Genomic DNA, 72,089 nt, shown 5'->3' on the forward strand with positions numbered 1-72,089 from the left:
TGCCCGATTACACCTATTTGACCTACAACCCCCGATATATTTGAAATGGTGGAAAGAAACTGGAGCCCCCAGGGAAAGCCCAGACAGACACAGGAAGAACATATAAACTCCTTACAGACAGAACAGGATTGGAACTTTATCGCTGGAGCTTTAACAGCATGGTACTTAACCAACCGTGCCATCCATCTCAATTCTTACTATAGAACCATAGAACATCACAGCACAGAAACAGGCCCCTTCAGCCCTTCTTGTCTGTGATGAGCCATTTTTCTGCCCAGTCCCATTGACCTGCACCCAGTCCGTTGCCCTCCATACTTCTCCCATCCATGTATAACTATATAACAATTTCAGTATAGAAACAGGCCAGTTTGGCCTTTCTAGTCCATGTTGAACACCCTCTCCCACCTAGTCCCATTGACTTGCACCCAGCCCATAACCTTGCATACCTTTCTCGTCCATTCACCTATCCAACTTTTCCTTAAATATTAAAATCGAGCCCGTATCTACCACTTGGCCGGAAGCTCATTCCACACTCTCACCACTCTCTGAGTGAAGAAATTCCCCCTCATGTTTCCCCTATACTTTTCCCCTTCAATTTCAATCCATGTCCTCTTATTTGAATCTCCCCCACTCTCAATGGAAAAAGCCTGTCTGAATTTATTCTATCTGTCCCCCTCATAATTTTAAAGAACTCTATCAAATCACCCCTCAATCTTCTACGTTCCAGGGAATAAAGTCCAAGCCTATTTAACCTTTCCCTGTAACTCAAACCCTGAAACCCAGCCAACATTCTTGTAAATCTCCTCTGCATTCTTTCTATTTTGTTAATATTCCTCCTATAATTCGGCGACCAAAACTGCAGACAATATTCCACATTTGGCCTTATCAATGCCTTATACAACTTCAATGTGACATCCAAACTCCTGTAATCAATACCCATTATGTTCCCCCTAAACTTTTCCCTTTCAACTTTAACCCATGTCCTCTGGTTTGTATCTCACCTACCCTCAGTGGAAAAAGCCTACTTACATTTACTCTGTCTACACCCCTCATAATTTTAAATACCTCTATCAAATCTCCTACACTCCAGGAAATAAATCTATTTAACCTTTCCCTGTAACTCAGTTCCTGAAGTCTGGGCAACATCCTAGTAAATTTTCTCTGCACTTTTTCTATCTTATTGATCTCTTTCCTCTAGTCAGGTAACCAAAATCTCTTCACCAATGTCTTTTACAACTTTACCATAACATCCCAACTCCTATATTCAGTACTTTGATTTATGAAGGCCAATATGCCAAAAGCTCTCTTTACAACCTTATCCACCTGTGACGCCACCTTCAGGGAATTATGTATTCTCAGATCCCTATTTTCTACTGCACTTCTCAGTGCCCTGTCGTGTTTGTCCTTTCTTAGCTTGTCCTTCCAAAATGCAACACCTCACACTTGTCTGCATTAAATTCCATCTGCTGTTTTGCAGCCCATTTTTCCAGCTGGTCCAGATACCTCTGCAAACTTTGAAAACCTTCTTCGCTGTCCACAACGCCTCCCATCTTAGTTTCATCTGCAAACTTGCTGATCCAATTTTACACATTATCATCTGAATCATTGTTATAGATGACAAACAACAATGGTCCCAGCCCTGATTCCTGGGGCATACAGGCCTCCAGTCTGAAAAGCAATCATGACTCCATCTGCCAGCCATGGTCGAATCAAGTTCACTACCGAGCATCTGAATCCAAACGGGATATAAGAAACTATGATAGAAAACTTACTTGAATTTTTTAAAAAACAATAAATACCAAAGTTAGAGGGATAATAGGGCAGCCCAGTTGGCATAACAGTTAGCGCAATGCTGTTACAGCACCAGTGATTGGGACAGGGGTTCAAATCCCATGCTGTCTATAAGGGGTTTGAATGTTCTTCCCGTGTCTGTGTGGGTTCCCTCTGGGTGCTCAGGTTTCCTCCTACCATTCAAAATGACCTGTGGTTGTAGGTCAATTGGGTGTCATTGGGTGGCACAGACTATTGGACCAAAATAGCTTGTTACCTTGCTATATGTCTTAAAAAAAAGTACTCCTAGTGCAAAAAAAAAGTTATTTGCAATATTGTAATGAGCTATTTGATTGTGTTGGAACATTCCATGATTAATGTGATTAGGTTCAATAGCTTTTGGAAGGAACCAAGACGTGTAGTTTTTAAACTACTATACCTTCTACCCAAAGGTAACAGTGAGAAGAGGTTGTAACAAAGGTGATGGGGATCTTTTATCATGTTGGTGTCTTCTTGAGACAGCACCTCATATAGACATCTGCAATGGATGGGAGATGGTGGATCTAGCTATGCTTGCTACCTGCTGCCTTCCCGGGCACATGAATTTCCAAACTAGGCTGCCGTGCAACCAGCCAGCACGTTCATTTTAGTGAACCTGAGAAGGACTGGGCCAATTTGGCATGCCAAATCTCCTCAGGCTCCTTAAAACATAGAGACCTTCTTCACAGTGGCCTGGATGTGCTGTCTTCTGAAATATGGGCTTCCAGGAGCTTGAAGGTTCTGAATCTTTCCACCTCTGCCCCATCAATGCTGTCAGGTGCATGACTTCTCGGTCTCTCCTTCCTGAGGCATTCCAAAACCTTGAGAAGGGTTCAGGCCCAAAATGTTGACCCTTCTTTGTCTCCTGCTGATGCTGCTTAGCCTTCTCAATTCCTCCAGCAGAGATGGTTTGTGGCTGCAGATTCCACCATCTGCTGGAGTATGAGACATAACAGAAAAGAGAAAATGTTGTAACTTTGTAACATATACCCCAAAGCTGTTGAAAATAAGACAGCCATCATCTTTTCTTTAACTAAGGGTGAATTAACTAAAGCAGGGCCCGAGTTCTCATTTTCCTTGGCATACATGGATACCATGTATGGCAGGCTGCACCAAAGGAAAACACAGGCACAATGCTGTTTGGAGCAACACAGATTTATTCCACTCACATAAAGATCTAATTGGCTGCTGGCGCAGTGATCCCGGGGAGAGAGAAAGAAAGCACACAGACCGGGCCTCGGCTTTATACCATGAGCCCTCTAGGCCCACCTGATGGTCAGATGTCATTAGGCCAGGTGCCATGTCTCCAGGCCACCTGTTGGCCGAGTGATGGACCGCAGTGTATATTCACAGCATTATCCCAATAATTAAGTGAGCAATGCCATGCTTTGCTGAAGAGACCATTCAATAAGTAACATATTCATTGTTGTTTAAGTGGGCTCGCGGTTAAGCTACGCATGTTCCAAGCAGACCTCAATGTTTCTGTGCTATCTCTGTTGCATCAGTACAAAAAGAAAATGTCGGAGTTGCTGTAATGGCAAAGCTGCTCTGGTGGGAGCCGGGGAGAGTGGAGAGCAAAGACACAGTGCTGCTCTGAAGGTCTCATCCGCTCATTCCTAATGCCAGTGGCTCTGTAGAGAGTTTAAATGGCCTGCTAAACGAGCCGATGGTGTTTGTAAGTGAAATCCTGCAACCAAGAGGTCTGTGCCCAAAATGGCGGCGTCTGTGCTTTGCAACGGCCACGAGGGGTTGCAGACTCCGGTGGGAGCAGCAGACCGGCGCCGGGTGCCAGAAAAGGGAGAACATCCCTGTTGAGAAGAAGCATGGGAGACAACAACCCTACAGGTCGGTGACTGCTGAGGGACACCAGTCGACAGTGCGCGACTGACGGTCGACCCACGGGCTGCTGGACACTGCCTCACGGGAACCAAGTATTGGAGCTGGGATTTGAGACAGTGCTTAAGGGCAAGAAGGGCCACGGGTACTGAAGGCTTCCCGAATTGGTCGGAAGTTTAGATCTGTAGCTCGGGTTGCCAATCAATCGAAGAGTAGCCTAGGCGGCTGCAGAGGCTACAGGAGCGCAGGGGGAGAATCCACTGAAACTCAGTGACTCTGATGGGACTCTCTTTTGCTTCTCTTTCTCCTATTGTTAGGGGTGCTGGGCAATGCTCACGGTGACTCTGGATGTTACATATTTAATGTATTATTACGTGTCAATAATAATCTTTGGCAAGGGTGGCATGCAGTTTGACTAGTAGATGCTGCTTAAGATGCCACCCTTTGCTTGCAGGTAGCACCCACTTGTTATTGCGATCTGTAAATTGCCACAACCCCACATTTAATGCCGACACATCATGGCTGCAAATTGTTCTGAGATACCCCAAAGATGCTACTTGATTTCTTTTCTTGTGAATATTACCGTGGGCAGCCAGCTACTTCACGTTATATAGAGGTTATATTTCTTAATAAATTAGCCAGGTCTCAGAATTAGGAAAGCTGTGATCTAAAAGTTGGTGACTTACACCTCACTGCCATTGGTCATTTTCAGGAAATCAAACACCTTCTTGGCTTGATCAGCTGCAGCTGCTTTGCCCTGTGATTCTGATGGCATATGTTGAAAAAAATAGTTAAATGTTAATGGAAGCAGTGCATTCAAATTCATGCCCAAATTCCATAAGAATTAAACGTCTTCCAAAATCAGTAATGCAGATTGTAGAGCGCATCGAAAGAACCAAAGACTTGTTGATCCAAACCAAGGCTTTTATTAACTAGAAGACTAGAGCGTATTGCAAGTAGGTCGACCAGTCCAGAATAACCTGGTCTGGCTAGGAGCATCCCTTTAAGACCTGCCAGTAGGTTTGGCTAGGCTCTCAGCCAATCACAGTCATCCTACACTACAATCTTTACATATACACATTTGGTGATAGAATCTGTACTATCACACAGGAACAGAGAAATGAAGAAATATTTAAGAAGAATGAATTGGGTAAAGTTTGAAAGTGGTGTCCAGGCATAAGTCGTTGGTGATTAGCACTTTCAACAACCCAGTGATGTGGCTTGCCTTGATTTCACAGCTGTCATGACAAGTTTATGATTTTCAACCAGTCTACCCTATCACAAAGCTCCTGGCCTTTAATCCATGAATAGCCTTAAAATAGTAGATCTATTTGTAGGTCTTTTCACAGACTGTAAGTTCATTTCAAAGTTGCACATCAATGTTTCTGCTTCCTCGGGAGTTTGCGGAGGTTTGGAACCACACCAAAAGCCCTGGTAAATTTCTACAGCTGTGTGGTGGATAGACTGGCTATATCCTGGTCTGGTATGGGGGGGACACCAATACCCCTGAGCATAAAGCCCTCCAAAAGGTAGTGGGCACAGTCCAGGACATCATAGGCAAAACCCTCCCCATTGTCAAGAGTATCAACAGGGAACGCTGCCACTAGAGGACAGCTGCGAACATCAACGACCCACACAACCCAACACACACTCTGTTTTCGCTGCTGCCATCAGGAAAGAGATATAGGGGGCCACAAGACTCGCACAACCAGGTTCAGGACCAGCTGTTCCCCCTCCAACATCAGACTCCTCGACAACAAACTCCATCAGGGACTCGTTGAAGGATTCTAACTTGTGCACTATTAATTTTTAATTCTCTCTGCATCGGTTACATTGATTATCTGTTTACAGTTCTTTAATTGTTTACATGTATGCGCTGTGTACAGTTTCTTTTTGCTCTCCCAAGAAGTGATCATTCTGCCTCACCTGCAGAAAGACGAATCTCAGGGTTGTATGTGATGTCATGAATATACTCTGACAATAAATCTGACATCTGAAAGTTCTAATGCTGAAATATTATTCAGGAAGATTAAAGCATGATTAATTATCAGGTGAATAAGTCTCAGAAAGAAATTAAGACAATATTCAGCAAATGATTATTTATTAAGTTTGATTAAAAAGGCAAATGGCTTTGGAATTGCTAAGAAACTTAATACTCTTAAGATTTCTGTGACCATTTTGACATCAGTTTTTATTTAACACAGTTTTATTTCATTTCCCCAGATAATATCAAAATGCATTGGTAAAGCTAGTGCAGGAATGCTGTGGTGTTATGAACAACTGAAGTCTGAATGACTTGAGGCAATGTTCTCCAGTCAGTGAGATCAATTGAGACTGCTGGTCATTTTCAATAGATAAGTTAATGCTACAATCTGAGAATTTAATTGAATTTTGAATTGAATATTTTATTTATATAACACATTTTAAACACGGTGGAATGCTGTTCCAAAGTACTGGACACCAATTCATAAAAGCATACACAAAATCAACAAACACAAAAAGACGAGACACTGGACAAGAGAGTCATCCCGCAGAATAGTAATGGGTTGGAGAGACACGTGGGCGGCGACAGGCTGCCTGAACACACTGGCGCAACCCACCCAGCCCCATGCCCTACAAGCCCAAACTACCTGGGCAGGCGTTTCAGCTCCCTAGACAACCGTGACAAAAGCAAGGCCAAGACTTTCATCTGAGGTCAGGGGAATCGAGACAAATTTGAAGCTTATCATCATTTCTTAAAGCTGCGACCATTACAACAAGCAACAGTAAAACAAAATGAGATAAGACTCTCAGAGACTGGTGCATCATTTGGGTAAAACACAAGACACATTAGACTAAACACAATTTAGACTTCAGACTCAAAACATTACGTAAATTATCTAAATCACAAGCTAAACTAAATTTCTTCTACATAAAACATTCAGTTACAATTATATAAAAAAAGGAAAAATCTGTGCCACCAATACTTCGACTAGAAGCCAACACCAGCACCATAAGGATTGAAAGCTGCAGCAGCCATTGCAGTAACTTGAGTAAGGAGTTTCTCCGTTCATCTTCTCTGGTGCCTGGGTTATAGTATAGGCACCTCCGTTCCCCAAAGGCACCCATGTTACCAACAGCCCCCACATTGCGGACCCTCAGGAGCACCCCACCAGCTTGGAGAATTTCCGGCCCCCTCAAACAGTCCACAGTTCAACTCCATAATATCGGTGAGGCATCCCCTTGAGCACGTCTGCTAACTTCACCCAGAGACAAACCCTGGGCTCCAACATGGTCACTGCAGCTCCCCATCGGGCGACCCAACCCCAGGCTGGGTCACCCTGGCCTCCACACCAGTCGTTTAGGCTGCCCCACTGTCCTCTAAGTCTCCACATCAATGTTCCGGGTGCCCAGTTCAGCCGTTAGGACCTCCACAATGGACGCTCCTCTGATGGAGCCAGAGTCACCATCAGCAAATTTTTCAGGCCGCAGTAGATCCCTCAAACACTCCCTGGTGCTCGTCCACTGGTTCCAGTGCCTCAGACATTGTGCGCGGTGACATACTTAAGGTAATGTGCACCGGAGTCCAAAGAGCTGCAGTCACGTCACCACCATCTTGCCTAGAGTTCTGAGGAATAGAAACATAGAAGATAGGAGCAGGAGTAGGTCATTCAGCCCTTCGAACCTTCTCCGCCATTCAATGAGATCATGGCTGATCTTAAAGTTAAATGAGAGAGAACCTGAGAGTATAAGACTTTGTGACATAGCAGCCCATTTTATACTGAAGTAGGTGAAAGCAAACAGTAGGAGAGATTTACAATGGATTATGGAATGTCTATCTCTTGTATGCCAAGACCTACTCTAGTAAATGTATCTCTACTATTGTGCTTTTCTCACCTTATAAGTTTGTAATTAAAGTGCACATCAATATTTTTGTAAATCTCCATGATTATAAAAGTATAGGGAAAATGTGACAACACTGAACAATTTAAGCAGCTAAATTTCTTTTACAGCTTTGCAATGCTTTCATTGTAAAAATTTTGACTAACTCTTATCTCACATCAGGACTTTTCCCAATATCATTCATTTTTTTCCTCTCCTTAATACCTTCCCACCACTGGAAATAAATTTCACCTTATTTACCTTGTCAAAGCTCTTCATGATTTAAGGCACATTGATTAAATCTTCCCGTGATTTTTTTTTACTCCAAGGAGAATAACTCAAGGTTCTTCAGTTTGATATCCCTTGTCTCGAGAAATACTTTTGGTGATCACAAGTCCTGTGCCTCAATGTTCTTCTTCAAAGGTGAATCCATGTGAAGAATTAATCCAGATTTTCAGATTTCAGATTTATTGTCAGAGGACATTCATGACATCACGTACAACCCTGAGATTCTTTTTCCTGCAGGCGAAGCAGAATTACAACTAACTGAGTGTGCAAAAAATAAACTGTACACAGGGTATCGATGTAAACAAATAACAAATGTAAACAAACTGACTGCGCAATACAGAGAGAATTTAAAAAATCAATAAAGTGCCAAAGTAAGAGTCCTTAAATGAATCTCAGATTGAGTTTGCCGTTGAGGAGTCTGATGGTGGAGGGGGAGCAGCTGTTCCTGAACCTGGTGGTGCAAGTCTTGTGGCACCTAAACCTCTTTCCTGATGGCAGCAGTGAGACAGAGTGTGTGCTGGGTGATGAGGGTCTTCGATGATTGCTGCTACCCTCCGATGGCAGCGATCCCTTTAGACATACTCAATAGTGGGAAGGGTTTTGCCTGTGATGCCCTGGGCTATTTCCACTACCTTTTGGAGGGCTTCAAGCTCAGGGTATTGGTGACCCCATAGAAGACAGTGATGCAGCCAATCGGCACACTTTCCACCAGACCTCTGTAGAAATGTGCCAGGGTTTCTGGTGCCAAACCAAACCTCCACAAACTCCTGAGTAAGTAGAGGCTTTCTTCATGATGTCATTGGGGTGTTGGGTCCAGGAAAGATCCTCTGAGATAGTGACTCCTAAGAATTTAAATTTGCTCACCCTCTCCACATCTAATCCCCCAATGATCACTGGATTGTACACCTCTGGCTTTCATTTCCTGAAGTCAACAATCAGCTCCTGATTTTTGGTGACATTGAGAGCAAGGTTGGTGCTGGTTCATTTACTTCAGAAAACTCTGACCAGTGACTTATAAAATTAGCATAAAGTCCTTATTTTTGTACTTTTGAATGTTTTGTACGTACTTATCTGACAAAAATAATTGGGTGTAATTGGGCGGTATGGACTCTATTACCGTGCAGTATGTCATTTTTTTTTTAATTAAAAAGGCCCAGGCTCAAAACATTGCTTATCCTTTACTTCCTTTGGAGGCTGTGTGACCTGCCGAGTTTCTCCAGCACGTTTGTGTATTTTGTATTATGTCTCCTCCTTCTTACACCAAAATCTATAACATGACACTCTTCCTCATAGTAGCCACATCTCCCGATCACAGCACCACATTGATGAGCTCTTGAAGTCTTATATTATTTATTTTTGTTCACTTCATTGCTATGTGATCCCAGATCAAGGTCATTAATAGGAATTAAAACTAACAACAGCCCCAAAACTGACCATTGTCTTTTATAATTTTTACCTCTGATTTTCTCTTTCCAATGGTGCTGGGCATATCCCAAAACAATGAGGTCAGTAGCGAACCTCCCTCACCTCCCCATTAACTTATATCACTCGCCCAATCAGAGGTATTCCCCTGTTTTACCACCTCCTCCCTTGGACCTCATCTCTGCAGCTGAAAATTAACTTTTCTCTCTTTCCCAGTTCTAGCGATGGGCTGCAGACCTCTGAAACATTCTCTGCTTCTCTTTTCACTGATCTTGCAGGCCTTGCAATGTTTTGGGTTTTGATTTCAAGTTTCCTGATCTGCAAGGTTATTTTTTTCATTTTCATCTCATATGGATCTTGTGTGTTTCCCTCCATTGCGAAAAGCAGCAACCACTGTGTCTGCTCACAACTTCTTTCCCACCCTTTCACTGACCCTGTAATCCCTTGGACTTCAAATTTACCAACTATATCACGTGCGGATTGTTTTTATGTGACTGTGGTGCAATTTGTTGCAATCTGTTTTCAATAAATACAAGTACTTAATGAATGTTTACTGACAGAAGCAAATGAACCGAATGTAATTAAATTAAAACTCTCAGAGGGCCTATTGTTCATTAACAAAAAGAATCAAATAGACAGTAACACAGGAAGAACCACAGGGATGTTTGTGTCCTTTAAACTATTGCTATGAAACTTGCAAACATTGAAAATCTCTGTTCCTTTAAATACATAAAGCACAACGAACTGATGTGGTGTATTCCCCGTGGCATGTGACCAGCATTGATGGTCATCGCTTGCAACCAAAACCATTAGTCCATGCTGGTTAGAGAAAGAGGAAACAGGAAAGTCTACAGATTGTAGGGCAATGCACAGAAGTTCTGGAGAAACTCAGCAGGTCATGCAGGATCCATAGGGATATAAACCAATGGCAATGCTCCAGCTCAAAACGTTGGATACCCTTTGCTTTCTATAAACGCTGCATGACCTGCAGAGTTTTTCAAGCACTGAATCATAATGGCATGAGTATAAAATATGCCAAGGGTTGAATGCACTAGCATGAACCATGATCACAAATATCCACTCCAATTCACTCACTAATGAATTAAATTGAATTGTAATATGTTCTGAGATACAACGAAAAGCTTCATTTTGGTGTGCTATCCAGGCATTCGCCTCATACAGCAAGTAGTGCAGGGTGATTCCACTCCAAGTTAACCCAAGGAAGGATCCAAAATTCCTTGGATTCTGGGCAGGTCCTGGCAGACTGGAAGACAGCAAATGTCACGCCACTTTTTAAGAAGGGATGTAGGCAGAAGACTGGAAATTATCGGCCAATTAGCTTGACGTCTGTAGTTGGAAAAATGCTTGAAGCCGTCATTAAAGATGAAATAGTGAAACTTTGGGAACATAAGGGTTCAATCAGGCAGACGCAGCATGGTTTTAAAAAGGGAAGATCTTGTTTGACAAACTTGTTAGGATTCTTTGAGGATATAATGGGTGCTGTGGATAGAGGGGAACAGGTTGATGTTGTATATTTGGATTTCCAGAAAGCGTTTGATAAGGTGCCGCACAAGAGACTTATCAGTAAGTTACAGGAAAGTGGAGTCCGGAGAAGTATATTGGCATGGATCGAAAATTGGTTGTCTGACAGGAGGCAGAGAGTCAGGATAAGTGGGTGTTTTTCAGGTTGTCAGAGAGTGGTAAGTGGGGTGCCGCAGGGGTCGGTGTTAGGCCCAAAACTGTTCATCATTTACATTGATGACTTGGAGGAGGGGACAAAATGTGGTGTAGTCAAGTTTGCGGATGACACCAAATTGAGTGGAAGATCAAATTGTAATGAGGATGTGGAGAGTCTGCAGAGGGATATAGTTAAGCTGGATGAGTGGGCAAAGGTCTGGCAGATGGAGTACAATGTTAGTAAGTGTGAGGTTATCCACTTTGGCAAGAAAAATAAAAGAGCTGAATATTATTTAAAGGGTGAAAAACTACAGCATGCTGTTGTGCAGAGGGACTTGGGAGTGCTTGTGCATGAATCACAAAAAGTTAGGTTGCAGGTGCAGCAGGTTATTAAGAAGGCAAATGGAATGTTGGCCTTCATCGCTAGAGGAATTGAATTCAGAAGTAGGGAGGTAATGTTGCAACTGTATGAGGTACTGGTGAGACCGCACCTGGAGTACTGTGTCCAGTTCTGGTCTCCATATTTGAAGAAGGATATACTGGCTTTGGAGACGGTCCAGAGGAGGTTTACTAGGTTGATCCCTGGGATGAAAGGGTTGACTTATGATGAAAGATTAAATCTTCTAGGATTGTATTCACTCAAGTTCAGAAGAATGAGAGGAGATCTTATAGAAACATATAGGATTATGAAGAGTATGGATAGGATAGATCTAGGAAGGTTTTTTGAGCTGGCTGGGGAAACTAAAATGAGAGGACACAGTCTCAAGATTTGGGGGAGTAGATTTAGGACAGAGATGAGGAAAAATAGTTTTTCCCAGAGAGTAGTGAATGTTTGGATTTCTCTATCCAGGGAAGTGGTTGAGACTGCTTCATTAGACATATTTAAAATTTGGTTAGATAAATTTTTACGATAGAGGAATTAGGGGATATGGGGAGAAGGCAGGTCGGTGGAGTTAGGTCATAAATTAGATCAGCCATGATCTTATTGAATGGTGAAGCAGGCTTGATGGATTATTTTTGACCTACTCCTGTTCCTACTAGCGTGCAGGGTGAAGCTATTACAGCACTGGGTTTGAATCAACTTCTGCCTGTGGTGGGGGGGGGGTGGGGTGGTAGTTCCTCTCACGCTCCAGAAGATGTGTAGGGTTGGTAAGTTAATTACTCACATGGGTTTAATTAGGTGATGTAGGGTCATGGTCCAGAAGGGGCTTTTACTGTGTTGCATCTCGAAATTAAGAATTAAAATTAAATTAAGATTTGGAATCATGTCGGTGGATATTAATGGAGCTAATCAAATGTCAACAGCACCAAAGATCTCCACGACAAGCATTTCATTTCAGGCCTTTGCATCATAACCAATGTATTTGGATGATTCAACCTGTATCCATTGGAGTTTCAAAGAATGTGAGGGAATTTCATAAAACCCATAAGATTCTAATAGGACCAGTCAGACTGGATGGAAGGAGAATGGTCCCAACGGCTGGGAAGTCCAGAACCAGAGGTTTGAACCTCAGTCTATGGGATAACCCCTTTACAACTGAGAACAGAAGAAATTCTTCTCCTGGAGAATAATGAACCTGTGGAATTTTCTACCACAGAAGACAGAATACTAAATGTATTCCAGGAAGAAATAGATATATTTATCATATATTTAAGGGATTGTAGTAGCAGCTACTATATAAGAGACTCACAGCCACCACATTGGGGGTTCTCAACAACTGTTTATTTCAAATCCCGCACGCGCCCCTTTAAGGGCAGCGTGAGCTCTGCCCCCGCGTGGGTGGTGACATCATTACATCTGCCCGAAGTGCATGCTGGGTTAAAGCACGAGGCAAGGAGGTCCCACGACAGTGCCATCTTCTCGTGGCTGCCCTGCCATGCGGCAGTACAAGCGGGGCCGGTTTACCATGTGTATGTGCGCCGCCACAGGATCAAAAATAGGGGAGAAGGAAAGGACAAGGTACTGAAGAGGGCAACATCACAGCTGAGCAGGTCTAAAGCACCAGCCGTGCTTCCATTTTAAATGTTTCTGTGCTTCTAAGCCCTTTCAACAATGTAATGAGATCATGACCAGTACATAGAATGTAAAGCAGAGAACTCTAGTAGGGTACAGGCCCTTCAGCAATTAACAATTGCTAAGAATTCCCCTATTGACCAACCCTCCATTTCTCTCTGTTCCATGTATCCATTTAATAGACTCTTAAAATATCCTATTGTATCTGCCTCCACCTCCATTGCTGGCTGTGCATTCCATGCACCGACCACTTTCTTACCTCCCTCCTTGTACTTACTTCCAAATACCTTAAAACTATGCCCCCTTGTATTAGCCATTTCAGCCTGGGGGGAAAGTCACATGATCAAATCATATTGTATACCTCTATCAGATCACCCTCGTCCTCCATCATCCAAAGAGGGAAAGTCCAAGTTCACTCTGCCTATCCTCACCAAGCATTCTCTCTAATCCTGGCAGCGTAAATGTCCTCTAAAACCTCTCTATACCATCGACATCTTTCCTGAAATGAGGTGACAAGAATTAAACACAATATTTAAAGTGGCGTCTAACCACGATCTTATAGAGCTTTGAATCCTCTTTGGCTGCAGGCGAGCTGCAGGAGTATTGGAGAAGGGCAAATGTGGTCTCCTTGTTTAAAATAGGGAGAACCCTGGAAATTATAGACTAGTGAGTCAGCGGTGTGCAAACTAAAGGAGCGGATTCTTAAGGATAGGATCCATGAGCATTTGGAGAAGTCCAGTCTACTCGAGGATAATCAGTATGGCTTTGTTAAGGGAAGGTCATGCCCAAGAGGCCTAATTGAGTTTTGTGAGGAGGTAACAAAAGAAATTGATGAGGATAGGGCAGTAGATGGATTTTAGCAAGGCATTTGACAAGGTCGCCCATGAGAGATTCATCAAGAAAGTCATGAGGCTTAGGATCAGTGGAAACTTAGCTGTGTGGATAAAACATTGGCTTACAGGTAGAAAGCAGAGAGTAGTAGTGGAAGGAAAGTATTCTGCTTGGAGGTCGGTGACTAGTGGAGTGCTGCAAGGATCTGTTCTGGGACCCCTGCTCTTTATGATTTTTACAAATGACCTAGATTTTGAGGCGGAAATATGGGTGAGTGAATTTGTGGATAACATGAACGTTGGAGGAGTTGTAGACAGAGATAAAGGTTTTCGAAGGTTACAAGAGGATATAGACAGAATACAGAGTTGGGCAGAAAATTGGCAGATCTGGATAAGTGTGAGGTGATGCATTTTGGAAGAACTAACCAGGAGACTGAGTACAGGGTTAATGGTCACTTCAGAGTGTGGATGAACAGAGGGACCTTGGGATTCAAAACCATACATTCCTTATGGTCATTGCATAGTTTGATAGAATAGTTAAGAAGGCCTTAGGGATGCTGGGCTTCATTAATAGGAGGACGTATTTCAGGAGTAGAGAGGTCATGTTGCAACTCTATAAATCTCAAGTAAGACCTCAATTAGAGAATTGTAGTCAATTCTGGTCACCTCATTATAGGAAGGATGTGGAAGCTATGGAGAGGGTGCAGAGGAGATTTACCAGGATGTTGCCTGGATTGGAAAATATCTCTTATGAGGCAAGGTTAGCAGAGCTGGGACTTTTCTCTTTGGAGAGCAAAAAGATGAGAAGAGACTTGATAGAGGTCTACAAGATTATGAGAGGCATAGATAGGGTGATGGCCAGCACCTGATACCCAGGGCAGAAATAGCAAACACCAAAGGACATATATACAAAGTGAAGGAAGGGAAGTTTAGGGGAGATATCAGGGGTGAGTTGTCTTTTTTTACACAGAGAGTTGTAGGTGCCTGGAATGCCTTGCCAGGATTGGTGGTGGAGGTTGGAACATTGGGGACATTTAAGAGACTTTCAGACAGGCACATGGATAAAAGAAAAATAGAGGGATACGGGGAAAGGTGAGTTTAGTACTTTTTTTAGAAAGTAATATATGGGTCAGCAAAGAATCAAAGGCTGAAGGGCCTGTACTGTGCTGTTGTGTCCTCTGTTCTATTGCTGTCACATTACCTTCTGGCTCTTGAACTCAATCCCATGATTAATGAAGGCCAACACACCTTATACCTTCTTAACAACTCTATCAATCTGTGCAGCAGATTTGAGTTCCCTATGGACACGAACCCCAAGATATCTCAATTTGTTCACACTGTTCAGAGGGCTCCCATTCTGCCTTCAAATCTAGCCTACTAAAATGAACCACCTCACACATTTCTGGGTTAAACTCCATCGGCCACTTTTCAGCCCATCTCTGCATCTTATCAATGTCCTTTCATAACCTCTAGCAACCAGCCAGATTATTGGCAACACTACTAACTTTCATGCCACTTATTAAAAAATCACAAGGAGGAGGGGTCCAAGAGCAGAGCACCACTGTTTACTGACCATCTACAACCTCTGCCTTCTCAACCAAATCTAAGATTGGAGGTGTTGTGGATGGCGAAGAAGGTTTTCAAAGCTTACAGAGGGATCTGGACCAGCAGGAAAAATGGAATGAAAAATGGCAGAAGAAATTTAATGCAGGCAAGTGTGAGGTGTTGCATTTTGGAAGGACAAACCAAGAAAGAACATGCATGGTGAAAGGTAGGGCACTGAGGAGTGCGGTAAAACAGAGGGATCTGGGAATGCAGATACATAATTCCCTGAAAGTGGCGTCACAATTGGATAGGGTTGTAAAGAGAGCTTTTAGCATATTGACCATCACATATCATTGAGTACAGGAGTTGGGATATTATGATAAAGTTGTATAAGACATTGGTGAGGCAAGATTTGGAGTATTGTGAGCAGTTTTGGTAACGTAACTATAGGAAAGATATCAATAAGATAGAAAGAGTGCAGAGATTTACTAGTATGTTTCCCAGACTTCAGGAACTGAGCTACAGTGAAAGGTTAAGCAGGTCAGGGCTTTACTCCTTGCACCATAGAAAAATGAGGGGAGGTATTTAAAATTATGAGGGAAAAGACAGAATAAATGTCGGTAGACTTTTTCCTCTGAGAGTAGATGAGATACAAAGCAGGGGACATTGATTAAGGGTGAAAGGGGGAACATGAGGGAGAAATATGTGGAGCGAGCTGAAGTAGTTAATGCAGTCTCAATTTTAATATTTAAGAAGAAATTGGACCAGTACATGGATGGGAGAGATATGAAAGGCTGTGGACTGTGTGTAGGTCAGTGGGTCTAGGCCAGGGGTGTCAAACTCAAATTCATAGAGGGCCAAAATTAAAAACTTGGACTAAGTCGTGGGCCAAACTAAATATTTATTGAAAATTTTCAACAACATTTGCATGTTTTCTCTTCTTTCAACATATGTAATGTTAAACTTTTTCTTATTAAAATAAATGTTTAATAATAGTTTTGGTTAAACTCTTTCCAGAAGAAGCATTAACAAATGAGAAATAAAATATTCAATAAATAATATTTCTCTATAGCCTTTAAGCTCCTTTTAAATGTATTTTTTTTCACAAGCCAACAAGTCAAAAAAATAACAACTTGCTTCAATGAAAATCCAATCTTTCAACTATGAACAGTCCAAAGTTAACCAAAGAAAATACTGTGATTTACTCTGATGTACCTGGGTTTAAACCAGATACTTGGCATCTCTTCTTAGATGCAAGTTCATCAAACTCTGGGGTCAGAGTCTGCCTCCCACCTGTCTTGAAAGGTCCTGTTTTCTGTCTTTCGTTTGGCCATTTTTCGTAAGGGGTTTATTACATGTGAGTTGGCGACAGGTCGCAGATGCTAATGAAAGTAAAGAGAGGAGGTGGGGGCGATTAGCGGGCTGACGGGCCGGCGCCAACGCATTTGCAAAGCATTCTGGGATTTGTAGTATTAGCTGTGCATGCGCTATACTCGTGCGGCGGCCAGCAGGCCAGCTCTAATCCATATTTGATATGATCTTATGGGCCAAATATAATTATATCACGGGCCAAATTTGGCCCGCGGGCCTGAGTTTGACATGTGTGGCCTAAGCAAAAATGGTTCTGCATAGTCTAGATGGATTGAATGGGTCTGTTTCTGTGCTGTAGTGTTCTATAGTTCTATGGTAGTGAAAAAAAGCTGCACAACAAACAAATAAGTGAACAAACTGACAGCAAAACAGATAGGAATAAAAAAAACTATGAAGTACAATAATAAGAGCTTATTATTGAGGAGTCTGATGGTGGAAGCGTAGCAGCTTTTCCTGAACCTGGTGGTGCGAATCTCGTGGCATCGATACCTCTTTCCTGATGGCAGCAGTGAGAACAGAACTTGAGCTGGATTGGTGTGCATCCTTGATGATTGCTGCTGCTCTCCGAGGGCAGCGTTCCCTGTAGATGTTCTCAATGGTGGGGAAGGTTTTGCCTATGATTTGCCCTGGTCTATTATTTTTTTGCTGGGCTTTATTCTCAGGAGTATTGGTGTCCCCATATCAGATTTTAATGCAAGCTGCTCAGCACACTTTCCACCACACATCTGTAGATATTTGCCAAATTTTCCAAAGTCATGCGAAATCTCCATAATCTCCACAGAAAGTAAAGACACTGACATGCTTTCTTCATGATGCCATTAGTGTGCTTAGTCCAGGAAAGATCTTCTGAGATAGTGCTTTCAGAACTTTAATGTGCTCACCCTCTCCACCTCTGGTCCCCCAATGATCACTGGATCGTCCACCTCTGGTTTTCCCTTCCTGAAGTCAACAATTAGATCCTTGATTTTTGGTGACATTGACTGGGAAGTTGTTGTCCTATGAAAAATAGTTGGACCGTTCGATACGTATCCAAGAGACATGTTTAACATTCAGCCAAGTTTTCATTCTCCCACTTTGATAATTAATTACATGATTAATTACTTTGATAAACAAAATTTGTAGAGCTATTATGAAGAATTAGCGTGGAAGCAGCTGTCATTATAGAAGTGAGTGCCATCAGCTTCCTTTGCATGTATGACTGTTTTCATCCTTTGCCTCCTGAAAACCATGTGACTATGGTTTAGTTCCTCCACAAACAAAATTAATACTTGGATGCATGCAAATTAGGAGCAGGAATGTGCAACACGGCTCTATAAACCTACTCTATGATTTTATAAGTCAAATCAAGTCAAGTCAGGTTTATTGTCATCTGATTGTATTAGTACAAACCTACAAAACAGCATTGTCCAGTCCTCGGGGCAGACAAAACAACCAGATATAACGTACATACAGACAAGCAATTCATATGCAGGACAAGTATTTCATCTATACCAACAAATAAATAGATATTGTTTCATGAATATGAGTGTCTCGGATGGTTAATATGAGCTGATCCTTTGTTTGTAGAGCATTCTCACTGCCTGTGGGAAGAACTTTATTGTCATAAGAGCATGGTTAATCTGATGTCTGATTACCTGTTGTAACATTTCACCCCCTTGCTTATCAAGAAGCAATCTACATCAAAGTATTGAAAGGCTCTGATAAGACTCTCGCCATCCCTTGAGGAAGATTTAAAAAGACTCAGAGCCCTTTGAAAGAAAAAGATTCACCTCATCTCTGTCTTGAGTGAAGCACCCCTCAATTTTAAAATCTAGACTCTTGCACGGGAGGAAAAGACAGTTCCACGTTCAAGATCAGGTTCCTTAATATAATTGACTGGTAATTATTCTCCTTTCTTGGGAAACGTGTCTAACTGTCTAACTATTTCTGAGTATAACCCACTCATTCCAAGAATTAGACTAGCAAAATCTTACTGAACTACTTCCAATCTTATTAACATCCTTTTTTTTTACTTAAGAGACCAATCACAAGAGACCTGTTTAAATGAAACAAAACCTCAGTACATTTGTTATATTCCCTTAGTTCCCTGTTCTATTCCCTCTGTACTCATGATTGTGCCACTAAATTCTGTTCCCATGCATTTGACGAATAATGGGAAATAACAAGGCAGAATATTGGATGGACATTGAGAATCTGGTTGGGTGGTGCCAAAACAATAATCTTGCTCTCAATATCAGCAAGACCAAGGCCTAGAGTAGACTTTCAAAATGGGAGACTGTAGGAGCACACACCTGTCTTCAATAACAGGACAGCGGAGGAGAGGGTTATTTCCTTCAAGTTTCTGATAGTCCAGGTATTGGAAGACATCTCTATAGACAGCACACTAGGGCAACCATGAAAAAGTCACACCATTGCTTTACTTCCTCGAAAGCCTGAGAAGATTGGGCATATGATAACATATTCTATCAAACTTCAATCTACACTGACTGGCTCCTTGTGTGTCTGGTAAAGCTGAATTTCTGAACAGTGATCCCACCTGAATGTGGAGAGGGATGGATTTGGCAATGGTAGGATCACTGAACACCTAGGACAAGTTATTGAACTCTCTTTTGCTGAAGATGGTCTATTGTCTATGTTACACGCCACTTAATCAGCTCATGCCTGGATATTGTCACGGTCTTGTTGCATGCAGGCAGAGACAACGTCACTTGCAGACTAGTAAGTGGCAATTAGTGAGTGTCACTGTGTGTGAGGTGGCATTCCAGCCATTGGAATGTTTTCCACTTGATGTTCATTGATTTCAATTTTATGAGTTCCACATGAAGTTAGATTCTGCCTTGACATCAAGGGAAGACACAATTTCCCTAACCCAGTTTATGATGATCTTTCTGATTCTCAGCACTCCCCATCCTACTGTTTATTGCAACTCACAATGTTGCAAAAGCACACAATCTTCAAGATGAAATTCCATCTACCTTTGTTCTACCCAACTTACTAATCAAACCGTGTCATCCTGTGTCCTCCTCACAATCAACACCATTTCAGAACAAACTTATATCTCCTACAGTTAATGTATACAGATACTCCTCAACTTACGTCCGAGTTCTGTTCTGGCCGATCTGTTGTATCTCGAAATGGACGTCTGTCGGAATTGCACTGTATCCGTGTTATCGTTCATTAAACACAGCATGGCAGCCACCAAGGCCAGCTCTTGTGAGAGGCATTATTTTCCATAGATTGGTCTGACTTTCACCCATAAACATCTAATTTTTATAATTTCTCTTTATAAAAAATTTGGGTGCTGTAAGTTGCATGGTAAGTTGAGGAATACCTGTACAGGTACACGATCCTTTAGCCGGACATCTAAAATCCGGAAAGCTCCAAAATCCGGCAAGTGGGGAGAGAGGCAGCAGTGCGAGTCGGGTGGGCGAGGGGTAAAGATCAGCAGTGCGAGTTGGGCGGCCGGGAGACCGGCAGCGCAAGTCAGGCAAGCAAGGGGGGGTGGGGTGAGATGGCAAGGCGACTGGAAGGGGATGGGGGTCGATACAGCATCACAATTTGGGGGGGCTTAAATCTGGCTTTCTGAAATCCAAAATTTGGAACAAACTGTTCCCTAAGGGTCCCAGATAAAGGATCATGTACCTGTATAACGAACAAGATTGTCCCAACTCCAAACCTCTGATACACCTTTAGGAACATACTTCCAATCACAAGGACAGCTCTGCACCATCACTTCGGCCTCCTATCATTGTCAATTTCAAATTCAAATGTATCCCAAGGTGGAACTTTGTCAATGGTCTTATTGAAGTCCATATGAAACTACAACATCACAGCCCTCATCAATGCACTTTGTAACCTATTCAAAAAATAACTGCACAAGTTACCCTCCTCACAAAACTATTCCTGTCTTTCCATCGGTAGATTATTCCAATACTCTACAGCTTATTTCCAAAATCTTTCTTACTTTGACTCAGAGGTTTTTCATGAACTGGCTTATCCCTGGGGCGCTTCTTGAATGCGGTACATACAGAAATGGTGAATAATTGCAATGCACCAACCAATTCTGTAGTTTTTTTTGTCTGAACATTCTACCAATCTGTGTGTTTGCCCATTTCTCCAGGTCTCAGATCTCTGCCATTCAGCCAGTTTTCCAAATACTCCAATAATATCTTAAATATGCCTTCAACTCCATAAGTTGTAGCTTTCCTGAAAAAATTATAGCAAGGAATAAATGGCTTTCAGAAGTTTATAAATCCATGATACTTTCCCTTATCTGCCATTTAAAATCAACCTCTTCAAAAATCCAGACATAATTATTCAGTATGACATAAACTTTATAAATTTTACCTGGATCACTCTGTCTCTCTCTGATCATGCAAACAATTTCAAAGTGTTTAACATTTCCTTCTTAATGAAAGACCCTAGAGATTTCCAGGACGCAGCTGTTACGCTAACTGGTCTGTAATTATCCTTCCGTCCGCTCTGACCTGTCGGCTGCAATGAGTAAAGTGTGCAGTTTTACAAAGCTTAGAAAATCTTCTTAACTTCTTCCTTTAAACTGATTACAGTCTAGTCCCAGGGATTTGTAAGATTTAACAAGAATGCTATTCGCTGAATCAAAATTAATATCCTCAGAATGTTGGGCATGTTCCAAATTCCACCAAAAATAGTGATAGACAGGTAATAATTTAAAATAATTTCTTTCGTTTCATTTCCCATCTATTTTAAGGAGCATTCTTCATTCTTCATTCTTCATTCTTCATTCTTCATTCTTCATTCTTCATTCTTCATTCTTCATTCTTCATTCTTCATTCAGGGCCTCCTCTTTTTGCAAGTACAATAGGAAAAGGTTTTTCTGTTTGTTATTATTTCTGTGACCAGTGTATTTTCAAACACTGTGTAGTTCTTAGTTCAGGCGCATTGACTTAAGGTTGGGAACTTGTGCCGTGGAGCTTCTGTAGGGTAGCAGTGCTGACTCACAATTCCATGGACCAGGTTTGATTCCAACCTCTGCTTCTGTCTGCCTGACGTTTGCTCCTTTTCTTTGTGACCGTGCGATTCTCCTCAACTTTCCGGTGGGGAGGGGGGGTGCAGTGTGCTCGATTAATTGGTCACGGCAAGTTATCTCTACGTAAGTGAAAGGTAGCCGAATCAGGAAGGTGCTGAGCATGCGAGGGAACATAGCAGGGGAATGGGATTTATGTCATTATTCTGAAAACAATGATCATATCCATGAGCTAAATGAATTTGTCCATTTATATCACAAGAAAACATGAGATATGGATTTATCCAGTTTATTATGGATAGTCTCAATGTTGTTAAGTTTTGCTTTATCTTACTTAACTTACGAGCTGTTTCTAAGTTCTTCTATTCAAATGCCATGTGAAATCAATTATAAATGTTTCCATTGCCTGAAACTGTCAACCAATTTTCTTTCAATCCCATGCTCTTGTAGGCTCCAGGACACACTGGAACATATCATGCCTCATCAGTAATTCCTTTCATAATAGCTGACACTTCTATGCCTTTCACTCTGGAAGGTTAGTACATTGTCGAGACATTGGCTCTTCCAGGCTACACTGCTGTTGAATCAGTTTTACGGTTGCTAGAATTTTCAGCTTTTTATAAATTCTTTAATTTTCATCCTGCGCATTTTATGGCTTTAGACAACTTTCATAGGATCACAGACTTTCAGAAATCTTTTTCTTGAATTTCTAATCATAATTTTTATTGCTGTTGGCTGATGTTGCATTATCAATTCAGTCACAGGCTGACAAAGAAAGCTGGAACTGTGGTACACTGAGGAGGCAGCAAGCCGTGGCCCAGCTGGCCCAAGATGGCAATGCCCGGTGGACGTACGTGGCGTCAGTGCGGTTGGGTGGATTGACCGGCTGTGAAGCTACGTGCGTCCACCAGGATTCACCATCTTGGGCCAGCCAGGCCCACGGCTTGCTGCTATCTCAATGCACCACAATTTATTCCAGTAAAAGTCTGAACACCAGTTCATGCCTTGGTGGCTCCCTGTGTGACTGGCTCAGGAGAGGTCGGCTCAGGTTTATAGTCAAGTCGGCTGATTGACAGTGGCCAGGTGGAGTCAGCCCCTTAGGTGGTCTTCCTGCAGGTACAGAGATGTCCCCCTGCAATAGGCTGGTGGTCGTATCACCACAGGAACAGCATTGCTTTAATGTTTAGAGGTTTACATAATTTTGAGAGGTATAGACAGAGTGGATGCTAGTAGGCTTTTTTCACTTAGATTGAGGGAGATAAATGCAAGAGGTCAAAGTTTTAAGCTGAAAGGTTTAGGGGGAACATTATGGGAAATTTCTTTACTCAGAGAGGGGTGGGAGTGTGGAATGAGATGCATATCTGTTGTGGTGAATGCAGGCTCGATCATGCATTTTAAGAATAAATTGGATAGGTACATGGATGGGAGAGGCTTGGAGGATCACGGAATGGGAGCAGGTCAGAGGGACTAGGGAGATGATGGTTGGCACAGACTAGAGGGGCTGAATGGTCTTGTAGCATTCTATGGTTTTATGGTTGAGGAAGGGAGGAGGGGGGAGTATGTTGTATACCACATGCATAATTTTTGAAAATTTTTATTGAAAGAAATGTATTTATTGTTGTGGTTTAAAAAATTTGCTAAATAAAATATTCAAAACAAAAATACTCGCCTTCCTGGTTCTTATAGGCAACTGGAAGGTTGATGTTTATTTAACAAGTTTATTGAACCTTCAATGGTCTGAGAATAGAGAACTAATTAAGAACCATCCAGTCTTCTTTTAAGAAATTTGCTGGACTTCCAACATGTTCATCTACTTACCTCAATCTAAGGGCAAGTTAAAATCCCCCATGAGAAACAGTCTGCTTTTGCCACAACTTCTTAATTTTTACCTATAAATTCTTCTGATTCATCCTATTGTTTTTTTCAAATTATGTTCTTCCTTGAGGTGCCCACTGTCAGATTGCTCTTGTTATATCACGACTTCAAAATAAAATAATTTTTCTTTTACGTTAATAATGTTTCACCTTCCTTACCTTTGCTGCAGATCATATAACCTACTGTAATTACTCTCCCGTGTGGTGCCACACCTCAATTAACCTATCAAAGCATCCAGTCAAATTGAAACTTGTACAGCCAATTCGTTCAATTTACCTTTAATATTCTATGTTTTTCTACAAGGGTCGTTTAATCAGGCCTCATGCCATAATCTATCCTTCAGTGTTTATGTTTGACTTGCTTGATTCTTATTAAAGTTTCCTGATTTAAATCCTTCATCTTTTTTTTTAACCTTTCCCTTTAGCTGAAGTAGCTGATGCAAGTTTACTTGCTACCTGCTCCTTTTCAATTGTTTTCAATGTATTATTTGTGTTACTTTTTGCAATTCAGTCCTCCTCCCTGATCCTCGTGACAACTCTATTTCTCTCTCGAGAGGCTGGCCATCTGACTTTAGGTAGAGTCTGTTGAAATGACACAGCTTCCTCTACCCCAGTCACTCACTGTGCATGCTGTCTGTCTCTTTTTCCCTCAGCACATCTTGAGTTACATGTTCATTTTAAGGTCATTTTGCGGGCTGCTTGGAGTTGTGACCTGCAGCGACCTGTTTATTCAGCTCCAAACTGCTCCCTAACACTGCCTGGAAGTGACCTCTTGCACACTACTCCCTAAAGTTTTTGTCCCAATATGGATCACAAAAAATAAATCCCCATCTCTGATATCCCCTCATGCCAGTTCACGTTGCCCCTGTCTCAGCAGGGAGACAATCTCAACACTACATACAGTGGATGAGCCCATCTGCTGGGACCACTCTCACTATGACTCCCTCATCTTCCTACTAATCACGCGCCCCCCCCCCCCCATTGGTACTTACCCCTGTGATCACTAGAAATGCTCCACTTGCACCCACCCGCACCACTATACAGGGCCCCAAACAGCACTTCACTTGCAGATTTGAGGGGGTTATCTACTGCATCAGGTGCCTCCATTTTGGTCTTCTCTATATCGAATGGACTGGACACAGATTGGGAGATCGCTTAATTGAGAACTTTCACTCTGTCCGCTGCAATAACGGGGATATCGCAGTAGCAACCCTTTTCAATTCCTCCCCGCACCCCCATTCTCCTGCTGACGTGTCTGCCCATGGTCTTACTGCTGGACTGAGACAACTCGAAAATTTGAGGAACAACACCTCAGATTATGTCTGGACACCCTCCAACCAGACGGCATTAACATCAACTTTTCTGGTTTCTGTCAGCTGCCACCCCCACCCTCCGTCCAGCACGTTCTCGCTCTCTTACTCTCTCTCTCTCTCTCTCTCTCTCTCTCACTCTCTCTCTCTCTCTCTCTCTCTCTCTCTCTCTCTCTCTCCCTTTCTCAATCCCTCTCCTCTGAATAATTCTCACCTTTTTGCTCCTGTCCTCCTATTCATTTACAACTTTGGCCTTTTTCCCATAAGCCTGTGCTCCTCCCCCTGCCTTTCTTCCCTCCTCCCTCAGTCCTCTTATGTAGGCACCTGCCTGCTTTTTCCCATACCTTGAAGAAGGCTTTAGGCCTGAAGCATTAGTTGGCATACTGGTTAGCGGGACGCATTTACACTGCCAGCAATCAGGACCAGGGTTTGGATCCTGCGCTGTCTGTAAGGAGTTTGTACGTTCTCCCTGTATCTGCCTGGGTTTTTCCCAGAGACTCCAGTTTCCTCCCACCCTTCAAAAAATGTACAATGGGGAGGGGGAGGGGGTGGTAGGTTAATTGGGTGTAAATTGGGCAGCACGGATGTGTGTTGAAATGGCCTGTTACCGAGCTGTATGTCTAAAAACACACATTGGTGATATATCTTTACCTCCTCCAGACACTGTGCGTCCTGCTGAGTTCCTCCAGCATTTTTGTGTTTTTCTTACAATACTCTAGCTAACCGGGATGTGACCCGGTACACAAGATGGCCGACGAACGCGGCAACCGCGCAGACCCTGTGGGGGCCAATGACCTTCATCCCAGGTGACGACCCATATGGCAGAAAACAATGGGCAATGGTGGGAACGCTGACCAATCTGAGGCCGGCGCTGCTATTACATCACTCCTGAAATCAGCAGAGGGGAGAGAATATAAGCAGAGCTGCCAGTGAAATAAACCAATCTTCACCTTGGACTCCTTATGTGTGTGTGTGTGTGTGTGTGTGTGTGTGTGTGTGTGTGTGTGTGTGTGTGTGTGTGTGTGTGTGTGTGTGTGTGTGTGTGTGTGTGTGTGCATGTGTGTGTGCGTGTGTGCGTGCGTGCGTGCGTGCGTGCGTGTGTGTGTGTGTGCGTGTGTGTGCGTGTGTGTGCGTGTGTGTGTCCTTCTTTCCACACTTCACATTAGTACACACGCTACAATAGATGATCATTGACCCACCTACACCTGTCACTTTACACCTACTGTACTTCCTCCTCAACATATCTTCCAGCTCTGAGAGTTAATGTCAGCATTCTGTCTGTCATTCAGACATTGGGTCATACAGCAGGGCAATAGGCCCTGCGGCCCAACTCATTCATACCGACCAAGTTGCCTACCTGAGCAAGAGGAGGCTCCCAGATGGTGAAGCAGTCCACACCAAATGCAGCAAGACCTGGACCATGTTGAAGCCTGGGCTGATAGGTGGCAAGGAAAATTCATGCCAGGGATGATGGTCCACCAAGAGGAAAGCCTGCTGACACTCATTAGCATTTTACTATCGCCTGAATCCCTCCCCATCAATATCAATGCCATTGATCAAAAACTGAACTGGTGCAGCCACATCCTGGATGTGGCTACTAGAACATGTCCAAGGCTAGGAGTCCTGCAGCAAATAACCCACCTCCTAACTCCTCAAAGGCTCGTCAGGAGTGTGATGGAACACCTGCATGAGGACAGCGTCCACAACACTCAGAAGCTCCACACCATGCAGGGCACAGCAGGCCACTTGATAGGCACTCGATCAATAGCCACTCAGCACACCATCCCGACACATCACTGCAGCATTTTGCACCATCTTCAGGGTTCACTACTTAGACAGCACCTTTCAAATCTCTCTCAGCTAAATGGACATGGGCAGCAAAAGCAGGTGAAAACCACCATGTGGAAATTGCCCTCCAAGCCATACGCCACCCTGACCACAAGGACTCCAGCGGTTCAAACCCACGTACTGTGAAGGAATAAAATAATTTGCATTTGGCCCTATCTTTCTAAACCAGTGATTTTCAAACTTCCCCCTAAACTTACATTCCACCTTAAGTATTCCATATGCCATCGTGCTCTGTGATTAGTAAGGGATTACTTAAAGTGGTATGTGAGTGGAAAGAAAAAGTTTGAAACCCACTGTTTTAATCGTCCCTCATTATGCGCACAATTTCATAGCTCCAAAGGAAATCGGCCAATGACAATTTTTCTCAAGCAAAATACTTCAGTAACAATTGGGTCTAGAGCAGTGATTCACAACCATATTCCCCCATTCTCATCCCACCTTAAGCAATTCCTTTCTAATCACAGAGCACCGATGGCTTACTTAAAGTGGAAAGTGAGTTTAGGGGGCAGTTTGAAAACTACTGTTCTAAACAATTCCTATCCAATTATCTGTCTGAATGTCTTTTAAACTTTACTAGTAGATCCTACAGATTAGTCAAGTTTCTGTGGATCCTTGTTCTTTATCTCACCGAATTGCTTTTGGTTTTGTTTTAACTCACCAGGTTTTTAAACTGCACTTCTTTCAAGGTTGTAGTTGATATCTAACACTATCCTTTATGTTTCAGTGCCCCTCCTACTCTCACTCCATGACTAAGCAGGAGAAATTTAGGCTCGATGCATCTGCGCACAGATCTGTAGGAGTGGACCATGCACCCCTTCAGTCCTCTGACATAATTCAAGATAATCACGTTGATCTTGGCCCTGCAAATTCCCATCTTGTTCAATAGAGGGCTACACCTTCTCCCTCTTTTGAATTTATATTCACAGGTAAGCTATCAATACCGTCATATTAATATCTTGAAGCAATTTTCAATTTCAGATAGCTAAGGGATGAAGAATCCTGTTGATGATTGTCATCCATCTTGTCTGAGTCTCAATTAGTAATAGAGAATTGCTAAAAATAAAGAATGCACCATAAGCTTTCTACCTAATTAAAGCACATTACGTTGAGTAATTTGGAACATACCGAGTTAATGCTCCCTGTTATGCGAGGGGTAGTGATGGATGTAGCAGCAGTTAATGAACTAAAAGAAAAGATAATTGCAAGGATAATAGCGGTGGAAAATAACTCCGAATTGAAGCTTTAATAAATTGTTTTCCTATCTGTGATAATAGTTTGGGGAGAAATTGCAATAAATCAATGAGCTGTTCTGCAGTTTGCTGAAACTAGGACTTCAAAAGCAACTAAAATAAATGAGTGTGTTTGTATGGGTGGACTTACGTAGGGAGTAAATATATTTCTTTCATGTTCCCAGGAAATGAACCAAGATTCATTGAACATTGAAACCAGGTAGGAATACTAAGACTTTTTGAAATCATACAAATTTTATGCACGCGTGCGTGTGTGTGTGTGTGTGTGTGTGTGTGTGTGTGTGTGTGTGTGTGTGTGTGTGTGTGTGTGTGTGTGTGTGTGGTGTGTGCGCGTGCATGCGCGTGTGTGTCTCTGTGTGTGCGCACGCATGCATGTCTGTGTGTGTGTCTATCTGTGTCTGTGTGCGCGCTTCTGTGTGCATGTGTGTGTGCATTTGTGGGGATGTGTGTACATGCATGCACATTTCTCTGTGTGGGCACGCATGTGTGTGTGTGCTCACATGTGTGCGCGTGCATACATGTGTGTCTGTGTGTGTGTGCATGTCTGTTTGTGTGTGTGTGTGTGTGTATGTGTGCATGAGTCTCGGTGTGTGCACCAGTGTGTGCATGTGTGTATGTGTATGTGCATGTGTTTGTGTGTGCACACATGCATGTGTATGCATGTTTGTGGATCTGTGTGTATGTGCATGTGTGTGTGTGTGCCTGTGTGTGCATGTGTGCATGTATGTGTGTGCATGTATGTGCGTGTATGTGCGTGTATGTGTGTTTGTCTGTGTGCGTGCGTGAGTGTGTGTGAATGTGTGTGTGTGCGCGCGTGTGTGTGAGTGTGTGTGCACGCGCGTGTGTATGTGCATGCATGTGTGTGTGTGTGTGTGTGTGTGTGTGTGTGTGTGTGTGTGTGTGTGTGTGTGTGTATCTGCATGCATCGAGACTAAAATTGTAATATCCTTCTCAATGTAATTTCAGAAATGGAACCAGTCAACTCCAAGAAGAGCACATCTTGATCAGAGAATAAAAATCCTGCAGAAACCCAAAGGAAACCTCAGCCCCTGGGGGGTGGGGGAGGGGGGTGGAGAGAAAGCAGCAAAGAAACTGAAAAGGATGGAAGAAAAGATGAGACCAAGAAACCATCTCATGAACTGTGAGGAGTTTGCAAACATTTGTGTTGATGTTCTGGCTGCTACTACAAGGCATATGAAGCAGGATGAACAAACGTTTTAATCAGGTAGCCAAATTGTGAACTTTGAGAACCCCAATTGCTCATTCTGCTAGTGTGAGAAAAACATTGGATGACTTAAAGCATTAGATTTTTCAACTAAATGCTTACAAGGTAGCAGATGGATAACTCCTGTGTTCCTGGACTAATTGAAGCTCTCTTCCCTTTAATAGAGGCATTGCATAATAGTAAAGAACAATGCACTTTCAATATTGTTTAAGATAAGTTCTTAAAAATTGACTGTCTCTGCTATAGTTCTGTGTCTTTAGATCTTACTCTTCACAGTGTTCTGATGGCCAGGAACATCAATAGTTCTTATGTCCTGAACCAGAGCTTGGTCACAGGGGAAGTACTTAATGTCTCAGATCTGGAGGACATCTTGCACACAACCATCTCGAGAAAGAACTGGCCAGCTTTGCTAATTCTGGTGATCATTGTGCTGACTGTGGGAGGCAACATATTAGTGATCCTGGCAGTCTCCCTGGAGAAGAAGCTGCAGAACGCCACAAACTACTTCTTAATGTCACTGGCCGTTGCTGACATGCTGGTCGGGATTTTAGTCATGCCAGTTTCTCTCATTACTATTCTCTACGGTAAGTTGTATATAAATTTCATAAACCAGTGACAATGTGGATGAATTTGAATTTGAACTTTGTGTTGTCTCGTGTGCCAAGATGCAGTCAAAAGCTTTATTTTGCACGCCATTTAGGCAATTTGACCTATTCATAGATCAGCAGGTTGTGGAAGAATAGAGCAATTGTGCCGATGACAGGGTTACAATAAAACAAAGGTATTAAAAAGTCAAAGAACAATCAAACAGTGCAAGGCTTCATCTTTTCCAAGAGGGAAATCCTTTCAAGAGCCTGATAACAGCAGGAAAGAAACTATCCTTGAATCTGGTGGCACGACATGACAGGAAGGAGGTCCAGAGCAGGTGACCAAGGTTGGAGGGGTCCTTTAAGGCTCCGAAAGCTCAGTGGGTTAGAGCACTGCTTCTGTCAACCAAGGGTCGCAAGTTTGTTCCTCGCTGGGGCCTCATTTCTGTGAGGAGTGCTGTACAAAGTGGCGACTCTCTGTCTCCCTTATGGTAGGCAAAGTTAAATAATTTTACAATTGGCCGGTTTCCCAAGATGATGGGAGGTGTAGACAGAATTGATAAAGGGAAGGTTGGTTTGTGTGATGGTGTTCACAATTCTCTGCAGGTCTTGGGCAGAGCAGTTCTGATACCAAGATGGTACGGGACTGTAAATTTGCTTGCAAAATTCATGGCAGATGTGTCAAAGGATAAAAAATCAGCAAACCAACCAATTTTTACTAAATGCACTGACATCTATGAGATAATAAAAATTCTCCTTGAAAGATTCTGACTGAAGGAATAAAACTGAATTTAACCAGAAAAGAGAAAAATGTGCAGAGAATATTTACAAGGATGTTGCCAGGTCTTACAGGGAAAGATTAAACAGGTTGGGACTTAATCCTTAAAGTGTAGAAGAATGAGGGGAGGTTTGATAGAGGTTTACAAAATCATGAGAGGTATAGACAGAGTAAATGCAAGTAGGCTCTTTCAACTTAGATTAGGAGAGTTAAATACAAGAGGTCATGGCTTTAGGGTGAAAGGTGGAAGGTTTAGAGGGAACATTAAGGGGAAACTTCTTCATTCTGTGGGTGGTGGGAGTTTGGAACAAGCTGCCATATGATGTGGTAAATGTGGGCTCACTCTTAATTTTAAGAATAAATTGGACAGATACATGGAAGGGAGAGGACTGGAGGTTTATGGAATGGAAGCAGGTTGGTGGGACTAGCAGAATGATGTACTGGCACAGATGAGAACGGCCGAATGGCCTGTTTTCTGTGTTGTAGTTTTCTATGGTTCTAACAGAAATTGTACTTTATGAACAGTAATACAGTATCTTGTAGACTGCGAGAGAAATTTATGTAATATTTATATCCTAATTATAAAATTGAAAGCATCTGTTTGAGATAAATTTATTAACAAGCACTTGCAAATTTGATTATGTAATTAGATTTTTAATGTTTAATGTACTGAGAAAGAGAATTCAGCTGGTAGCAAAGATACAGGCTGAAGGACAGCGAATGAGATGCAAATAAGAACAGGTGGAAATGTCCGATTGCTCTCCCTTTAAATTTGGAAAATAGCGTAAAAGTCACCCACTTAATCCCGAACTGAAGTACATAGCTAGTACTCAGGTCTGGGCAAAGCAGATTGGACCGTGATTCAGTCCAGTTTTACAAAGTTTCTATGGTTTGGTAAGCAGTCACCTCCACAGAGTCACACAGAAATGTGCCGGAGAAATTCAACAAGTCATGTTGCATCCGAGGAAGTTAAAGGTAACTAACGTTTTGGGCCTTTTAATCACCACAGTGTCATTATTCGTGGCCAGGAACAGCAGCGATGCTTCCCCCATACCGATAACATTCCTGAGGATCATCTTGGGATCTTTCTCATTTGTTCATTTATCTCCTTCCACAACCTGGTGGCAAAGTGGATGGCAAGGGCACCTCCCAATGCATGTCTTGCACCATGTGGGAGCTCCTGTGTCTTTGACAGCCCCAGGTGCAGTAAAATGTCATCAGCCGGAGGAGCTCAAGCTCCCTCCTGCACCATGACTAACGATTGACATCACTGTCCTCTAGCTCTGAGGCTGAGTGTTTAATGGACAGCAGATTTCAAAGGGTGGTCATGGCGCAGATTGCAAAACACAGACAGGTAGGGATTCTGTGCAATTCTCGAGGGTACTAGAGAAATTCAGCTGGTTGCACAGCATCTCTGGGAAGTAAAAGACAGTTGACAATTTGGGCCTGAACAGAAATTAAAATCTCCCCCAAACAGCGTATTTTATCTTCCCTTTCCTGTTTTTAAAAAAAGATAAAAGGCTTCATCGTCATAATTTGGCACATAAATATTCATAAATGACCAAGATTTATTAATTAAAACCACTACTCCTCTTGCTTTTGAGCAATATTACTTGCCCCACCCATCCTCTTTCTAATTTAGCTTGTTCCAATTTGGTAAGATGCATTTCTTGTAGAAAGACCACGTCTGCCTTTAATTTTTTTTTGGTGTGCCAAGAGCCACTTCCTTTTCAACAGCCTGTTCATCCCATTAATGTTAAAACTAATACATTTTAATGTTCTATCCATGCCAATTTTTAAACGTATTGTTTAACTATAAAACTTCTTCGATTGTTTAAATAATAGTGATCTCTTCCCTTTAAAAAACACATACAACCACCCTGTCCTGACGGTGACATAAACAGGAAACTCCCAAATCCTGTAAAAAAAAAGCCCATGGAATCTTTTGAGGAAGAAGAACCCCTCCTGTTAGTGCCATCTTTTATAGATACTCCTCTCCTGGCACCATTCTCCTCCTTTGCATTAAATTCTCAATGATTTCTTTAATTTCAGTCATCCGCTCAGACATGTTTCTCATTACAGTTTCGATGCCTGCAAATCAATTACTCAGATTTTACATTTTCTCAAGGATAATATTTAGTTTTTGTTCTGACGCCCCAGCTCTGATGGGATCCGCCAGTCCCGAGGCCACTCCCTTTTGGACCTTCACTCTATGTTCCCGGCTGAGTAGAAACTTCTTCGGCTTTGTTTTTTTTTGCTGCCTTGCTCTCTTGGCACTTGCTTTTTTAAAAATTTCATTTATTCAGATTTTTTTAAATTTACAAATGTTAAAGTATACAATACAGAAATCTTCCCCCCATACACTTCCCTCCCTCCCAACCTCCCCCCACTAGCCTCTACTTCCCCCCCCCCCCCCCCCACTATCATTGGTTGGTTGGTTAAAGAAGCTTTATTGGCTATGCCAGGAGGGAAATCACCAAGCAAAGATGGATTTACTTTGGAGTTTTATAAAGAATGTTAGGATCTATTGCTTCCTGTATTTATGGATGTGTTGGGTTGTTTTCTGGAATCTTTTTCTTAAGCATTAATTACTGTTTTTCCAAAAAATGATAGAAACCCACTTAAAGTTGGTTCCTATAGGCCGATTTCATTATTGAATGTTGATTATAAAATAGTAGCTAAGGTTTTAGCCAATAGATTGGTTACATTTTTGCTACAATTGGATTCATGCAAATCAAGCTGGTTTTATTAAGAATAGATACTCTGGTGATAATATTTGTTAAGTTAATTTCTTTTAATTAATGCATCTAGAAAGCAACTCTTGGCACTTGCTTTATCCATTTTTGGTGAAAAATTCTTGATTTTGAGATTTTAACTGCCTTTTACATCATCTTCACAGCGAGCTCAACCAAAGCATGTCCAAGTCCTTCGCATGGCCACACCTCTGCTTTGGGGAAGTTTGAACTAATTTGGCACAAGATTTAGGAAGTATTTAAGTGGGACCAGACTAAGTTCAAGAAGGTCTGAGGAATGTTTATACTGCATGCAGGTCAATGCTTTAAAAAGAGTTAATAAGATGAAGCCAGAATTGGCCATGTGGCATTATGATTCCCTGGCAATGACAGATTTAGTTATAGATTGATAGGAATAAGTTTTAATTATTTCTGGATCCAAGGTGTTCAGCAAAGATAGGGAAAGGTGAAGAAAGGATGGAATGAAAAGGGGTTGCACTTTTAATTAAAAGAATAGTGCAGCATTTGAGAGAGAATATCCGAGCAGAAAGCATGTTTTGGTTTAAAAAGTAACAGAAATATGATTACACATCCGGGATTATAAGTAAATTATAAGTAAATTTCAGAGAATTTCATAGAAATTGCAAAAAGATATGCCAAAGCAGGCGAATGATAATATGAGTGAAACACGAAAGTCTGCAGGTGCCATGATTGAAATAAAAACACTGAAATGCCAAAGGAACTCAGGTGGTCTTTTCAGTGTCCATAGGAGACAAAGGTATATTACCAACATTTCGGGCCTGAGTCCTTCTTCAAGAAATAAGCAGAATAAGCAAGAAGCAGGAAATCTGAGAGAGTCTCAGAATTCAGACAGTGCCGGCTGGGGAAGGAGTCCAGCCCAACAAAAGGATATGACGAGCGATGAGGTAAGAATTTATCATGTTTGTGCAAAGGAAGACAGGAAAGGGAGAGACAGAGCTGGGGGAAGGCGACGGGGGGAGGTGAATGGGGGATGTTTTAATGAAAGCCAGGAAAGTCGATATTAATGCCATCCAGTTGGAAGATAAGGTGCTGTTTCTCCAATTTGCGGGTGGACTCAGTTTGGCAGTGCATGAGACCGTGGACAGACATGTCAACAAGGGAACGGGATGGGGAATTGAAATGGGCGACCACTGGGAGATCTACGCTATTAACACAGACAAAGCTGAGATGCCCAACAAAATTATCTCCCAGTCTCCCAGTCCAGTCTCTCCGATGTAGAGAGGACCACAATGGGAGGACCGGATGCAGTCGATGACCACTGCAGATTCACAAGTGAAATATTGCTTCACATATGTTGCCACCCATTTCAATTCACCATTCCATTCCCTTGCTGACGTGTCCGTTGGTGGTCCTAGACTGAGCTCACCTACAAATTGGAGGAGCAACACTCATCATCCAACTGGGCCCCCTCCAACTAGATGGCATTAATATCAACTTCTCTGGCTTTCATTAAAACATCCCATCACCCTCCCACTTCTTCCCCATCACTTTCCCTCAGCTCTGACTTTCCTTTCCCCATCTACTTTTGCACAAACATGATAAATTCTTACCTCGTCCTTTATCGTCTCCAATGATCACCTTTTGTTGGTCAGGATTCCTCCCCGGGCTGGCACTGTCTAAATTCTGAGATTTCCTGCTTCTGGTTCACTCTGCTTATTCCTTGAAGAAGGGCTCAGGCCCAAAATGTCAGTAATATATCTCTGCTTTTTATGGATGTTGAAATGACCGGCTGAGTCACTCCAGCATTTCGGAACATTGATGTAAGTGGATTGCAACTAAAGGACCAAAGGTCCGTTGGTGGGATGAAATAATTGCACCATCTTACTGAATGATGAGAACTTATGAATCTGATTGCTTTTATTCAAAGATGTGCATTGGCAGCAAGACTGCATTCAATGCCATTCATGGTTCTCCATCCACATAAATATAAATCTGTTGGTGGAACAGATTGGAAAATGACAGATGGAACTTATCTTGATTAATGTGAGATGATACGTTTTGAGAGTATAAATCTTCTTTCTTTTTTTCTTCTTCTTCTTTGGCTTGGCTTCGCGGACGAAGATTTATGGAGGGGGTAAAAAGTCCACGTCAGCTGCAGGCTCGTTTGTGGCTGACAAGTCCGATGCGGGACAGGCAGACACGATTGCAGCGGTTGCAAGGGAAAATTGGTTGGTTGGGGTTGGGTGTTGGGTTTTTCCTCCTTTGCCTTTTGTCAGTGAGGTGGGCTCTGCGGTCTTCTTCAAAGGAGGTTGCTGCCCGCCAAACTGTGAGGCGCCAAGATGCACGGTTTGAGGCGTTATCAGCCCACTGGCGGTGGTCAATGTGGCAGGCACCAAGAGATTTCTTTAGGCAGTCCTTGTACCTTTTCTTTGGTGCATCTCTGTCACGGTGGCCAGTGGAGAGCTCGCCATATAACACGATCTTGGGAAGGCGATGGTCCTCCATTCTGGAGACGTGACCCACCCAGCGCAGCTGGATCTTCAGCAGCGTGGACTCGATGCTGTCGACCTCTGCCATCTTGAGTACTTCGACGTTAGGGATGAAAGCGCTCCAATGGATGTTGAGGATGGAGCGGAGACAACGCTGGTGGAAGCGTTCTAGGAGCCGTAGGTGGTGCCGGTAGAGGACCCATGATTCGGAGCCGAACAGGAGTGTGGGTATGACAACGGCTCTGTATACGCTTATCTTTGTGAAGTTTTTCAGTTGGTTGTTTTTCCAGACTCTTTTGTGTAGTCTTCCAAAGGCGCTATTTGCCTTGGCGAGTCTGTTGTCTATCTCATTGTCGATCCTTGCATCTGATGAAATGGTGCAGCCGAGATAGGTAAACTGGTTGACCGTTTTGAGTTTTGTGTGCCCGTGAACTACTCTTTGCAGATGATGCCGCTTTAGTTGCCCATTCAGAGCCAGCTCTTCAGCGCTTGACGTCCTGCTTTGCGGAAACTGCCAAAATGTTTGGCCTGGAAGTCAGCCTGAAGAAAACTGAGGTCCTCCATCAGCCAGCTCCCCACCATGACTACCAGCCCCCCCACATCTCCATCGAGAGTATAAATAAGACCAGGGCATCCACCATGAAAGGCAAGGACCTTGGGAGTACTGAGGACCAGAGGGATTTGTGTGCAAGCACACTCATACTTAAAGATGGCATTGGTAGATAACATGGTTAAAAAGGCGTATGGGATGATGGCCTTCATTAATTTTGAGCAATTAATACAAGAGGAGGGAGTTTATGCAGTCAGACCTCTGCTGGAGTTAAGTGTGTAGATGTCACCACATAAAAGGAAAGACTTGATAGTGCCACAGAGAGGATTATGATGGATATAGGAAAGCTAGACAGCAGAAAACAGAGGCAAATAAAACTGGAGGATGAAGATTTGGGATAAGGAGTATGGGATTTAGAATTGTACTCCCAGAGTGTAGTGAGTTCCTGGAACATACCGCCAGTATTTGTCTGGACAAGCACTTAAATCACCGGGTTAAGAAAGATAATGGCCCAAGTGTGAGGAGATGTGACTGATATGGATGCCCGAGAGTCACTGTGAATAGGATCTGTTTCCATGCTATGTGACTCAACTGGGAATTTCTCATTCAAAGCACAATTCAACAGAAGAAGAGGTCAGTTGTCTAATTAAAACCTCATTTCAAATTTTCTTCAATTTCATACCACCTTCAAGCCATGAGTCATTCCTGATTTCTAAAAACAATCCTGTTTAGTTTGCTTCATTTTTGATGACTCATAACATCCTGGTTTTATCATGGAATAGAGTTGTAGAACAGCGCAGCACAAAACAAGTCCATCAGCCTAACTCATCCATGCAGACTAAGGTGCCTTCCTGAGCAAATTCCAATTGCCTGCATTTGACTCGTATCCCTCAAACCCTTTACTACTCTTTTAAACATTGAAAGTGTTTTCTCTTCTGCCACAGGTACAGATAAATAATTCCCTGAAAGTGGCATCACAGGTAGGTAGGGTTATAAAGAAAGCTTTTGGCATATTTACCTTCATAAATCAAAGTATTTAATATATGAGTTGGGATGTTATGGTAAAGTTGCATAAAACATTTGAGGCCAAAACTGCAGGAAAGATATCAATAAGCTAGGAAGAGTGCAGAGAAGATTTACTAGGATGTTGCCTGGACATCAGGAACTGAGTTACCAGGAAAGATTAAACAGGTTAGGACTTTATTGCCTGGAGTGTAGAAGAATGAAGGGAGATTTGATTGAGATCTTTAACATTATGAGGGAGATAGACAGTGTAAATGTAGATAGGCTTTTTCCACTGAGGATAGGAGAGATGCAAAGCAGAGGACATGGGTTAAGAGTGAAAGGGAAGAAGTTTAGGGGGAATATTAGTGGAAACTATTTCATACAGAGAGTGGTGAGAGTGTGGATGAGCTGTCAGCTGAAGTTGTGAATGCGGGCTCAGTTTTAGCATTTAAGAATGGTACATGGATGGGAGGGGTATGGAGGGCTATGTTAGTGGGACCAAGTGAAAAAAAAATAGTTTTGCACAGACTAGAAGGGCTGAAGGGCCTGTTTCTGTGCTGCAATGTTCTATGGTCCTACATCCTATACCAGTTTGTTTCATATATCTACTACCGTGTGGAAAAATTTACAACTCAGATCCCTTTAATATTTCCCTCTCTTATCTTAAATCTATTCACTCGAGATTTCCTTTATCCAGGGGGAAAAATAACAATATCCACCTGCTTAATCAATGTTCTCATGATATTATAAAGCTCTATCAGGTCACCCCTCAACCTCCTTCGCTCCAGGGAAAATAGTCCCACTCTATTCATGTTCTCATTTTAACTTAAGCCCCCCAAACCCAGCATCATCCTTGAGAGTCAATACTGCATCCTCTCTAGATTAATCACATCCATACTGTGACATGGCAATCAGAATTGTGCACATTATTCCAGGTGTGGTTTTATCAATGTCTTGTTCAGCTGAAATGTGATGCCCCAACTTTCATATTCTCTAACCCCATTTGTTGAAGGCAAGCATGCCATGCTCCCTCTTCACCACCTTGTGTCACCATTTTTAGCGAACTAGTTCAACAACAATCTTCAGGGACTTACTATTCCCTGTGTTGGTTCTGTCCTGATTTTGCTTCTCAAAATGCAACACTTTGCACCAGTCTAAGTTAAATTTTGACTGTCGTTCCTTTGCCCACTTTGACCGTTGTAAACTTGGACAATCTTCTTTACTGTGCACCACATCACCAATGTCGGTGTTACCTGCAACATCTAATCTGCTCAGCAAATCATTAATATGCATAACAAACAACGATGGACATAACACCAATCCGTGCAGCACATCCCAGGATTCAGGCTTCAAACTGAGACCCTCTTCCTCCCCTCACCAAGTTGATTTTATATCCAATGGGGTAGTTCACCCTGCACCAAGTTCATGTGGCACAATTGCCCACACATAAACCATGTTAACTAGCCCTAGTTAGTCCTTGCCTTTCCAAACGCAAGTTGATCCTGTATCTAAGTCCTTTCAATAACTTTCCCATGTGAGGCTCACCCTATTGTTCACTGGCTGTCCTAATAGTCCTTCTGGTACCTCACATGTGCCTAAGGAAGACCGAAAAAATCTTTGCCAGGGCCCTACCAATTTCTTCTCTTGCTTCCCACAATTTCCTTGGATACATTTGCTCAGAATGAGAAAAGAAGCTATTAGAAAGCATGGGGAAAGATAGGTGCTTGTTTAATTTTTTTTTCCTTTGGATTAATTAGCTTTGGCCAATGAAAGGGAAGGGGAGCTCAACCTGTTGTGTGAGTGGCCCAGTTTTAGAGTGGGTTGAGGCATTGGCTCAAGAGGGCTGAGGCCAAAGAACCAAGTGAGGTTAAGTTTTTCCTTTCATGAATGCTGATTTAGTCTATGCAGGAGAGATGGCAGTTGAATGCTCCTCCTGGAGGATGTGGGAATTCATGGAATATTATGGTTTCCCTGATGACTTCACCTGTGGCCATGTCCAGCTCCTAAAAGGCTATATTAAGGAACTGGAGCTGGAGTTGGATGAACTGAGCATGACCCAGGAGGCTGAGCAAGTCATCGATAAGACATTCGAGCAGGTGATTACAACCAGAGGACGCAGGATTCAGCTAGTAGATGGGTGAAGACCAAGAGATGCCATTACCCTCAGCAACAAGTATAGTGATATAGGAAAGTCCTATATGGGCAAGGCAGCATGCAGACCAATAGAACTGTGGTTGACTCTGACCTTCAAAGGTAAGGGCAAAGTCAGGCAGAGTGATAGTCATCGGGACTTGACAGTTAGGGGAATAGATAGGAGATACTGTGACGACAAAAGAGGCTCCAGGATAGTGCGCTGCCTCACATGTGCTTGGGTCCAGGATGTCTCTGAGTGTTTGCAGAATATTCTTATAGGGGAGGGTGAGCAGCCAGAAGTCATGGTACATATTGGTACCATGAACATATGCAAGAGTGGGGTAGAGGTTGTGTAAAGTGAGTTTACAAAGTTAGGAAAGACACGACAAGCAGGCTAGATAAAGGAGATGAACTGGATGTTGTGTATTTGGATTTTCAAAAGGCCTTTGACATGAAGTTACTTAATGAGATAAGACCCCATAGTGTAACAGGAAACATACTAGTGTGGGTACAGCATTGGCTGATTGGGAGGAAGCAGGGAATCGGAATACAGGGATCATATTCTGGTTGGCTGCCAGTTGCTAGGGTGTCGGTGTTGGGACTGCTACTTTATATGTTGTACGTTAAAGACTTGGATGATGGAATGAATGGGTTTGTGGCCAAGTTTGCAGATAATACGAATCTAAGTGGAAAAGCAAGTAGTGTTGAGGAAACAGGGAGGTTGCAGAAGGACTTAGAGAAATTAGGAGAATGGGGAGGGAAGTGGCAAATGAAATAAGATGTTGGAAAGTGTATGGTCATGCATTTGGGTAGAAGAAATAAATAGGCAGACTATTTTGTAAATGGGAAGAATATTTAAAAAATCCCAGATGCAAAGGGATACCCTGAAGCTAAACTTGCAGGCTTAGATGGTGGTAAAGAAGGCAAATGTAATTCTGGCATTCATTTCAGCAGGGGTGCAGTGCCACTGGAGCTCACCAGAGCGCCGTTCCAGCACCTCAGAAGGGTGGCTCCGGCAACTCCTTGTCGCCGTTTTAGGTGAACTTCAGCACCTAAAAAATTAGCCCTGCACCCCTGCATTTCAAGAAGAATAGACTATAAGAGCATGGATGTGATGTTGAGGCTTTCTAAAGCACCAGTGACACCTCATGTGGAGGACTGTGACCAGTTTTGGGCTCCTCATTTAAGAAAGGATGTGCAGATGTTAAATAGGATTGAGAGGAGATTCACAGGGATGATTCCCGGAATGAAAGGGTTATCATATGTGGAATGTTTGACAGTTCTGGACCTGGGCTCGATGGAATTTAGCGGGATCTTACTGAAGCATTTTGAATGTTGAAAGCCATAGTCTGAGTTGCTTCCTGTGGTGGGAGAGTCTAGGACAAGAGAGCACAACTTCAGGATTGAAGGGCATCCACTTAAAACAGAGATGCTAGGAATTTCCTTCGCCAGAGGATGGAGAATCTAGAGAATTTGTTGCCATAGGCGGTTGTGAAGGCGTATTTGTTGAGTGTATTTAAGGCAGGTTCTTGATTATCCAGGTTATGGGGAAAGGCCAGGGAGTGGGGCTGAGTTGGAAAATGGATCAGTCCATGATTGAGTGGCAGGTAGATTTAATGGGCTGAATGGCCTATTTTCCTCCTATATCTTATCATCTTAGGCACCTGGAAATTATCCAACTTTATATGCATCAAGGATCCCAACATGTCCTCTATATACATATTAGTATGTTTCAGAACATCACCATTTTTCCCTGAATTCCTTTGTTTCAATTATCTTTTTACAGTGAATACAGATAAGAAATAAATTGATTAAGTTTTTGCCCATCTTTTGTGGCTCCACACATTGAAAACTACCTTGATCCTTTTGGAACCTATTCTCTCTCCAGTTACTCTTTTGCTCTTAATATATTTACAGAATCTCAAAGGATTTTCCTTTACCTTTATCTGCCTATGATATGACATAGCCCCTTTTTCTCTTCCTTTTACGTCCCTTTCTCAATCAACCTCTGCGAGTTCATTTCAAGTGCCATGAAAATGAATCTTTCCCCCAATTTTGGACTCAAATTTGCAGCCCAATCCTGTAGAATTATGGTATCTGATCACAGTGATCTGTGACATTTCAGCCACTTGCAAAAAAACTGTGCAAAGGGCACCCCTCCCCCCCCCACCTCCTTCTGCAATCATTTAATAAAATCTGCCTTTCCAAATACTTACACCCACTACCATGCCCAACTACCATGCCTGACTACCATGCCCCACTACCATGCCCGACTACCATGCCTGACTACCATGCCCCACTACCATACCCCACAACCATGCCCCACTACCATGCTGACAATGCTCATGCATTGCCAAACTAAGGCCACTCATAAATTGGGTAATATTCAGTCTAGACACTCTCCAACAGGGTGGCATTAACATAAATTTCTCCGGCTTCCATTAGAGCACTCCCTGTTTCCCTCCCTTCCCCTTCCCTCTGTCTCCTTTCCTCCAGCTCTCCATTCAGAGAGCTATCCCTTTCTCCCATCACTTTCCAGCTTTTTTTCTCTTGTGCCTTCCCACCCATGTCCATCTATGACCTCTTGCTTATGGGTCTCGGCCCCTCCCTTCCCCCCCACCATTTTATTCAGGAACCTGCCTACTCTTTGCTCATTCTTTAATGGCGGGGTCAGCCCCAAATCTTTGTTTATGCATCTTTATCTTTGCTTATCGATCGCTGCATGACTTGCTGAGTTTTTCCAGCAATATTGGGTTAACTACATGCTCTGAATTCATTTACTTCCCTTGCCAGGCTTCTTGCATTAAAATATTGCAGTTTAGTCTATCTATCCTTCCTTGGTCCTTGTCCTGCCCTTGCCTCTCCTGTCAACTGGACTTTGTTACTTTAATCTTTTTTTACATCAACTTTCTCAGCTGCCACTTTTGGGCCTGTCCTGTCCAGACTAGGTTAAATCCTTCTGAATAGCTTTAGCAAATTCCCCATCAGAATATTGGTCAAATTCCAGTGCAACTCATCCCACGTACTGGTTTTCTCTGACAAAAAGACCTCAATGGACCATAAATCTGAATCCCTTCCTCCTGCAGTAGCACCTCAATCACACATTCATCTACCTTTCTACCCCTACTCACTATCATAAGGGAGTATAACCCACGATTTCATGCCTTTTAACCTTTTGCTTAATTTCATATATTCACACTGCAGGACCTCATCCCATTTCTACCTATATCAGTGGTACCAATGCGTACAACACCTTTTTGAGAAAGTTCTACAACCGGTCGGAGATTTCCTTGAGCTGGATGCGCCTACCTCGAGTCTCATTCCCAGCCATAACACATTTGTGTTAAATGCATTTTTGTTGCAAATCACTTGACAAAGAGTCCTTCTGCATTACAACTATTGCAGAAAGTGAATGTATTTTAATAAAAACATTGTTCACGTTGAATATTTCCCAGAAAATTTGGCAATCCCAATTTGTACCACTGAGATGGCTTGTGCAATACACGACCAACTGCGTAGTAAAAAAATTACATTTTAGAATCCTTTCATCTCAACAGTGAATTGTCACACAAGATTCTTATCATTGAACATTCAAACATTTTATTTTCATGCCTAAATTTTCTTTCTAAATCTTATCTTCCAATAGTTCTGGCTGAAATTACTTCATCTTGTTTTCACTGAATAAGGTCAGATGTCTCTTCATATTTCAACTCCAATTAACTTAAAATGATATTGTAAATGAAAATAATGTAGGTCACAATGATCGGGCAATAAACCTTTCTTAACCTCCCCGATACTGTAACAGGCTGCTGAATGGGCTATAAACAATGCACTCTGGTTATGAACAACATACTGTCTTCAGGACCTGATAAAATATGTACCCAAGAGGTAACAGACAAAGCTTTCAATTAATAAGTTTGTTGACTAATATGATTTTAAATGCTTTATGTAGATTTTTTTAAAAAAAGACTAGGAAATTTAACCACTGTTTAACTCATTGTTTTCTATAGCTCTACGCTTAAATGAAGTGCATGACAAAGTGTTCAGTTTATCAAACTCAAAGCAGTGATTAGAAGTATATCCAGATCAGTTCCTGATACTTAACGGTACCTAGCTTTGTTGCTGTGTTTGGGGCTTTGTTCCAGTGATGGCCACTGATTGAAATTTATCAACGTCTTCAGTTTATTTGAATATGCTATTGGTACAATGTCATTGCGTTTCACTTGCACTGTGGTCTCAGCACTTCAGAAAATGAACATACATACAAGGGCTGTGTTCCAGAGAAAGCCAGTGAACATTGGATAGGGCAGGACTCGTTCTACAACAATTAAAAAGAATGCTAACATAATTCGGGTGAAGATGTCTGCTAACAATATAATCTCTTGTACAATCTTTAATATAAATCTTTTTTGCTGTTCTTTCATTTGAATGTTCTGTGTACTTTCTACATTAAATTCAATGAACGAAAGCTTATATTTCAGTGAAAAATTTCAACAAGAAATTTGTTCATATATAGAAATTCTGATAAACAAAGCAATATCAACACGTGTGGCAAACTGCTGTACACTCATTTTCTGGATCCACCCCATACTATGGCTGGACCTGTGGCTCTTCCCTCTCGACCCTGTATAAAGGCTCCAACACCATAACCCCTCCCCAGAAGGCCTGGGTCACAGCACAGGATAACCTTCGCTTATTGTAAATAAAAGCCTATTGTTCCGTAACTCTAGTCTTTGATTTATTAATAGCGCATCAGTTTTATTTACAATAATTTTTTTTCCAATGATGGAACAACTCTGATAAGCTGGAGATCGACCCACAATGTCCAGAAGCCTCAGAGTGCTTTGAACTCTGGCTACACTGCTTTGAGGTCTTTTGACAGAACTCAACCTGAGTCATGGCCACAGAGGCAAACAATGTTTATTGCCTTTTGCCTGCATTGAGTGTTGTAGACGTCCATCATGGTAGGAAGGGAGCCCTCCAATGATCTTTTCCGCTGACTTCACTATCCTCTGCAAGGTCTTGTGGACTGAGGTGGTACAGCTTCCAAACCAGGCTGTGATGCAGGTGCATCCTGAATAGAATTTAGTGAGGATGGGGGGTGGGAAATGGACTTTCTTCAGCCTTCGCAGGAAGTAGAGGTGCTGCTGGGCTTTCTTGGCTATGGAGCTGGTGCTAAAGGATCAGGTGAGATTCTCTGCCAAGAGCACTCCAAGGAACTTGATACTCATGACTACTTCAAGGTGGAGCCGTCAATGGTCAGCAGTCCATGGCCCCCCCCAGATCCTCCTGAAGTTGACCGCCATCTCTTTTGTTTTATTAATGGTCAGATGCAGGTTGTTAGTTCTGCATTAGTCCGTTAGCAACTGACTGCACACCTCATCTCTGTACGCTGACATCATTCTTGCTGATTAGGTCCACCACGGTGTCATCAGCAAACTTGATGATGTGGTTCAAGCTGTGTTGAGCTGCACAGTCATGGGTCAGCAGTGTGTTAACAGCAGTGGACTAAGCACGCAGCGCTGGGGGTCCCCCATGCTCAGTGGGATGGTCGTACAAGTGCTGTTACCGATCCAGACTGCCTAAGGTCTCCCCAACAAGAAGTCAAAAATCCAATTGCAGAGGGAGGTGTTTGGACTCATCAGGTTCAACTTCCTTATCTGGTACTGTGGTATGAATGTGTTGAATACTGAACTAAAGAAAATAAACAGCATTTGATCATTCGAGTCCTTGTTTTCCAGGTGGGTGAGGGCTAGATGGAGGTGATGGCTAGGTGATGGCATCATCCATAGAGCAGTTGGGTCTACATGCGAACTGCAGAGGGTCCAGTGACAGGGGCAACAGGAGCTCAATGTGCCCCATGATGAGGCTCTCGAAGGACTTCTTGATGATGGATGTGAGTGCGATGGGGCACTAGTCAATGAGGCAGGACACAGGTGACTTCTTCGGCATGGGGACAATGGTGGTGGCTTTGAAGCATGTTGGAACCATGGAGCTTCTCAGGGAAATGTTAAGGATGTCGGTGAAAACATCCCTGGTTGAAATCTGATAATGTTCTCTCTTTATATTGGCATTCAAGACTTCTGGGTCCATGCACACACTTCTTCTATTTGACACACCCATTCTCTAGGCTCCTCCACTTTCTTTATACCCCTAGTGATGTCATTCGGTCAAGGTCCTGCTTGAGCTTTTCTTTTAGTGGGGCTGCACCCCACCTTGGGGAATGTACTACTGCCTGTGCGTCCTCTAACTGCACCTTGTAGGTAAATGGAAGAACTCCAAACCCTTGAAGATGATGAAAATTGATCCAGTATTTCCTCTATGCTGTTCCACACATTTTCACTGCTAATGTGCTACATCCTATTGATGGCCAAGCAGTAATTCATGTCCATCTGTGACTACTGCAAACCTGAGGTGGCATTCTTTATCTTTAACTTTCACCTTGAGTTTACAGTAGTGTGCTCACTGCGGCAGCACATATACTAAAATCGGAACGATACAGAGAAGATTAGCATGGCCCCTGCGCAAGGATGACACGCAAATTCGTGAAGCGTTCCAAATATTTTTAAATAAAAAATATTTAAAAAAGAGTTTACAGTAGTAAATTACAAATTTCTGTTGACACCACGACTGAAGTAAAAAACACAAAATGCTGGAGAAGCTCAGCAGGTCAAACAGTGTCCTTTATATAGCAAAGATAAAGATACATGTCCCATGTTTTGGGCTAGGCCAAAACAAAAGGACTCCTTTTGTATCAATGACCTGTCCTTTGCAGGCTTTGAGCTGTACAGGGTTTGTATGGATGTATGGCTTCATCTTCATTGCCCTGATGTCGTGCTCACAGATCAAATTGTCCTTTGCCCCTGTGACCAGCTTGAAAGGAATATTTGCTCCATTTGTATGCAATGACATAGTCCACTTATCCTGCTTGACTCTGTTCGTGCTTGGCTTTTCTGCACTACATTGTCCATGAAAAGTGTATCACTGAGAGCAGTTTCTTCTATAGTGCATACAGTTTCACTTCTGTTTTGTTTCCCTTTGGAAAAACATTGCTTTGTATAATGATCTTCCCTTTGCACTTATGACAGGTGTTTCCACAGGCTGGGCATTGTTTTTGTGCATGTTAAGTACCACATCATTTATTACTGAATGTCCCTCCTTTTTGTTTTTTTCCTATGTCTCATTTGTGTCACACACTGTGGCTATGGCGTTGCCTTCGTTTTCACTGGCTTTTGCATTCTCATCGAACTTTTTCACGTGCTGCAGGGCTAATTCACTGGCATGGCATATCTCCATCTAAGGTAAGGGTGTCTCTCATAGCAACCTCTCTCTCATTTTCTTATCACTGATTATGAACACAGTTTGATTACAGATCATTGATTCTTGCAGCGATCCTGAGTTTCACGTTCTTGCTTTGAGTTTTAAGTCCATTAAGGAAGTATCGAAGTTCTCTGCCTGCAGTTGCATGCGCATGCGAAACATGTATCTCTTGAACATTTAATTTTTCTTTGGTGAACAGTGTTCATCAAACATCTTGATAATCTTGTTGAACTTGCCCTGGTCTTCTGCCTCGGCAAAAACGAATGTGTTGAAAACCTCTAGTGCTTGAGGTCCATCCACGGTATATCAGTGCAATCTTCTGTGCATCCAGTTTGCCATTGAGTCCAATGGCTTGCAGATATAGTGTAAATTGTTGCTTGAACAACCACCATTCGTGGTTGATGTTCCTTGTCTAATAATGTGTCAGGAACTTTTATACTCTCCATATCTCTACTGTTAATGACTGATACACATTCTGCACACTCCTGTTGTTTTTTTCCATTCTTTATACCATGAATACTCCTGGTACCATGTAATTTCTTGTAATAAATATTGGGTTCTTTTAAAACAACTATACTTTATTAGCTATAGAACTCATTCACGACCAAATGGGAGCATCCATCTTGAATCCCTAATATGACAATCTAACTCCCTCTTAATAATAATTCTTAACCTTAACTTTTCTTAACTTTAGAAATTTGATGACAATAGATGTTACCCAAATTGATCTACAAATTCCTGATCACCCTCTGCAAACTTTATTGGTTCGGGTCTAATTTTTTAAATTAAGGGAACAATTCCTAATCAAGAGAATTTTGTTTGATCATAGTTGAGGCCCCATTATTAAGTTTCACAACCTAGGTGAAAGACTGAAATCTGTCACAGATTCACTCCTCAAGTAGTTGACAATAAGGTTTTTCCTGTAGTTTGTTTTGTAGTCTATTCAACTGTTTCCCATGCTTGTTCATGGACATAATTACATCCCATAATATACGTGTTATTAATATGTCAGTTTTTGAGGTTAAGATCTTTGACACAGTAATTCCAAAAGAATGTTGAACTTGCTTTGTAAATCTGACACAGATGAATGTCACTTTGGCCAGATATTCAAGAGATGCAATGCCCAGAACATAAGAAAGCACAATGGCTAAAAGAATATGTTCAGTCAATTAGAAGGTTATTGTGCATCAGGAAAATATTAGAACTTAGAGTTCGGCCAGCACGGTTGACATAGCAGTTAATGCAATGCCTTTAGAGCACCTGCGATCGGGACTGGCGTTTGACTCCCAGGTTGTCTGTAATGAGTTTTTAATGTTCTCTCTGTATCTGTGTGGGCTTTCCCTGAGGGCTCTGGTTTCCTCCCACTGTTCAAAACATACTGGGGTTGCAGGTTAATTGGGCAGCACACAAGCTGTACATGCTTGTAGCAGCTGTACAATGATAAGCAGAATTAATGTTTGATAACTAACGAAGGATCTGCAACCACAAAATGTAAACTCTGTTTCTCTTTCCACAATCTTTGAAAATGTTATGCCTGTGTTGATGTTAGGAGATGAGATTTTTTTTCCTTCACTTTCTAAGCACTGCTGGATTTGACTTCTGACTCATAGTAAATATGTTCTCTTAGATCCAAAACAATGATAATAGATATGAAAGAGCTGTCCAACTTCATGACCTGACTTCACAGACCTGACAACTGCTGGTTCAATGCTCTTGTTCTGCTCAGTTTACCAGATTTGGAGAGGAGGTGATTGATGATGGACATTTAGATTCTTAGTGCTGGAAAAGCTTCAGTCTGGAATATCAAAATGACAGTATTATGGACCATAATACTGACCTTTTGGACTGTCACTTTAAAGGATGGATTTCAGTACTGATTTGCCAAGGTTGTAGGTTGTGCTGTGCAGATAAGAATAAGAGAGAGACAGTGTGTGTGTGTGTGTGTGTGTGTGTGTGTGTGTGTGTGTGTGTGTGTGTGTGTGTGTGTGTGTGTGTGTGTGTGTGTGTGTGTGTGTGTGTGTGTGTGTGTATGTGTGTGTGTGCGCGTGCACGCGCGCAGGTGCGTGAGAGAGAGAGAATCGGCCTGGCTAAGACAGAGGTAGAGAGTTTGGTGGAGAAGCCAGAAGGATACACAGGGACACCACTTGCTCTGGGTTGAGAACTGGGTTCTGGCTGACTGAATTCAAGAGTGACAAGAAGCTCACTTTGAGTCTGCAGTTAAAGAAGTAAAGAAGTAAATTGTGAAGAAGCTGCATTAAAATCATAGGTTTAATAAGTGAAGTAGCAAAAAAACACAACCTGAAGAACGAAGGAAAGTCCACGGTGAAGAAACCTGCAAAAGTTTTGTAAGTTTCCTGCCAAACAACTTCCGTCATCTCTCTTTCCAACGTTCATTCGGAGTCCTTTAGTTATCAGATGAAGAAGTGAATCTGGACATTGAACTTTGAGAGTGAATTCTGTGGACTGCGTTTTGGGACTGACTTACTTGACCGGACTGACCTGGGGTTTGGGGGATTTTGCCTTTTTTTTGACTAATGGGCACAAACTGTAATGGTCTGGGATTTTTCTCACTTTTTAGAAATAATTTCTGTGCACTTACTATTAGAGGCAGGTAGTGGGGTTACTTTGGGTAAGTTATCAAATTGTTAATAGTTATTAATAAATATAGAGTTAAAATGTAACCCATTTTTATTGTTGCTGGTTTGGGGCGTAACAAAGTGGGGACTTGTCCAAGGGTCCAAACAAATGTGTGAGCTGAGAGGTCGATTGATTAATGATCAATTGTTTGAGTCTGAATCAAGCTGGAGCTGGGTAATTGGTGGAATTCCAGTCTGGTCTTGGAAATTCCTTTGGTCAAAAATAATGATGAGCTAGCGCATGCGCGTATGTGTGTGAAATCAACAGCAACAAACCAGCAACAATAAAAATGGGTTACATTTTAACTCTATATTTATTAATAACTATTAACAATTTGATAACTACCCAAAGATACAGAGGGATTTTTGGCATTACCCTCTCTTGAGAAATTGAAAAAGGCTAAGAAGAACGAGTTGGTACCTTTGGCAATTGCTTCACCAGAAACCACGAATGAAAGAGAGAGAGAGAGAGAGAGAGAGAGAGAGAGAGAGAGAGAGAGAGAGAGGATCATTAAAGGAAAATATCAACAAACTTGTTGAATCCCATCGTGGCTAAAAAGAAAAGGACTGTGTTGGCCCAAAACCAAAGCTGGGAATCAATACTTGTTGATAATTACGTTTGCAAGTTTTCCTGATGAAATTCCTCTGAGAAACATTAAAGCAAAGACAATTGTAAAGGCTTTGTTAATTTTTTCACCTTGGTTGCCTTGCCTCGAGAAATTCAATCAGATCAGGAAGAAATTTTCTGTCCGGCTTATTCCAACAACAACAACACATTGTGCATGAGTTGAGAGTTAAGCAGATTGTATCTGCTACCATCCAGACAGTCAAGGGGCCTTGGAGAGGTTCCATTTAATGCTGAAAAATACAATGAGAACTTATTGTTTTGAGAATGAGAAGGTTTGGGATGAAAGGTTCATTTACTTTTATTTGCAGTGAGGGAGTCTGTCCAAGAATCACTTCATTTTAGTCCATTTGAGTAGGTTTTTGGACGAGATGGGAGGTCCTTTGATGTTATTAAAGGAACAGTGGGTTAATAATGATGTTTCTCTTTTTTCTTTGGCTTGGCTTCGCGGACGAAGATTTATGGAGGGGGTAAAAGTCCACGTCAGCTGCAGGCTCATTTGTGGCTGACAAGTCCAATGCGGGACAGGCAGACACGGTTGCAGCGGCTGCAGGGGAAAAATGGTTGGTTGGGGTTGGGTGTTGGGTTTTTCCTCCTTTGCCTTTGTCAGTGAGGTGGGCTCTGCGGTCTTCTTCAAAGGAGGTTGCTGCCCGCCAAACTGTGAGGCGCCAAGATGCACGGTTTGAGGCGATATCAGCCCACTGGCGGTGGTCAATGTGGCAGTGGCATTTATTTTATTGGGTTATGTCTTTATAATTAATGATCAGTTGCACAAAGCTTGTGAAATGGCAAAGGACAATTTAAAAGCCACTCAACAGAAGATGAAGGTTTGGTGTAATCGCAAAGCAAAGAGGAGAAATTTTAACCTGGTGACAAAGTGTTGGTTTTATTTCCTGCACATTCAAATCCACTTAGGGCTAGGTTTTCAGGGCCATATAAAGTTAAGTCTAAAATTAATGAGGTCACTTATGGTACTGAAGAAGAACGATAATGAGATTGATCTTCCTATGTCCTACTTCTCAAAGAAGTTTAATGATCATCAGAAGGATTATTCTACCATAGGAAAAGAATTGTTTGCTCTGTGTTGGTTCTACATTTGTATAGCTCAAAAAACCACTTGTGGTGTATACTGATCATAATTCTTGTGTAAAATGAAAAATAAGAATAGACACTTGTTAAATTGGAGTTTAATTTTACAAGAGTATGATTTGATGATAATGTGCCCAGGGAGCTCCCATCTAAAAGCCTCTAAAACAAGGAAAATATCATCTATAAAAAGAAATTAAACTTACCCCCGCTGAAGCAAAATGAACAGGAAGAGTAAGAAGCGACCGACAGAAGATCGAGACCAGCTCAAAGCAACAGAAACAGTAAGTGAAAACTCACTTGACGCTGGAGACCTACAGGCTCCTGCACTACCAGTGGGACCTAGCACAGACAAAGTCTGTGACCAAGATGTTCTGACAGCGGAGCGGTCGTTGGTGACCCAGGTCGGAGGTCTGGAACAATGATGGGGCACCAAATTAAAAGAGGTCTCGAAGGGTCAGCTCAACCTACGAACAAAGATATTATGAATTAGGCGAAAAAACACCTAAAATACTGGCATGGAAATTGAGACCAGAAGAAACTTTAATGTGATTAATGTGGTTCAGTTTGGGCCAGACTCGATAACACAATGCAAGAGAAATTAATGAGACCTTTAAAATTTGTTATGAGAAATTGTACAAGTCCAAGGCACCAAGAGACATGAATAAAATTGAAGAGTTCTTGTTGGGGATTGAGCTGCCCAGGAGGACCAAATGGAATTATATGCTCCACTTTCTAGTGAGGAAATCAAAAGGGCCTTGGGAACCTTGCAAACAAACAAGTCTCCAGGAGAGGACAGTTTCCCCCCTGTGTTCTATAAGGAATTCAAAGACCTATTGATACCATTGTTAATGGGGGTAATTGAACAATGCGGCGGAGATGCGGACTCTCGCTGAATCTTTCTCAACCCCCATCATTGTGGTGATACATAAAAAATACAGGGGCCCAATGAAGTCATCCTTGTACAGACCTATCTCATTATTAAATACAGTCTATAAAATAATAACCAAGGCATTGGCCAACAGGCTGATTCGATACCTTCCCCAACTGATAGATCCGGACCATATAGGCTTCATCAGGAAGAAGCACTCTGCTAATAACTTAAGCAGACTATTTAATATTATACATTTGGCACAGGCAAAGCACAGTCAAGTATAATAGTCTCCCTAGATGCAGAAAAGGCCTTTGATTGACTAGAATGGGCTTTCATCTTTTAAGTTCTGGGAAAAATTGGAATGAGACAAACTTTTGCCAACTGGATAAAAACATTGTATGACAAACCATGGAAAAAAGTCAGTATGAATGGACAAACATCACCAACCTTACCCTTTGGTAGGTCCAGCAGGAACGGCTGTCCCCTGTCTCCTGGTCTGTTCATCTTAGCAATTGAACCATTGGCAGAGTCTATCAAGAAAGATCCATTGATAAAGGGATTCAACGTGGGTCAATATGAGCACAAGATAAATCTAATGGCAGATGACGTGTTGCTGTACTTGACGGACCAGCCGGATCTTTGCCAAAGTTTCTCACCATACTGGAGGATTATGGTACAATAATGGGCTACAAAGCCAACATAGAAAAAAGTACTATCATGGCACTGAATAAATTTGACCACGAAGAATACCAAACAAACAGCAATTTCAGTTGGTAGGCAGGAGCTATAAAATACCTAGGAACCAATATTGATAGTAATCTGGAAAACCTATGCAAACTCAACTACCCCCTATGCTTGAGAAGATTGAGGGTGACTTAATGAGATGGAGAGATCTGCCCATCAACTTAATGGAATGGGTCAATTGCAGAAAGATGAAGGTGATGCCGGGACTCCAATACCTCTTCCAGTCTTTTCCAATTCCATTACCACAATCTTTTTTTAATGCTCTCAATGCCAATATATGGAAATTCATCTAGAATGGGGTAAGTACCCAGAATAGCATTGAAAAAACTAACATGGGACTACAGTTTGGTGGGGGGGGGTGCTAAAGTTGCCCGATTTTAAGAAATATTATCTAGCAGCTCAGTGCAGGTTGAATCCACTTGGGTATAAATAGGATTGCATGCAATGGGGGAGAGAATAGCGAAAGATTTTATATACAAATGGCACGCCAAATTCTTTCTTGGGCTTGGCTTCGCGGACGAAGATTTATGGAGGGGTAAAGTCCACGTCAGCTGCAGGCTCGTTTGTGGCTGACAAGTCCGATGCGGGACAGGCAGACACGGTTGCAGCAGTTGCAAGGGAAAATTGGTTGGTTGGGGTTGGGTGTTGGGTTTTTCCTCCTTTGTCTTTTGTCAGTGAGGTGGGCTCTGCGGTCTTCTTCAAAGGAGGTTGCTGCCCGCCGAACTGTGAGGCGCCAAGATGCACGGTTTGAGGCGATATCAGCCCACTGGCGGTGGTCAATGTGGCAGGCACCAAGAGATTTTTTAGGCAGTCCTTGTACCTCTTCTTTGGTGCACCTCTGTCTCGGTGGCCAGTGGAGAGCTCACCATATAACACGATCTTGGGAAGGTGATGGTCCTCCATTCTGGAGACGTGACCTACCCAGCACAGTTTGACCTTCAGCAGCGTGGATTCGATGCTGTCGGCCTCTGCCATCTCGAGTACTTTGATGTTGGAGATGAAGTTGCTCCAATGAATATTGAGGATGGAGCGGAGACAACGCTGGTGGAAGCGTTCTAGGAGCCATAGGTGATGCCGGTAGAGGACCCATGATTCAGAGCCGAACAGGAGTGTGGGTATGACAACGGCTCTGTATACGCTAATTTTTGTGAGGTTTTTCAGTTGGTTGTTTTTCCAGACTCTTTTGTGTAGTCTTCCAAAGGCGCTATTTGCCTTGGCGAGTCTGTTGTCTATCTCGTTGTCGATCCTTGCATCTGATGAAATGGTGCAGCCGAGATAGGTTAACTGGTTGAGGGCTTTGGCAAATACTAGAGCGCCTCGGATGCCCCCAAAAGTTCCTCAACATGGTTATCCAACTGCACGAAAACCAACAAGGTCAGGTCAGATACAGCAATGAACTCTCTGAACCCTTCTCCATTAACAATGGCGTGAAGCAAGGCTGCGTTCTCGCACCAACCCTCTTTTCAATCTTCTTCAGCATGATGCTTAATCAAGCCATGAAAGACCTCAACAATGAAGACGCTGTTTACATCCAGTACCGCACGGATGGCAGTCTCTTCAATCTGAGGCACCTGCAAGCTCACACCAAGACACAAGAGCAACTTGTCCGTGAACTACTCTTTGCGGACGATGCCGCTTTAGTTGCCCATTCAGAGCCAGCTCTTCAGCGCTTGACATCCTGTTTTGTGGAAACTGCCAAAATGTTTGGCCTGGAAGTCAGCCTGAGGAAAACTGAGGTCCTCCATCAGCCAGCTCCCCACCATGACTACCAGCCCCCCCCCCCCACATGTCCATCGGGCACACAAAACTCAAAACGGTCACGCCAAATTAATAGCAAAAAAAAGGATAACCCCATACTGAAACATCTGATTAAAATCTGGCCTGAGATCAATGAATGCATTGAAAAAAAAAAGTGGAAATATTGCCTAAAGCACCATTGATTCAAAATGAATTGGTGCCCACGAACAAGGGCAATAAAATCTTGGAGATTTGGCAATGGCAGTGGATCCAACATATTGAGGACTGCTACAAAGGGAGACGGCTTATGCGTTTCAAGACGCTAAGGGGCAAATACAATTTGTCTTATGGGACCTTTCACTGTTTCCTCCAATTAAGATCAATCCTAAGGGATAGGTGGGGCCCTATAAAGACCCACCTATAATGGTCTGGGATTTTTCTCACTTTTTAGAAATAATTTCTGTGTGTTTATTATTAGAGGCAGGTAGTGGGGTTAATTTGGGTAAGATATCAAATTGTCAATAGTTATTAATAAATATAAAGTTAAAATTTAGCCCTTTTGTATCATGTTCCCTATTGATGCTGGTTTGGGGCATAACCACGGAATTTATTGAAGGAAAATGCTGTGTTAATATAGAATATATGTGAATATATATTATCAATATAGAAATCATCAAATGACAAGACAATTAAAATACCAATCTATACTTCAACCCTTTCCACTTTCATAAACTTGCTCATTAAACCTTCTGTAAGGCATCTAGAAATCTTTAGAGAAGTTCCTTTTTAACATTATGCTCTGGAAATGAACAATTAAGAGTCGAATCTTATTTCTGCAGGTGCTAATCTTGGAAAATTTTAAGGCAGTCCATTTGTTTACTTGTTTGTATTTTTTCTTCATCCAATCTTTTTTCTCATTCTGTGCAAGATGTAAACTTGAATTTATATTCCAGCGTCTTGCTCAGTTCTGTTTATTTCTCTATCTAAATATCATTATTTAGACTGATACACTAATGTATCAGGTTACCAGAAACCTGTTGGCAATATATCTTTTAGATAATAAAGAGAGTGATGATTTTATTTTTGCAAACAAAATTTTGGATAGACTAAGTACTTTATCTGTTGTAATTTAATAATATGAACAGCATCATATAATGAATTCTCCCCCAGGAGTGTGTTTATCATAAAGTCACAATTAAAAAGACAACATTAAAAAAAAAATCACATATTGGAAACATAATCATCTTTTTCACATGGCATATTACTGCTTGTCTCCAGGACTTGGGGAAGGGTGGGGGGGGTGGGGTGGGGGGTGGGGAGAAAATTGTGAATTATCACTTGAGAAGTAACTGGAAAAAAAAATGAGAACAAGGGTTAATACTAAGAATTCAGACTTGGAAAAAAAGGTCTGAACTGCCCTATAAAGCCACACAAAAGATCACAGGAGGCTTAACCAATGGATTAATGAGGTCTCATACATGTGTGTAATCTGATTGGTTTGTGTTTCAGATGGCATCTGGCCATTCCCAGAAAAGCTGTGTCCCGTCTGGATCTATTTGGATGTCCTCTTTTCCACAGCATCCATCATGCATCTGTGTGCAATATCATTGGATCGTTACATTGGGATTCGGAATCCTATTGAGCACAGCCGCTTCAATTCACGAACCATAGCCATTATAAAAATCACAGCAGTCTGGACCATTTCAATAGGTAACTATTACTTCTGTCTCTAGCCCTATGGAAATTGCTTATTCATTTCACTACATCAATCAATCAATTCCTTATTTCTTCATTATATAGAACTCAGTATACTGCATGTTTTCACAATTTGATTTCTACCAGCTAATTACACCATTTGTTTGAAACCTATCATCTATGAAGACTAGCATTTCTTTTCTTCCCTTTGGCAAGAGAAAGTAGCTGGGAAATTAAGAGCTGCTCATTCACCTATAAAAACATGCATCAGATCCTCACAAAGTTGTGGCAGAAAAATGAGGGAATGAAGCCAGCACACCAATTAACATGTGCTATGGAGGTTGAGGGTATAGCGACCGAAATAGAAGCTGCTGTTGGCCATAGACCTGCCTCATTAATTAGATAAGAGTAGTCGTACTACCCAACAAGGATACTCTCACAGAACTGGGAAGAGAAAGTGCATTTCTACAGAAGAATAGTGGCATTGATGGCAATGAAGGCCAGCAGACTCTTTTCATTTAATAAAGTATAGGAAACCCAATGAAGAGGGAATTGAGGCAAAATGAAGCATGAACTCGCCAAGTGAAAGTCTTTAGGTGAGAAATGCAAACTGCAATGAATCAGAGGTGATTTGGTTTTATTGGGACAAAGAAAGGAAGTACTGGAAAGAGTACTTTCTACTGAGTCAGGCTGTACCTCTGGGAAGAGAAATTGAGCCAGCATTTCAGGTTAGAAATTGCTCTGCAGAACTGTGAAAGGAACAAAGGAAGCTGCAGGGAGGGTGGGGTCTCACAGTCTCTCACTCAAGTCCCTAAAACTCAAAAGACCACCACACCACCAATCTGGGGAAAAGCATGGAGTCACCGCACCACCGACCCGGGGAAGGGCACGAGGTTGCTGCACCACTGACCTGGGGAAGGGCACAGGGTCACTGCACCACCGACCCGGGGAAGGGCACGGGGTCGCAGCACCACCAACCTGGGGAAGGGCATGGGGTTGCCAAACCACCAACCCGGGGAAAGACACAACGTCAGAGGTGTCTGGGTTTGGTTTAGACTAATTTATCATTTCCAATAACTAGTTAACACACTGTTATTAATTTACTTGTATAATGAAGTGAAACTCTCAAATTAGCAATGGATTAAATCCAAGATCATTTGCGAGTGAATCCTGTAACAGATTCAGATTTATCAGGTTAGCAGGGAATGTTACTTTATATATCAATCAAAAACTCATCAAAGTGAACATTTCCTCCAAAGAAATTTGAAATTAATTTGGAAAAATAAATATTGCTTTTCAAAGGGAATTATTAATTAAGGGATTTTTATGCTGACAATTTGCCACACCTGAAGCATTCGATATTCCAGCAAATGCAGGAATCCAACACAGCAAGAACAGAATAGGATTCATTTCCATTGGTCAAAGTGCCTGACAAAGCATCAAAACGAAGGGACTAATCCAAATGTCCGTTTAGCACGTGTTCCCTTTTGGGGTTGAAAGGATTCTGCCCAACTGTTTCCATGGAGATATTTTGAGAATGGAGATTACCATGAGGGTCGGAGCGAACAGGATAAGCCTGGCAATGTCTTTTTTTTTAATCATATGCTGGTTCCTTTCTCCTTTTCATCTGAGGTTTATTTAAGACAGTTTCAAATATTCCTCTGTTTTATCACCTCCTTCTAATTATCTCTCTTCCAGGCATCTCAATGCCAATCCTTGTAATTGGCCTTGAAGATGAATCCAGGGTTTTCATTGTCAACAGCTGCGTGATTAATGAAGAAAGCTTTCTTCTTATTGGTTCATTTGTAGCATTTTTTATCCCACTGATTATAATGGTTTTTACATACTGCCTGACAGTACAGATATTGCAGAAACAGATCACTGTCTTTTTAGGCAACCAAAAACAAAAGCGAACAAACTTGCACGTCGTTAAAAAGGGGAACTCAACAGAAAATGCAGCAATGATACAAACGGCGGAGACTCCAGACAAGACTTCGAGGTCACCTGTGAATAAGGAAGCCAAGCTCTTTCGGAAAGGCATCATGCAATCAATTAACAATGAACAGAGGGCTTCGAAGGTGCTTGGAATCGTCTTCTTTTTGTTTGTGGTCATGTGGTGCCCTTTCTTTGTCACTAATGTCATGTCCGTTATCTGCAAGGATTCCTGCAATGAAGCCATCATTGGCGATCTCCTCAATGTGTTTGTATGGGTTGGCTATACCTCATCCGGTGTCAATCCATTAGTATACACACTCTTCAATGGAGCTTATCGCCGAGCTTTCTCCCATTATATATGTTGTCACTACAGAGAAACAAAAAATAACTTCACTGTCATCGCTTCCACATCAGCAATACACGAGAGGAATTTCGAAATGAGCAACATAAACAATGGGAATAAATCACCAAGCAACAATCTAAGGGTTCCGGAGGAACGATTACATGTGACAGTAGAATCTACAGTATCTTCTATAGACAACTGCATCATCATCAGTGAAAAAGTCAGCTGTGTGTAATTAGGACCTGGAGTATAAAATCTTGAATTGCCTCCAACAGTAAGCCTAGCATACTAGGCTACAAGCATGTCAACTGTGTCATAGAACTTTAGCCCATAAGTTGCTTGTAATGTTGGACCAAGTATGCTCGGCTTTTAGATGTAAATAATATGGACCAAGCAGACAAGCCTATTTGTCTGTGATTTCTGGCCTAGCATACTGGACTATTATTTGCATGTGTCTTCGGCCTACCTTTATTAAGCTGTTAACCATGTGTATTGTGTGGCCTATATTACTAGGCGAGGAATATCAGTATAATGAATACATGGGTCATGAGAACATAAAATCCAGTAGCATGGGGCTGATCTACCATTCAAGGCTGATCTAGCCTTGGCCTGAACATCACCATCTCACAATTTCCCTTGTAATTTAAATGTTGGTGCATCTCTGCCTTGAATATAGAAACTGACCCTGCCTCCACAGTGCATGACCCTTTGGAAGAGAGAAAAAAATCTTTCTCTTCAAGTTTATTGTCATCTGATTGCACATATACATAATCAACCAGATGAAACAGCACGTATCCAGACCATAGTGCACACACACTGATGCACCATACACCCCACACACAAATTACATACAGTCTATACATAATGACACAAAATAAATGCATCTAAAAATAATTTACAGGTTTCTAAGATTTTTCAACAGTCTCACCACCTGCGGGAAGAAACTGTTTTGCAGCCTGGCAGTCCTAGTTTTGTGATCCTGTAACTCTTCATAAAATATAGTGGCTCCAAGATACTGTGGGCTGGATAGTCAGGGTCACTGCTCACTGTGGATATCATTGATAGAGAAAAGAGAGACCCCATTGATCTCCTCCGCAATTTTAATCACTCTCCATACTGACCTCTGATCAAATGTTTTGCAGCTACCATATCAACCCGCCAGCCAGGACACTCTCTATTGTGCTCCTCCAAAACATTGTTAAGATGGTGGCCAGTGGTTCTGCCCTCCTCAACCTCCTTAGGCAGTGGAGGCACTGTTTCCCATTCCTGTGGGTCCAGAATAGGCTGTCCTTTAAATGGATGCCAAGGAAATTTGTGCTCCTGCTCTCTCTACAATTGGGGAATTGATATGTAGTGGGGAGAGGTCCACACTTCTCCTTAAATGTGCTATCCCTCAGACTGAATTTTGTTTCCCCTGGTTCCAAAAAAATCCTTTTAGAATCTTATGTCATAACAAGTTTACCTCATATTTTTCTCTACTGCCGTGAGTTTAAGTCCAACCCAACGAACATTTCATTGTATGGCCATCCCAGCAATCAACCTAATGAACCTTCTCTTAATTGTCTACAATGCAAGTATGTTCTTTCTTAAATATGGAGATCAAAATGTTAATTGTATTTCAGGTGTGGTTCTCACCAAAGTCCTGTAAGATACCCTTGAGACTTCCATACTTTTGTACTCCATGCAATAAAATTAAATGTTCCATTAGTGAAACTAACTGCTCCACCTACACACTAACTAGTTGTGCTTTGTTTACTAAGATCCTGAGATCGCTTTGTATCACACAGCATGTAGACCATTTATCGACTTCAATCAAAAGTGGATAACATCCCACATTATATCTCAACTGCCAATTTCTTACCCTATCTCCTTGCCTCTTTGCATCCTCCTCAGTTGTTGACATCGCAAATCTTGTACCATCAGCAAATTTGCCTGCAGCACTGCTGGTTCTTTAGTCCAAGTTATTAAGGAAGATTATATAATCTTGAAGTTTCTGCATTGCTCCCTGATTGACAATACATTTTTTTAAATCAACTTAGTCTCCCATTAGTTAGCCAATCCTTTACCCATGCCAATATTGAATCTACATCTCTACACATTGTCCTCTTGTGTAAGAATCTTCAGAATGTAAGTGCATTCATTTACTTGTTCCCTTACCAACCATATCTCGTTTCATCCCCAAATAATCATAGAAAATTTATCAAATTTTCTTTTTTCAAGGCCACATCGTCTAAATTTCCTGCTGTTACCTCTGGGATAATTAATTCAGTATTTTTCCAATGTCAGATATTAGGTTAATTGGCTTACAGTCTCCAACTTTCTATCTCTCTCCTATTTAAAGTTTTCAATCCTCTGTCTCCAGCATTCAGGCAATTTACAATCAATGTATCCACTTTCTCTGGGGCCACTAAATTTAACATTCTCAGAGGCAAGCCATCAGGTTCGGGAAACTATCACCACCTAGTTTCATTAGTTTGTCCAGTATTGCTTTGGTGATAAGAGTTTGTTTTAAAGTAATTCTAAGCCCCTTGATTGACTTTTATGATGTTTTTAGGAATGTTTTCACTGAACCATGAGAACCATTAAGAAAAGAGTTTCTGCCATTTTATCTATCCCCATTACTAATTCTCCAGTCTCATTGCCTCAGTCTATAAGACATTGAAGCAGAAATAGGCTATTCATCCCCTGGAGTCTGTCCCACTAGTTAATCATGAGCAGATCCATTTTCACACTCAACCCAGCCTTCTCCCCATTACATTTGATTCCCTGCCAAATCAAGAACCTATCAATTTCTGCCTCTAAAAGATATTTTTTTCATACATCATCAAGGCCCTTTTTGAATGGTGACATAAAATTTGTAAATATTAATATTCTTTTATCCTTTCCTGATTTTTATGACTTTCCCAATCCCGTCTACTCATCATCTTTGCAACATGGTGTGATTTTTCTTTCAATTTAATATCATCCTTCATTTACACAAATGGAATATTCTTCACACAGGGCCTTTCTATTTCATTCGAATAAACGTTTGCTGAGAATTATGAAATATCTACCTCAAAGCCTGCAAGCCTTACCCTTCACTCTACTTCCCCAGCCTATTGCAGTCAACTCTGTCCTCACTGTTGTAGTGGTCTTTATTTAAGTTTTTTAATTTTTTTTTAATTTTTAAATTTAGACACAACAGGCAATTTCGGCCCATGAGCCCATGCCACCCATTTGCTCCCAATTAACCTACAACCCCCAGTACGTTTTGAACGGTGGGAGGAAACCGGAGCCCTCCAGGGAAAATCCACGCAGATAATGTACAAATTCCTTACAGACAGCGCAGGGTTCAAACCCCGGTCCTGATCGCTGGCGCTGTAATGACATTGGACTAACCGCTATGCCAACCATGCTGCCCCACAGTTCCGAGCTGCCCAAGGTTCCTTAAGACAGTAGTTTTTCACATACCTGTGTTTCTGAATTTGTAATTTTACTATGCAATGTTTCATCTTCTCTAGGGTTTCTTTATTAATTAATCTTGTCTCATTGCACAATTGCAAATCTACCTTGGTCTTCCCTCTGGATGCTTCCTCAGAATATTGCTCTGAGAAACTATTCTGAATGCATTCTATGAACTAAATCTTCAAGGGTACTCCAACAGTTTGATTTGTGTCGTTCAAGTAACAATAACAACATGATTTATTCACACAAGTTCCCATTGCATCTTGATTTATACTCTATGCTGCAGAATAACTACTGTTAGGTGGGCTATAAACTGCACCCATATGTGACTTATTACCTTTCCTATTTTTCACTTCAATTCAAACTGATTCGACATTTCGAGCTTCTGAGCCAATGTTATTCCTTTATTAGCAGAGCTACGCTACCTCATTTCCTTTTTTACTATCCTCTTTTGAAATGTCAAATTCCCCTGAATATTTGGTTCACTGCTTTGGTCACCTTGGAACCATATTTTTAATGATTATCAGACCCTCTTTTTATTTCCATCCTCACTCAGCTGCCACAGCATTCACAGAAATTATTTCTCCTTAATCTATCTCTATGTACTAATGCCTTCTTATGCCCAATATCATCTGGTTATTTTTTATCCCTGTCGCTGGCCTGTGCTCTTACCTGGTCCTTTCGCTTCCAAAATATTCCTTCAGTTGAACCCCAAGTTCTATTTGCAGCTTAGCTCTACTGCCTTTATATTTTAACTGTAGATTCCTCATGCCTGACAAGCTGGTTTTAACCCTCCCTGACAGGACCAGCAAATACCCCCTCAAGGACATGCACCCATTGCAAACTGTCTGGCCTGTAATTGTTCCACCTCCCCCTGAATCAGCTTCAGATCCTCAGGAAAGCAAAGCTCTTCCTCGAACACCATCTCTACAGCAACATATTCTACTACTCATTGAATCTTAAGAGTTAGATTGCAGAGAAATAGGTCATCGTGCTGACGTCAAGTACCCAGCTATACAAATCCCATTTGCCAGCCAAAGAATTTGAGGTCAACTCAAAGACTGGAGATATTGAAATCTCGAGCCAATTTCTTCAAGAAGAGAGCAGTGGGAATGTGGAGCGAACTGCCAGCTAAATTGGTAATAACATCAAAATGCTGGAGACAGCTTGGGAGAGTGTTGCTAGAGAGGGACCAAGCGAATTTGAGGTTGGAGTGCAGTTTGGTAGCAAAGTGGATGAAATCAATGAGCTTATTACCTTATTACCTAAATCAACGAGATGGGTGCATGAGGCAGCACCAACGTAGTCATCGATGTCTAGTCAGCTGGTCTATACTTGCCGATGTTTCAAACCTGAGCCCTTCTTCAAGGAAAAATCAAAAAAGGCAGAAGCAGGATATACCAGAAAGTCTCGGAATTCAAACAATGGGGGAGGAATCCAGAGGTGTCAATTGGATGTGATAAGGGACTAGGTAGAATTTATCAAGTCTGTGCAAAAGGAGACAGGGAATGGAGAGAAAACAGGGGGGACAGGGAGTGGGGCATTTAGGGAGTGGGGGGTTTTAATGAAAGCCAGAGAGTCGATATTAATGCCATCTGGTTAGAGGGTTCCTAGTCAGAAGATGAGGTGTTGTTCCTCCAATTTACAGGTCTCCGTCTGGCATGAGACTATGGACAGACATGTTGGCAAGGGAATGGGATGGAGAATTGAAATGGGTGGCCATTAGGAGATCCTCGTTATTGCAGTGGACAGAGCTGAAGTGCTTAACAAAGTGATCTTCCAGTCAGAATCCAGACTTTCCAATGTAGAGGAGACCACAGTGGAAGCACAGGATGCAGTAGATGACCACCAGATGCAGTGAAATGTCACTTCACTTGGAAGGACTATTTTGGGCCTTGAATGGTGCTGAGGGAGGAGGTATGGGTGCAAGTGGAGCATCTCCTGCAGTCACAGGGGTAGGTCCCGGGAGGGAGGAGTGGATAAGAGATTCACAGAGGGAATGGTCCCTGCGGAAGGTGGAGTAGAGGAGATTATGAGTCTAGTAGTGGGATCACGTAGTAGGTGGCAGAAATGGCAGAGGAGGATGTGTTGGATGCAGAGGCTGGAGGGAGAGTGGTAGGTGAGGACAAGAGAACTCCTGTTCTTCTTGCTTGTGGGGGGGGGGCAGGGTAGATGTGCAGGTAATGGAGGATATGTGGGTGATAGTGGTGGAGGGGAAGCCCAGTTGTTTGAAGAAGGAGGACATCTTTGGTGATCTGACATGGAACTCCTCGTCCTGGGTGCAGAGGAATTGAGAGAATGGAGTGGAATCCATACAGGGGACAGGGTGTAGTCAAGGGAATTGGTGGGTTTATAGAAGATATCCATCAGGAGTTTGTCTCCCGAGATGGAAACAAAGAGATTAAGAAAAGGGAGAGTGTTGCTAGAGATGGACCAAGAGTGAATTTGAGCTCGGGGTATAAGTTGACACCAAAGTGAATTAAGTCAATGAGCTCATCATGGGCGCATGAGGCAGCACCAAAATAGATATCGATATAACAGAGGAAGAGTTGAGGGGTCTTGCTTGTGTTGACTTGTAGTATGGATTGCTCCATTTAGCCATCAAAAAGGCAGGCATAGCGGGTACCCATGGCTACCCCTTAACCTGGAGAAAATGCAATGAGTCACAGGAGAAATTATTTCAGGTGAGGACAGGTTCTGCCAGCCAAATGAGAGTGGTGGTGGAAGGGGACTGGTTGGGTCTATGGTCCAGAAAGAAACAAAAGTGTTTGAAGCCTTCAGTATGGGGAATGGAGGAATATTGAGATTGGATATCCACCAAATATGAGGCAATCAAACTCAGGGAACTGGAAGTTGTTGAAGTTTACCGGATGTAGATGGGGAGGGACTGGACCAGGGGGACAAAATAGAGTCAAGGTAAGTGGAGATCAATTCAGTGGGGCAGGAGCACTCGGACATGATGGGTCTGCTAGGACAATTGGGCTTGTGGATCTTGGGTAGGAGGTGGAAACATGTGGAGCAGGGTTTGGAAACAGTAAGGTTGGAGGTGACTAAAAGTGATGAGTTTAGAGATGGTGCATGATACAGTGGATTGATGAGTTTTAGTGGGGTCCTGGTGGAGAGGTAAGTAAGAGGCGAGTCTGAGAGTTATCATCTTGGTTTGACCAGATAGAGGCTAGTGCACCAGACCATGAAAGAACCACCCTGGTCTGCAGGTTTGATGTTGTGGTTCAGATTGGTGTGGAGAGAGTGGAGGCTCAGGTGTTGCGATGGTGTGAGATTGGAATGAGTGAGGGGAATAGTAAAGTCGATACGGTTGATGTCACGGTGACATTTGGAAATGTAAAGGTCTAGAGCAGGTAGAAGACCAGGACAAGGTGTGCAGCAGGATGAAGAAGGTTTAAAGTGGAAGAAGGGATCTGTAGTGGGGGGTGGAGAATCGTGGTTGTAGAAGTTAGCGTGGAGACAGAGCCAATGGAAGAAGGTTTCAACATCATGGCATGCACAGAACTCGTTAAGGTGTGGGTGAAAGGGGAAGAAGGTGAGGCCTCTACTGAGGGCAGAGTGTTCAGTCTTTGAGAAGGGAAGGTCAGAGGGGATGATGAAGACCAGGCAGGGGTTAGGGGGAGGTTCAATGTCCGACCAGGGTCTTATACTGCCAGACTTATACAAACCACCCATAAATTGGAGGAGAAATATCTAATGCTCCAAATGCGAACCCTCCAACCAGACGGCATTAATATCAACTTCCCTGGCTTTCTTTAACCCAGCCCCCTTGTTTCCCCTGTCATCTCTCTATTCCCTGTCTCCTTTCTCCTTTTGTGCAGACTTGATAAATTCTATCTAGTCCCTTTTCACACCCAATGAACACCTTTTGTCGGTTTGGCTTCCTCCCCCATTGTTGGAATTCTGAGGCTTTCTGATACATCCTCCTCCTGCCTTTTCTGATTTTTCCTTGAAGAAGGGCTCGGGCCTGAAATGTCGGCCATATAATCTTTGTCTCCGATAGATGCTGAAAAGATCGGCTGAGTTCCTCCAGCATTTCGGTGTTTTCACTAGGATGCCAGCGCCTGAAGCCGATCGTGTTTTTCTCAGCTGAATTGGTAAATGGAGGATCGAGTTTGACACGCAAGGATAGTTTGGACAGGTACATGGTTGGGAGGGGGATGGAGGGATATGGTCTGGGTGAAGATCAGTGGGACTAGGCAGAAGAATAGTTCACCACAGACTGGGGGTGGGGTCAAAAGGCTGTTTCCGACTCGATGGGTCAGGCAACATTCATGCGAAGAAATGGCACTCAATATTTTGGGTCCGAAGTATTTATTTAATTATTTAGACATCCAGGCCCTTCTGGCCAATGAGCCCAAGCCCGCCCCCTCCCCCCAAATACACCAATTCATCTTCAATCCCCCATATGTTTTTGAAGGGTGGGAAGAAACACTTGCAGACATGGGGAGAACATACAAACTCCTTCCAGGCAGTGTCGGATTCGAACCTGGATTGCTGCTGTTGTAACTGTATTGCAGTAACCATGATCTAAACCTTCTAGGTATCAATGATACAAGGGCCCAGCTAGATACTCAAACCCTGTGAGAGTAACTGCCTCCATCACTCACTTGGGCAGAGAGTTCCAGATCCCAATTTTGAATGAAAAACATCTTCCTCACATCCCCGCCAAATGTCTTGCCCTGAGCCCATTCCCTCTGGTTATAGGTAAACTCTGCTCTGGGGGAAAGGTTTTGTACCATCGACATTGTTTACGCCTCTCATGACTTGGTAAAGCTGTATCAGGAATTATTCCAGGATGCAGAGGGACAAAGAGGAGAATTCAGCACCATGGGTGCAAATTTAAGGGTTAGTGGTGAACTGCCGGAGCCATTGTAACGGCGCCCCTGACACGGACCTGTGGGGAGTGAGGAGAGGAGATACAGTGCTCCTGCTGGGTCCAACCGCCCAGTCAACTCCCGTCAGCTTCGGCCAGAGGTTTGAAAATCCCATCAAGGGAGCCGTCTGTAGTCTTATTCAAAATCCCGAGACCGCGAGGTCTGAGCCCAAGATGGCAGAGCCTCTGATCAGCAGCAGCCACAAGGGATTCACGGTAGCGGGGGGCTGGAGCAGGGATACCACCCTCCGTCTGAGCAGGAGTAGCGGAGGAGATGACCATGGCGGTGGACCAGTGAGGGGGCTCTGCAGCTGAAAGACTGATGCATGTCTGCCTTACAGCAGGCAAAAGCAATTCCATGTAATAGGACACGTTTTATTAATATATTTTTTATTATGCACGACAAAAAGTGTAAGAACAAGAAAGATTTGCTGTACAGGTACTGAGTAATTACAATGTATCCTAGAATAAAAATGGACGTCACAACTAATGATAGACAAATAGAGAGAATTCAATATTATATATCTTAAAAATACCCACTGCTTTATTACAATGACAATACTATTCAATCTTGAAATGTCTCACAGGGTAGATCAATGACCTTTCATCTCCACTGAGCTGGGTACAATCCCACCCTCTCGTGATGTGTGAGTGGAATTGGTTGTTTCTCTTTGTGTCCTTGAGAGCTCCCTCACAAAGCTCCATTTCCTTCTGCATCCCAAAGCTGAGAGGTTACCTGCCCTGCGTATGTAGGTAAGCAGAAGAATCTGGAGGAGTTCCTGAGAATGTGGGGAGTAATAGAGGGATAAGTGTTGGTTGGTCAGTGTAGATTGTGTGGGCTGAAGTGCCTGTGTCTGTGCTTGTATCACTCGATCATACCAATTGCCCTCCTCCTTCCCCACCCCCACCCCCTCTCCCCTTTCTAAGCCTCATTTGCTCTATGGAAAACAAATCCAGCCTCTTCAGTCTCTCTTCAAGTCAGAAACTCTCCATCCCTTGCCACATCCTGGAATATCCAGGTTCTGAGGCTGATGTGAACAGGAGGCTGAGTCCTCAAAGACATCTGGTCCAGATGGTGTACCTGACCATGGCCTTAAAACCCATACAAGCCCACTGGTTGTGGACATTTTCAACCTCTTACTAAAATGGTCAAAGGTCCCAACTGCTTCAAATGGCCATCTGTAATTCTGGTGCCCCAGATGAGCAAGGTGATCTGCTTCAGTCATTCTGTTTATAGATAAACTCTTCATGGGGTAGTTTTCTACTATCTACACTGTTGATGCCCTTCATGATTTTGTGCATCTGTATCAGGAATGATTCCAGGCTGTGAGGACCAAAGCGAATGGTGAAGTGCTTTCAGAGGTATGTTACGGAGCAAATCTACTCCTGTCTCAGGAAAGACCTGGGCCCACTTCAATTTGCCTATTGCCACACAGGTCCATGGCAGATGCCATCTCGCTGGCCCTCTACTCTGGATTAGATCATCTAGTCAACAAGAACACTTGCGTCAGGCTGTGCAGCTTGGCGTTCAACACCACCACGCCAGGAAAAAATGATTTCCAGACTAAAAGACCTGGGATTCACTTCATCCCTCTACAACTGGGTCTTTTGCTACCTCAGTGGCAGACACAGGGGCACCTGAAGGTTGTGTGCTTTGTCACCTGGGTCCCTGGTACTGTAACAGCGTTGTGCTAACCGCTGCACTGACTGTGCTGCCTTTTGGAAAGGGGAGGGAATGGGTATATGCACCTGTCCACAGTGATGGGACATAGGTGAAAAGGGTCATAACCTTCAAGTTCCTGGGAGTCCACACATCATATGAGCTCTCCTGGAGCCAGCACATCGAGGCAACTGCACACCGACCCCTCTTCCTTCTCACAGATATCTTCAGTGGATGGGCAGTCAGAGCGTGTGATGGTTATGCTTACTACCTTCTGAAGTCTCTCAGGATCCAGGGCACTTGATTTGCCAAACCAGGGAGTGATACAGCCAGTTAGTAAACTTTTCCACAGTGTACTCACAGAGAGTTGATAGTATTTGGTAATCTCCTCAGACTAATGGGAGGCACTGCCTCCAGAATGCAGCCAAAATCATAAAGGACTCCCCATCACCCTGGTCACCTTCTATCTCTGACACATTTATGTAAAAGTTAGAGAAGCCTAAAAATCAGCACCTCTTGGTTCGAGAGCAGTTTCTTTCCAAAAGCATTGCACCTCCCCTCCCTGCACTAATCATGGGCTGCTCAGACACCACCAAAAGGACTGACTACACAATTGCAAACCCACTTTTCTTCCACCACAGTAAATGAACATCTATAATCTCTTTTTTTTTTAATTTTAAAAGCACCAGCGATCAGAACTGGGGTTCGAATCCCATGCTGTCTGTAAGGAGTTTGCACGTTCTCCCCATATCTGCATGGGGTTCCTCCCACCATGAAAAATGTACCAAAGTGTAGGTTAAAAATGGATGCAAATTGAGTGGCACGGACCAGAGGGCCGAAATGGCCCGTTATCATGATATATGTCTACATATTTTCAATTAAAAATTTCTATTATTGTTTTTTAAATGAAGTACTGTTCAGCTACAGCAAGTAAGAATTTCAGTGGATACATACAATGTACATGACAATAAATTCAATATCATTATCTTCACATATCCACTGGTATCGCTAGTGCAGTCATTTCCTTCTTAGAGTGGGACAACCAGTGTACACAGTCCTTCAGTTGTGGCCAAAGCAACGATTCATGGTTGTACTAGATCATCTGCTCTCATTTTCCGTGGCCCAACAATGAAAGCAAATATCCACGTGTGGATCCCTAGGAGATGAACAAGGTTTTACATGACTATTTCTCATCTATATTCATCCATTGTGCAGCTTTTGGAAGTTGTATTTGAAACTAACGAGTAGTATCATGGAAAATAACCTAATTAAGAGGAGTAGGTGCTCGAGGGCTTAGAACACATTAAGGTCCCAAGAGTCTGACTAAATATGTTCCTCGACATGGTGGGAAGCCAGGAAAGAAATTGCCCTGCAGAAACATTTGCATCATCATTAGCCACAGATAAGTACTAGAAGATTGGCGGGTGGCTGATGTTGTCCCTTTATTTAATAAGAGTTGCAAGGACAAGCCAGGGAACTACAGGTCAGTGAGCCTCATGGTGATGAACGTTACTGGGAGGCATGCTGAGGGACATCACCTACCTGCAATGGAATCGGCAAGGCCTGATTAGGGATAGTCAGCACGAACTTTGTGTGTGGGAAACCACGTCTCACAAACCAGACTGAGTTGGTTTTGTGAAAAGGTGACAAAGAGGATGGCTGTGGAAGATGGGTGTTGTGGTCAGCATAGATACAGCACAGTACCAGGCCCTTTCAGCCCACAAGCCCATGCCACCCAATTACACCCAATTGACCTACACACCTGATTTGTTTTGAAGGGTGGGAGGAAATTGATGCCCCTGGAGAAAACCTACACATGCACAGGGAGAACATACAAACTCCTTACAGACACTGTGGGATTTGAACCCCGGTCTAACCAACGCTGTAACAGCATGGTGCTATTTGTGCTACCCAAATTTAGAAAATTAGATAACCTGGGATCTAGGGTGAGCCAGCCAAATGAATGAAAATTTGTTTGATCAAAAGACTCTAGTGGTAGTAGCAGGATCTTTTTTAGATTAGAGATGTGGCAGAGGGGTCTGTGTTGTGTCTATTGTTTCTCGACATCTATAGCAATGATTTAGATGACAATAGCATGCTTAGTAAGATAGTAAGATAGTGAATAATAGAGAAAATTTTCACAAGTGAAATGTTGCTTCACTTGGAAGGACTGTTAGGGTCCCAAATGGTGGTGAGGGAGAAGGGGTCAGGTTCACAGTGCAATGAAGGTGGTGATGTAGATAGACAGCATGATGAAGCAGGCAAGAAACTGAGTATAGGAGCTGGGATGTCGTGTCAATCTGTGAAAGATTGGTGAGGCCACTTCTGGAGTATTGTGCATAGTTCTTGTTGCCTAGCTGAAAGAAGGATATCCTTAAGTTGCAGATGATGAAGAAAAGATATGGAAGGATGTTATCAGGACTGGAAGGATTGAAAAAGGTCAGGACATTCCATACTGGAACATAGGAGGCAAAGGGGTAACTTTACAGAGAGATGCAAAATCATGAGGGGCATAGATAAGGTAAATGGTCATAATCTTTTCGCCGGGATAGGAGACACTAAACCAGGGGTCGGCAAACTTTTTAAACCATCAACCTCTTCATGGAATCCTTGATCTCTCATCGATCTGCAAGCACATAACATAAATAAATAAATATTATCAATAATAAATATAGCCAAGACATTTATTGACCCCCTCGGATAGTCCCATTGATCCAGAGGGGTTAATATAGACCACTTTGCCAATCCCCCATCTAAACCAATAGGACCTAAGTTTAAGATGAGGGAAAAGATTTACGATGATAAGGAAAGCATTTTCCACACGGAGTGTGGAGTCTACATGGACTGAGGAGCCAGAGGAACCTACAGAGGTGGGTACGATTGTGATTTTTCAAAGACATGCAAACAGGTCTGAAGACAAATGGGACTAGCTCAGAGGGACAACCTGTTTGACCTGGGCCAAAGGGGTGACACGGTTGGCATAGCAGTTAGCGCAACACCTTTACAGCGCCAGTGATTAGGTCCGGGATTCGAATCCCACACAGTCTGTAAGGAGTTTGTATGTTCTCCCCGTTTCTGCATTGGTTTTAAAAGGCCTGTTTCTTTGAGTTTCGATGATTCTATAATCCAATTCCCCAAATGCTTTGTTTTAGCGTTGCCATCTTCTGGGATGCATGACCATGTTCGCCTACATATGGAGCTACAAGAGATGGGGGAAGATCTTAAATGGGATTTATTCATCAGTAATCACTCAAGAAACTGTCACAGAGTCATGGGAAGTAAGGAAAAGAGCAATGAAGTCATGGAACATATTAAAGAAGAGAAGTTGCTTGCTGTCTTAAAGCAAATAAGGGTGGATAAATCCCCATGGCCTAATAAGATATTCCCTTGGACATTGAGGGAGGCTAGAGTAGAAATTGAAGGGGCTCTGACACAAATATTTATAATGTCCTGAGCCATGGGTGTGGTGCCGGAGGATGGGGGGGGTAACTCACAGTGTTCTATTTAAAAAAAGGCCCGAAAAGTAACCCTGGAAATTATAGGCCAGTGAGCCTGACATCAATTGTGAGTAAATTGTTGAAAGGTGTTCTAAGATGTACAATTATTTTGATAGCCAGGGATTGATTTGGGATAGACAATATGGGTTTGTGCAGGTAGGTTCTGTTTAACCAATCTTATAGACTTTTT

General features: G+C 42.5%; 1 protein-coding gene, 1 long non-coding RNA gene and 1 other non-coding gene across 3 annotated transcripts; all 3 read left to right on the forward strand.

The window, feature by feature from the left end:
• The first annotated feature begins 27,424 nt into the window (after positions 1 to 27,424).
• LOC138741754 (uncharacterized) lies at positions 27,425 to 29,212 on the forward strand. Its single transcript, XR_011343742.1, has 3 exons — positions 27,425 to 27,616; positions 28,105 to 28,139; positions 28,907 to 29,212. It is a non-coding gene; the product is annotated as an uncharacterized lncRNA (long non-coding RNA).
• Positions 29,213 to 29,221: 9 nt separating this feature from the next.
• On the forward strand, positions 29,222 to 60,134 carry LOC138741753 (5-hydroxytryptamine receptor 2A-like). Its single transcript, XM_069896042.1, has 3 exons — positions 29,222 to 29,749; positions 55,953 to 56,153; positions 57,837 to 60,134. The coding sequence occupies exons 1-3, from the start codon at positions 29,449 to 29,451 to the stop codon at positions 58,649 to 58,651; spliced, it is 1,317 nt and encodes a 438-aa protein (XP_069752143.1). The 5' UTR covers positions 29,222 to 29,448; the 3' UTR covers positions 58,652 to 60,134.
• LOC138742163 (U6 spliceosomal RNA) lies at positions 45,880 to 45,986 on the forward strand. Its single transcript, XR_011343957.1, has one exon. It is a non-coding gene; the product is annotated as a U6 spliceosomal RNA (small nuclear RNA).
• Positions 60,135 to 72,089: the final 11,955 nt, after the last annotated feature.

The sequence above is a fragment of the Narcine bancroftii genome, chromosome 8 (assembly GCF_036971445.1).
Source record: "Narcine bancroftii isolate sNarBan1 chromosome 8, sNarBan1.hap1, whole genome shotgun sequence".
NCBI lineage: Eukaryota > Metazoa > Chordata > Chondrichthyes > Torpediniformes > Narcinidae > Narcine > Narcine bancroftii.

Excerpts from the sequence above, each read along its gene's own strand:
- LOC138741753 (XM_069896042.1), top strand. The coding sequence starts at position 29,449 with ATGGCCAGGAACATCAATAGTTCTTATGTCCTGAACCAGAGCTTGGTC. Across the intron at positions 29,750-55,952 it reads TCTCATTACTATTCTCTACG|ATGGCATCTGGCCATTCCCA; the intron begins GTAAGTTGTATA and ends TTTGTGTTTCAG. Across the intron at positions 56,154-57,836 it reads AGTCTGGACCATTTCAATAG|GCATCTCAATGCCAATCCTT; the intron begins GTAACTATTACT and ends TCTCTCTTCCAG.